This window comes from Scomber japonicus, chromosome 22 (assembly GCF_027409825.1).
Source record: "Scomber japonicus isolate fScoJap1 chromosome 22, fScoJap1.pri, whole genome shotgun sequence".
Taxonomy (NCBI): domain Eukaryota; kingdom Metazoa; phylum Chordata; class Actinopteri; order Scombriformes; family Scombridae; genus Scomber; species Scomber japonicus.
In genome coordinates, this window is record NC_070599.1 from 17,048,834 (window position 1) to 17,108,377 (window position 59,544).

Sequence of the window (59,544 nt, forward strand, 5' to 3'; positions counted from 1 at the left end):
AATTACCTGCATACCTTACTATTATGTAATTAAAGATATATGTATATTAGGCTATTACATTACATTCCTTTTTTTCATCCTCTAATCACAATACAGGCCTTCAATAGCTGTTCACATGAGCAAAGGGCAAAAACATTTACATGATTTATAGGAGGAAATGACACTGTGTGACAAGTGAGAGGAAGTTACCCTGTAAAACACAGTTTGTATTACTGCTTTTTTCTAATTTATAAAAACAATCCCAGAATTCGACATACCTTTTTTAGTTAATAGTTTTTCTAACTGAAGAGCCTTTGAACGTACCTCTCATCAGCAGTCCTTCAATAATTTTCTCCCTCAGCTGCGTTGCAGTGATCTGCTTCATCTGCTCTTCATTGTCGCACAGGTTGATGCGCTTTCCCAATCCTCTGGGACTGATTACGTTTACCTGGATACACATTTTCCCACCGAAACCAAACAGTGGGATTGAAAGCACTGTAAGGGTAGTAAACACGACGATGTTCTTCAGATGTGTGTGATCTGTCTCGAGTGATCCTGATATATGCTACTATGGAAACAGAAACTAAAACAGCTGCATTTCATCAGTGTTTACATACCTCAGGCCACACACATGACTTCTCATAAACAGGAATGGATTAAACTGAAAAGCTTTGTTGCCATTTGTCCCTAATTTGAAATTTTTGAGATTGGCTCAAAAACAGAAATACATTTTAGTCTACACTGACAACTGATGTTATAGATGAAAAGAGTAGTTTCACATCTGAACAGAAGGTGGATTTAAAGTGTTATGATGACCCTACGTTACACTCTACACTAAGTTTCCCAAGCAGTGATATTAATCAACACTCTATAATTTATTGATATGAGTTACTGACAAAGTCCAGAGAGAGTCCTATTAATGTAACATGCACAAGTTGAACTATAGACTATATCACTATATCATTTCTCTCTGTAAGTGAGTTCTCAAAACCTTAATTTTCTCGTTAAACATATGAAAAAGTGCAAGTGAATTAAGAATATTTCAAGAATATTTGAGTCAAAAGTTACGTATCATTCTGTTTTGGCTCAGCTGTTTAGTGTTTACGGGAACATCATAACACCATAGACATCCAGGAGGGAGGTGGTTTCCAAGTTTTTTATCTGATGGGAGATTCCAAGTCTCAGAAAACCCCTGCGCTAGAAAGAAAGAAAGAAAGAAAGAAAGACAGAAGGAAAGAAAGAAAGAAAGAAAGAAAGAAAGAAAGAAAGAAAGGGGTGATGCGAGGCTTTGACCCCACAGTGAACTTTGCACATGAAACCTTAGTACGTTTCCTGTTTTGAACCGTGAGTTTCACATGTGTAGTAAAGCAGGTACTTTTCATGTGTCTCACTCTCAAAATACTACGTCTCAGTCTCTTTCTCTGTTGCTCAAAAATCATCAGGAGCCTTCATAGTAGAGTGCAGTAAAGTTTTATTGCCGGCAGCAAAACGTGAGACTAACACACAAAGTCCATGAGCAATGATCTAACATTCAATATTAGGCCCTTTTTTATACCTACATACTTGTTGATGTTTGATGGAAAGTACCTTGATCTCCTTCAATAAAATCGTCTCCACCTTCCAACCGAACCTTGACACTATTATTTCCCTTTCATACCTATCCAAGCTTTCTATTTTGGCACACAAGATATCATCCCCACCTGCTAAACTCTCCCTGACACTGATTATCTCTCCGCCACGACCATCCTGACTAATACTGACTACTTTTCTTTTTTTACACAGACGCTTTTATCCAAAGTGATGTAACCTATATTTGAGATATCTGAGAGTAATTCAATACAAGGATCTAGTTAAGAAAGGACAACACTAGTAAGGGTTTGGGAAGGTTACTTATAAATGTCGATACAATGACTTATTACCTGTTAAAAACCTAATTGAATTATCACAATATTAAAGTAATAATTTCATCAGTTTCTGTTACTTTTGGATTACCTCAATGCTAAAAATGATTTAAAAAAGACATTTTAAAGTGTGTTGTGTAAGACAGCAGAACAACATAGGCTAACCGGAAAGAAAATGAAAGAAATATTTGTAGCATCAGAAATGTGTCGTGTCCTCATTGCATTTTTTTTTTTTTTTTTTTAGTGAAACTTGCTTTTCATAAAGCACATTCATCCTCCACAGCACTAGTGGCAGATATACAGAGCCTATAAAAAGTATTCACCCCCCCCCCCCCCCCCCCCGTTTTCCCCTTTTATTGCTTTTATGAATTAAATAATGGTCAATATAATTCACAAAAAAATAGGTGATTGCATAAATATTCACCCCCTTTAAAGTGACTGACCTAATTCAACAGAGGTCGAGCCAGTTGATGCTAGTAGTCTGAACAACAAGTGAAACGGAGATCACCTGAATGTGTCTCAATCATTTATATGTAAAATACTGATTAACCAGTGAGCGGCCCTCCCAGCTATTGGTTTACCAGCGTTCCTGGCTACAATTACACGTTAAGAACCAAACAACACTTCAAGCAACTCAGAGAAAAGGTTATTGAAACGTATTATCATCATCATAAACTACAATAATGAAAAAGATCGTTCTATTGTGCTGATGGATGTATGGCAGGGGTGGAGCAAGGGGGGAACTTTTGGGACTGCAGCCCTAAATGTTGTCTCAAAAGCACCAAGTCTTTTTTTTTCTTCTTTTAAAAAAATATCTGGTTGAAGTTACGTTTTCTGAGCAGTAACATCAATTAGCTGCTGACTGAATCTGAGTGAGTTTATAACAATTGTGATTAAAAGTGAAACTTCTGTAGACATTTCAGTTGAGTCAGTGACACAGAGTGAAAATGCAATTAAAATGTAATAATTAGTAATATAAATGTAATATATCTGTTGTTATTTTTGTGTCCTTTTGATCTAATTCTTGGTTGCTATTTATTTATTTCTATATGTGCATTGTTTCTGGAAAGTTGTTGATAAGGACCAAAAAATAAATCACTACTTCTATTAATTTTTGCAGTCTTCATACAATGCAGAACAATTAAATTCTGCACATGTAAAAAATTGCCCTTGGCGCTGGGTACTCTGGGTTTAGCCCCAGATATTGATGTCTGTCCGAAGGCACTCCGATTATCAGTAACGACCCTGTCCGTTATCTCTGGTAACTATTACTTGAAATATGTTGTTTGTTAGTCTTTGTTTTGTTTTTAATTTATTTAATTACACATTCCCAGAACTCCACATACTGTGTGTGTGTGTGTGTGTGTGTGTGTGTGTGTGTGTGTGTGTGTGTGTGTGTGTGTGTGTGTGTGTGTGTTTGGAGGGCTATGATTAAGTCTACAGTGTTGCATTTCAGTTTTAAATGTGTCAGCCTCTTTCAGGGACACTATAGTACAGTGATATTTTTCATTTGTTCTTCATTGATAATGACAGATTGATAATATCTCCTCTCCTCTAGCTCCAAATATATTTAGTTGAATTCTCATGTTCATACTGAGTCTGTGCAGTGTGGATTGGAGCCACAGTTAAGAACTGTAAATGCTACGATGTTGTTCAGATTAAAATGCCAGTCTGTAACAAACGATCCTGATACATGCAAACAGAAACTAAAACGCAGGGCTGCCTGTCAGCTGTGTTTACCTCGAGCCACTCAGAGTCACGTGACTTCCAAGAAAGTCGAGTGAATTAAACTGAACACCATTTTTGTCATCAATCTTGTCCACGGAGGTGAAAATCGGCAGGTCTAACTCAAGATGAGTTCAAACGCTACAAAAAGGAAACATTCATCGATCACGGATACTACGGATGAAAAGAGCGATTCACCACCTGAAAAGAGGATGACCGAAAAGTGTTACGACCCTGAAGACGCCACACTTATATTTGTTGATGATGAAGATGAAATGGATTGTAAGTACTCATCAGATGATTGATTAGGCTATCCATTTCTTAAGCAGTGACCTTAATCGTCAGTTTATGATTTATTGGTATGAGCCACTGACAAAGTCCTGAGAGACAATCGGTCCACACTTAACATCTTTTCTTGTGTGTCTTATAGTTGAATCTATGGGCTACACGTCTCTCAGAGCTCTGATGTCCTGTGATCACTCTGTCACTCCGATGTCTCTCACTGACTATTGTCGCAGCTTGTTGGATGAGGTTAGTAAATGTTGTTCATTATTGTTTATTATTTTACATGATTACATTGATCACGACATTTTTCTGTGACACATAATTAACTTAATTGATGAAAATGGATGGCAGTACCACTTTTTTTCATACGTTTCTCTATTTGTGGCATATTCATATGCATGACACGATCATTTCAATCAATCTCAAATGTCAGTAAACAAGTGTAGTTTAATGCAGCACTCCAACACTAACTTGGCACAAAATGCACAACTTGAAATGAACAGCAAACACTTCAGTCTTATCAAGTCATTACTCTCTATAATTTAGTCCGCAAAACGGGAAAGGGATGCTAGGACTGCTGTATTTCTAAACTTAATATTTTTTCACATGTGAAGGTTTTGTTTTGATTGATTTTCTTTTTAATACCAAAGGGTGAGACCAGATTTATGTGTGGTCAGCCTGACTGTGGTGCTGTATGGTCGTATGAGGAGGTTCGTAAAATGGCTCTTCTGACCCCTGAAGAAAGGAAGGAGTTTGAAGAGAAAATGCTCAACAACTGTAAGGATTTCTTTGATGTCAAACCAGTAAGTATTTTAGAAATCTGTTTTATACCATGTTTGTTGTGATTTGAACACAGTTATGTAAATACTTTCTTTCTTTTCATAACCCAATTTAACAGTGTCCTGGCTGCAACTCTTCTGTGGAGAGAGCTGATCTGAATAATCTGAGTGTCCTCTGCTCAGTGTGCACAGCTGAGAAAAAGAAGGACTACAGATTCTGCTGGCAGTGTTTGAGGGAGTGGAAAGGTCCAACTCCACGTTCAGACCGCTGTGATAATGATGACTGTGTCAATGATACACTTGAAACACTGAGAAAGTGTCCAGAGATCATCTTTGAGAATGTGAAGGAGGTCACTGGATGTCCCTCCATACGGGCCTGTCCAGCATGTGGTCTACTGGTGGGACATGACAGAACTCAGTGTAAAAACATTGTCTGTCCTCGATGTGATGTGGAGTTCTGCTTTGTGTGTCTCAAGGTCACTGAAGAGTGTTCGGACACAAGTGACTATTTTGAACCTTGCTCTGATGGAGTCGCCCCCAGACAAACCTCCGTACCTGTGTGGCATTGGAGATAATCTCAATAACACCAGACTGTTTCTGTTGTTGCACTGTCACACTGTGGTCTGAGTCAAATGTGCACAGCTGTGTGTTTTGTTTGAGAGAAAATGGCAACACAGGCCATCATCATCATCATCATCATCATCATAACTGCTGTTTATTGGCGAACCTGAATTATCTCAAGATATCTTTATTGTCCCCGAGGGGCAATTTGTGGTGCAGCCAGCAGCAAAACAATAGCAATGGCAGTTACAGTTACAATTCTGTTGCCATTGTGTATGAAATGCGCTATATAAATAAAACTGCCTTGCCTTACAATTAAAAATAAGCAATCCACAAAAGTACAATAGAGAATAACAATAAATAGTATAAACAGAAAAGGATCAATTACCTGTATTATTTGTGAAACTATAGCCTATAGTTGTAAATTGTAATATTTGTATCACATCTTTATTCAGTCTGTTATTTGTCTGTTTATGTCATTGTTTGTTGTGGCAAAATCTGAATAGTGCAAAAAAAATAGTTCTTGCAGCACCCGACTGACAGTTAACTAAAGACAAGAAATGATGTGTCAACATATTTACATTAAATGAAAGAGTACAGTCTAGACCTGCTCTATGTGAAAAGTGCCTTGAGATGTCTTTTGTTGTGATTTGGTTTGATTCTGATCTTTATATAAATAAAAATGTGATTGATTTATATACAGTAATCCTTTATTATTACTGCTATAGTATCATTATTATTAATATATGTGCTATATCTTATAATGTGCTTTGATTTCTATAATATGTACTTAATAGCATTGTGTTATGTATACTGTACATTATTATTTAAGTGATAGGAAAGTATATTTTAAAACATCTATGTTAGCATAAAGAATATCTCCCATTTATAATGCAGTATTTTATCATGTTACCTGAATGGTTCCTCCAGCTGGACAGTCCACCCATTCAGAGCCAAACACCTGGATCTGGTAAAGAGGATAGTGATGTTACATGTAGGAAGCAGTTGAGATGACTTTTAATAGAGAAACACAAAAATACTCCCACACACAAACCTGTCTGTTCAGACTAGAGAAGAAACAATGACTGTCAAAGCCAAAGATCTCTCCACTCCAGTCCTCTTCAGCTGACTGTCTCTCATTTTCCTTCTTCCAACACTCACTCTGAAGGAGAAAAGAGAAAAAACAGCAATAAAATGGCACAGTGCACAATTACATGCATATAAATACGGAGCTGACCACAAATTCCTGCTTCACAGAATTTGGAAGATGTAAGAAATTCAAATCAATTTGGATATTTTGGAATTAAACATGAAAAACAGTTAAAAGAGAATTTGCCTTTATAAAAAAAATCATATGACAGTAAATACAACTTACTGTATTCTTTAGAAGTTTGTACAGACGCCACTTCTCCAGGTGTTGATCAGTCTGACACTCCCCCTTGTGGAGAGCAGCCAACATCTGCTGCAGGAAACAACCATTTTCTTACAAATGCACATGAACTTGAATTAAAGGTGCAATCATCATCCCAACCCATTTTAATCTGCTTAATTTGTTTATTTAACACGTTTTAATTTTATTCTTATTGTTTATTTCATGTTTCATTATCTGTGCTTTGGTAAGTGATCTTCTTCATGTGGTCTTCATTGTCACACAGACTGATCTTTCCTTCTCTTTATGGATCCATTTATATTCTGTTTGGTTATCATGTTCCCACTGAGTCTGCATTCAGTGAGGAGCCACTATTAAGACTGCAACGATGTTCTTCAGATTAATGTTCTACATAAAACGATCCTGATACATGCAAACAGAAACTAAAACACAGGGCTGCATTTCAACAGTGTCTGTTTACCTCGAACCACTCAGAGTCACGTGACTTCCCTCAAAGTCGAGTGGATTAAACTGAACACCATTTTTTGTCATCAGTCTTATGAAGGAGGAAATCGGCAGGTCTAACTCAAGATGGGCTCAAAACATACAAAAAGGAAACATCCACCGGTATCGCTTACTAAATTTGTAAAGAGAGATTTCACACCTGAAAAGAGGATGAACGAAAAGTGTTTTGACCCTGAAGACTGCACACTTATATTTGTTGATCGGGAGGATGAAATGGATTGTAAGTACTCATCAGATGATTGATTATACGTTTCCTGAGCAGTGATCTTAATCAGGTCTACAATTTACTGTTACGAGAGACCTCCCGAGAGACAATCGGTCCACAATTATAACACTTAACATCTTTTCTTGTGTCTCATAGTTTTGTGTAATGACTACAAGTCTCTCAGAGCTCTGATGTCCTGTGGTCATTCTGTCACTCCGATGTCTCTCACTGACTGGTGTCGCTACCTGTTGGATCAGGTTGGTAAATGTTTATTATTGTTAATTATTGTACATGATTATGTTGATCACGAAATTGAAATGAGTTACCCACCAAACATTAGACGTCTGATAGACGTGCAGATCATGTCTATAATGTTTAGACGTCTGATAGACGTGCAGATCATGTCTATATTGCGTCCGTCCGAAGACCGACTCTGGACCACTTCACGACGTGCAAACTAGGTCTGCTATTTGGACGTCTAATCATGACCCCACTTGGACGTCAAAATGCAGTTGAACATTTGAACTACTACTACTACTACTACTATGATAATAATAATAATAATAATAATAAATGAATAATAATAGTAATAATGAATTAATAATAATAATTATTATTATTATTATTATATTATTAATAATAATGTAAATAAATAAATGACATCATGTCAATTCCCTGCACCTGTCTTAGACGTCGTAATAAGTGACCTAGCCCGACGTTCAAATGTTCAACTGCATTTTGACGTCCAAGTGGGGTCATGATTAGACGTCCAAATAGCAGACCTAGTTTGCACGTCGTGAAGTGGTCCAGAATCGGTCTTCGGACGGACGCAATATAGACATGATCTGCACGTCTATCAGACTAATGTTTAGACGTCTGATAGACGTCTGATAGACGTCTAAACATTAAAATGAGTTATAATTTGACGTAGAAAAGACGTCCACAACGACCATATTTGGACTAGAAATAGCTCCTGCACGGCGGTACTGTGGACGTCATAAATGGACGTTAAGTATACGTTGAAAGAAAGACGTCGTCTGGAGTAACAGTCTGCACCTTGAGGTGACCAAAATTAGACGTGCAAAAATGACTTGGAAAAGACGTCGTTTGGACGTCTCTTTGCGCAGTGGGTATCTGTGACACATTAATTAACTTAATTAATATAAATGAAAGACAGTAGCACCATTTTTTCATACGTTTTTCAATTGTCAATTAACAAGTGTAGTTTCATGCAGAGCTCAAAATAGATAGATAAGACTTGAAATGAACAGCTAACATCTCCGTCTTATCAAGTCATTTCAAAAGGTTAATTTTCTCGTCAAACAATGAAGAAGTGTTAGAGGAGTAAGAATATTTCAACCTGGCTGTTTAAAATGTTTCAGGCATTTCCGAGAAATATGTTTCTGTATTTGAAATAAAGGAAGAGAGAAAACGTTTTCTGCAGCATTCAATTAAATCGGTGCCGTAGGCTATCTCTATAGAGGAGAACAGGGTTGGTAGTCACACTTTTTACTTTCCTTTGAATTCCACATAAACTGTATACTGGATAGATTTCCTTTTAATTTGTAATTGAAGTCTAAAGTGTCCGGTAGGAATAGAGTGGTCCTACTCTCCTTCAGCTGATTCTTTTTAAAAGATATGGACCCTCACAGTCACACACTATTAGGTTGGTTGTCCTTGTGATACTTTAATGGGGGAAATGAAAAATGTAGACAATCCTAAAAGTGTATTTTAAATGTTTAGTTTCATTTAAGTTCAACAACCTAACCCATCTCCTGCACCAAGAGAACATACGCAGGAAAAATCATTTCTACAAGTGCATTTTTTGTCTTTATATAACAATATTGTACATCTTCACCTCTCTGACTGCTCTGAGCTTCACATCTGGAGGAGTCTGGCTCTTGTTTGTCTTCCTGAGAAGGTTCCTGCTCATCTTGCTATCTTAAAAGAAAGAAAGACGTAGATATATCACACTTTATATGTATATACCAACATGTGACAACAAACCCCAAAGAGAAGGTGACAAACATCCCCAACTGGGATTTTTTTGCCACCAGCAAAGCTAACAACCACATGTTTTAGCTTAGCTAAGAAAAAAACCTACCTAACTATCGCTGTCTCTTCATACTTTTAATGGTAATAATTGTTTTATTATGAACTCGTTGTGTTAAAGCCTAGAAGAGAAACACTGAAGAGTTGGATATTTACATTTTCACATGAAAAACACTAAACGTCCTCTCATATACTCCAGAAATGATCTCTGAAGTAACATCTCACCTAAATTCTGAAACTTTAATTGCCAAAACTTTTTAACAGCGTCCTCTAGGGACTGAGATCTAATGAACGATACAACCAACCCCGTTCTACCCTACATTAAAATAAATATTTCTTCCACTTGTGAAGGTTTTGTTTTGACCAATTATCTTTTTTTATGCCAAAGGGTGAGAGCAGATTTAAATGTGGTCAACCTGACTGTGGTGCTGTGTGGTCCTTTGATGAGGTTCGTAAAATGGCTCTTCTGACCCCTGAAGAAAGGAAGGAGTTTGAAGAGAAAATGCTCAACAAATTTAAGGATGTCCTTGACGTTGAACCAGTAACAAGCCAATATTCATCGACAATGGATACTACAGATGTAATGAACGATTTCCCACCTGAAGAGATGATGACCGAAAAGTGTTATGACCCTGAAGACTCCACACTTAGATTTGTTGATGAGGAAGATGAAATGGATTGTAAGTACTCATCAGATGATTGATAATATATTTCCTGAGCAGTGATCTGAATCAAGTCTATAATTTACTGTTACGAGCTACTGACAATGTCCTGAGAGACAATCGGTCCACAGATTATAACACTTAACATCTTTCCTTGTGTTTCATAGTTTTGTGTAATGACTACAAGTCTCTCAGAGCTCTGATGTCCTGTGATCATTCTGTCACTCCGATGTCTCTCACTGACTGGTGTCGCTACCTGTTGGATGAGGTTGGTAAATGTTGATTATTATTGTAGACGATTACCTTCATTGCGAATTTGAAATAAGTTTGAAATTGGTTTCTGTATTTGAAAGAAGGAAGAAAAGAAGACAATGAAATGACTTGTATTACAGCTGACTGATGACAGAAGTTGATTTGTATAATAAACCAGCTGAAATCTTCTCATCACACTGGATGATATTCTCACTTGTTTAAGAAAATGTTTCAAATTAAAAACACAATCAGTTTTCTGCACAACATTCAAGTGAATCAGTCTGTATCTCTATACATTAAAGTTCATATTGTTTTACATGTGAAGGTTTTGTTTTGACTGATTTTATTTTTAATACCAAAGGGTGAGACCACATTTGTTTGTGGTCAAACTGACTGTGGTGCTGTATGGTCGTATGAGGAGGTTCGTAAAATGGCTCTCCTGACCCCTGAAGAAATGAAGGAGTTTGAAGAGAAAATGCTCAACAACTCTAAGGACTTCAAACCAGTAAGTATTTTAATTACGTTATTTTAAATTCTGTTTTCATACAGTATTTGCTGTTATTTAAAAACAGTTATACAAAAAAAAAACTTGTCTTTCTTTTCATAACCCAATTTAACAGTGTCCTGGCTGCAACTCTTCTGTGGAGAGAGCTGATCTGAATAATCTGAGTGTCCTCTGCTCAGTGTGCACAGCTGAGAAAAAGAAGGACTACAGATTCTGCTGGCAGTGTTTGAGGGAATGGAAAGGTCCAACTCCACGATCAGACCGCTGTGATAATGATGACTGTGTCAATGATACACTTGAAACACTGAGAAAGTGTCCAGAGATCATCTTTAAGGATGTGAAGGGGGTCACTGGATGTCCCTCCATCCGAGCCTGTCCCACATGTGGCCAACTGGTGGAGCACAGCAGCAAACTATGTAAAAGTATCATCTGTACCCGATGTAAAGAGAAGTTCTGCTTTGTGTGTCTGAGGGTGTTTAGACGGTGTGTGAGGTCAAGTTCACCTTACGAGCTTTGCTCCAGAGGTGTCGCCCCCAGACAAACTTCTATACCAGTGCGGCAGATACATCATAAATGATAAATAATCTCAACAACAGACTGTTACTGTTACTACCATTTATCTGTTCATTTACCACATCTCTAATCATTTTGTTAATATATTTACTGTTTCCTTTTTTGTTTGTTTGGACATGTTTTATCCTTCTGTTATTTTAGTATAATTTATTAAAAAAACAGTTTTTGACTTGACAACAACATCACCAATGAATAATGTTCATTTGTTGGTTTTTCCTGATCAATCCAAATAAAAAGTCATCTGTATGTTGGAGCATATTGTTTCTGTTGCACATTAAATGATGCTTTGGCTTGTGATTGCTATCTTTATGTACAGTCATTTTTTAAACAAGCAACAGTAACCATTGACTAGGGGTCCGCTACACTGGCAGCTCCAAAAAGTACTAAATGCATATTTGTTGTGGCCATCGGGTGTGAAAAGTCAAAGCAAGGTGTCATGTACTTTTATCTTGAATTCACTTTATGTTAAATATTTTTTCAGGAGGCTTCAGCAGTCCAAATGAGTCAAATCAAGTAGATATCTTTCAACATTACAATCTTTTTAGTACCAAAGTCCTTCTTTTTATTACTATACTTGCACCACAGTTCAACAGGGAAACACAAAGAGGGAATTTGATGCTATAATGACTGTAAATGTGTCAGATATTCACTTGATATGACTAACTCAGACTGCTGAAGCCTCATATAAGCTTCAGATAAACTTGAAATCCACACTGTGGAGAGTACACATCAGCCCCCGCCCATTTATATCAATATAAATAATAATATAAACTTTTATTTCATTCATCCATAAAACACTGGTCTGAGGCTATAATTTATATGATGTTTTAATTCTCCATCAGAGACATAAAACAAGTTTAACGACATGACAATAGTCAATAATAATAAGAGCCAAGACAATAAAATGAAAAATGTTGATCAGATGGTTTCTCCAAATAGATATGTGACTTCCTGTACAGGATAAACAGTGAATTATAACATTTATTCACCTGCAATATGAAGTTCAAACTATCAAACAGATACTTTACATGTAATGTAGCTGAAAAGTGGGAACTTTTTATTCAAGCAAGAGTAGAAGTGTAAAAATGTGCAGATTGAGTGAGCTGTAGCTCATTTCCAACAAAATCAGAAAAAGGTAACAAAAGTAATATTATGTAATATTCTTTGACATTTTAGAATAAAACATGACAGTATCACTGTAGGGAACGGTTCTTTTCTGAGGGGGAGCGACCTGCAGGGACATTTTGGGCACTACTGCAACAGAAGGGGGAAAGTAATTCCTGTCCTGGGGGCGTTTCAAAATCTTGAAGTCTTTCGTTACTTGCATTTCTTCCATCTTTGTCACCCATCCCACGACCTACAGTCCCAGGCACGGGCTCTCCTCCTCCCCCAGTCACTATCGGCAGTGTCCGAATGGTAGACATGTTTTGGATCCCATAAGATGACAGCGGATACTCTCCATCCAGCTTCTCCCCTTTAAATATCAACCGGATGTCTATACCTAAGCAAAAAGACAAAGGGGCATTAAAATAAATCTTGGATCCTTAAACAGTGGTGGTTGTAGCTTGTATGGTGCCCTGGGCGAACCCCTTTCAGCCCCCCCTCACCACCATCACCCGCGGCAGCTGCCCATATCTAAATCCCCCACAGTCCTTAAAGATGATCAGAAGTCACTTACTGACCATATCTGCTCCTAATACAGAACTGATAGAGAAGTGGCCTATAAAGACATTCCTCTACAGATGATCAGTATAACCTGGATGATGTTACAATCATACGCAGGATACATTTTGCTCTGTTGGCCGATGTAGATATTACACATTTTGATATGAGACTGTGTCGTTCTGTGTAATTAAACTATAAAATAAATTCATAACTACCTGAATAATATACATATATCTTAATAATAAGATGTATATCAGGCTATTACATTACATGACATTTTTTCATCCTCTAATCACAATACAGGCCTTCCATAGCTGTTCACATGAGGGAGGTAAGTTATGAGCTGCTGCAGTACTAGACCATCATGCCTGCTAGCATCTTCAAAAGTGTAGGCCCAGTTGTTTTTATTCAAATTCATACAACGAAGTAGAAGACAAACATTACAGATCCACGGACTGTAAGTGTAACTTGACAGCCAAACACACATGCATAAAAATGACTGTTATAACTGCCATGAGTAAAGGACAAAAACGTTTCATTTAATTGTACAAATAGTACATATGTTTCTATCATATGATTCTTGTCTTGTTTTCTTCCGCTATACCTTCATTTAAGTATTAAGTATTAAATATGTACGGATTTATAGGAGGAAATGACACTGTGTGACAAGTGAGAGGAAGTTACCCTGTAAAACACAGTTTGTATTTCTGCTTTTTTCTAATTTATAAAAACAATCCTAGAATTTGACAGACCTTTTCTAGTTTATAGTTTTTCTAATTAAAGAGCCTTTGAACATACCTCTCATCAGTAGTTCTCCAATAATTTTCTCCTTCAGCTGCGTTGCAGTGATCTGCTTCATCTGCTCTTCATTGTCGCACAGGTAGATGCGCTTTCCCAAACCTCTGGGATCAATTACAGTCACATAGATGCCCATTTTCCCACCGAAGCTGGAAAGTGTGGATTCGAGGCAAAGTTAGGACTGTAAACGCGACAATGGTCTTCAGATGTGTGTGATCTGTATGCTACTATGCATACAGAAACTAAAACACAGGGCTGCCTGTCAGCAGTGTTTACCTCGAGCCACTCAGAGTCACGTGACTTCCAAGAAAGTCGAGTGAATTAAACTGAACACCATTTTTGTCATCAGTCTTGTTCACGAAGGTGAAAATCGGCAGGTCTAACTCAAGATGAGTTCAAACGCTACAAAAAGGAAACATTCATCGATCACGGATACTACGGATGAAAAGAGAGATTTCACACCTGGAAAGAGGATGACCGAAAAGTGTTATGACCCTAAAGACTCCACACTTATATTTGTTGATCGGGAGGATGAAATGGATTGTAAGTACTCATCGATTGATTATACATTTCCTGAACAGTGATCAATTTAACATTACGAGCTACTGACAACAAAGAGACAATCGGTCCACAAATTATAACACTTAACATCTTTTCTTGTGTCTCGTAGTTTTGTGTAATGACTACAAGTCTCTCAGAGCTCTGATGTCCTGTGGTCATTCTGTCACTCCGATGTCTCTCACTGACTGGTGTCGCAGGTTGTTGGATCAGGTTAGTAAATGTTGATTATTGTTAATTATTATACATGATTACCTTCATTGCAAATTTGAAATAAGTTTGAAATAAGTTGTCTGTTACACATTAATTAACTTAATTAATATTAATGAATGGCAGTAGCACCATCTTTTCATACATTTCTCAAATGTTAATAAACAAGTGTAGTTTCATGCAGAACTCCAACACAGACAGCAAATATCTCCGTCTTATCAAGTTATTTCTCTATAATTTAGTCCGCAAAACATTAATTTAAGTGTTAGAGGAGTAAGAATATTTCAACCTGGCTCCGGTGTTTAAAATGTTTTAGGAGAAATTGGTTTCTGTATTTGAAAGAAGGAAGAAAAGAAGACAATGAAATGACTTGAATTACAGCTGACTGATGACAGAAGTTGATTTGTATAATAAACCAGCTGAAATCTGGATGATTTTCTCACTTGTTTAAGAAAATCTTTAAAATTACAAACACAAATTAATTGATAAGAAAGAGATCAATCAGTTTTCTGCACAACATTCAAGTGAATCAGGCTGTATCTCTATACATTAAAGTTCATATTTTTTTTACATGTGAAGTTTTTGTTTTGACTGATTTTCTTTTTAATACCAAAGGGTGAGAGCAGATTTAAATGTGGTCACACTGACTGTGGTGCTGTATGGTCGTATGAGGAGGTTCGTAAAATGGCTCTTCTGACCCCTGAAGAAATGAAGGAGTTTGAAGAGAAAATGCTCAACAACTCTAAGGATTTCTTTGATGTCAAACCAGTAAGTATTTAAATTATGCAATTATACCATATTTGTTGTGATTTTAAAACAGTTATACAATAAATACTTTCTTTCTTTTCATAATCCAATTTAACAGTGTCCTGGCTGCAACTCTTCTGTGGAGAGAGTTGATCTGAATGATCTGAGTGTCCTCTGCTCAGTGTGCACAGCTGAGAAAAAGAAGGACTACAGATTCTGCTGGCAGTGTTTGAGGGAATGGAAAGGTCCAACTCTACGATCAGACCGCTGTGATAATGATGACTGTGTCAATGATACACTTGAAACACTGAGAAAGTGTCCAGAGATCATCTTTAAGGATGTGAAGGGGGTCACTGGATGTCCCTCCATACGAGCCTGTCCCATCTGTGGCCAACTGGTGGAGCACAGCAGCAAATTATGTAAAAGTATCATCTGTACCCGATGTAAAGAGAAGTTCTGCTTTGTGTGTCTGAGGGTGTTTAGACGGTGTGTGAGGTCAAGTTCACCTTACGAGCTTTGCTCCAGAGGTGTCGCCCCCAGACAAACTTCTATACCAGTGCGGCAGATACATCATAAATGATAAATAATCTCAACAACAGACTCTTACTGTTACTACCATTTATCTGTTCATTTACCACATCTCTAATCATTTTGTTAATATATTTACTGTTTCTTGTTGGTTTGGACATGTTTTATCCTTCTGTTATTTTAGTATAATTTATTAAGGAACCAGTTTTTGACTTGAGTCAGACCCACCAACAAATAATGTTCATTAGTTGGCTGTTTTTCCTGATCAATTCAAATAAAGTGAACTGTTTGTTGGAGTACATTGTTTCTGTTGTACATAAAGTTATGATTTGGCTTGTGATTGCTATGGTTTGGTGAATCTTAAGAGCAATTTTTAAACAAGCAACAGTAACGACTCTCTTCAGGGACAAAGGAACATGCAGTAATGTGGCTCAATGACACGTTTTTAATGGTTCATGATACACACATAATACCTTGAGTAGTGCATTGTTGGTTTGGCCTTGCACACTATATTTGTTGGCAATGAAAAAAATATAGCGCACACTTAAAGTTTCTATTCAGAGTTTTTTAGGTCTGCTACAGGTTGCTGTGATCCTCTGGGGCAGTGTGGATCCTGACCCTGTAGGAGCAGCATTTCCTGTAAGACACCATGACTGCAGCCAGGAGACACACAGCAGCAGTGAAGCAGAGCGCTGTGACTACAGTGACCTCTGTAGGAGGTCTGAGGGAAAACCAGGTCCCATCCTGGGCTGAGGTTAAAGTCTGAAAGGGATCACTGAACAAAAACAATAAAGCAATACAGTAAGATTAGTATCAGTTAGAGGTCAGTATGAAGGAAGAGGGCGTCTGTAAAAACTCACCTTGTGATAGAAGCAGGAAATGTGTTGACATCATGTGAGGGAGTAACGTCAGCGTACAGACAAAACCTGTCAGGACAGAAAACTGAACCCTGATATCCGTTAATCTGAGAAAAACACAGTAACAGCAAAGAAATGACTGATGATATAATTAAATATCAAATGAGAACTGTGGGAATGTTTGCTGCTGTAGTATTTGTACACATCAGTCTATCATTTTTATATCTGTTGTGATGACAGTGGAGCTTAAACTGGAGACAACTTTCCCACCCAAGTCAATGGGAACGTGTTTGTTCTGTAATAAGATCTCAATAGCAGAAAAGATAAGAAATTATGCATCAAACATATTTTGATTGATCATTTAAATAATGTAGCACTTTGTAACAAACACTTTTATACATATTATTTGTGTCAGTAGATAATGATACTTTATTACTACTGTATTATTATTATGGTAGTATATCATAGAATCTGCTCTGATTTCTATGTACATTGTGGTATCACTGTATACTGTACAGTTATTACAGGTAATAGTACATTTTTAAACATCTCTGACATAGTTAGGATATAGAATATCTCTCATTTATAATGCAGTAAAGTATTTTGTCATGTCACCTGAATGGTTCCTCCAGCTGGACAGTCCACCCATTCAGAGCCAAACACCTGGATCTGGTACCTGTTAGGTCCAGTACACCTGTGTCTGTAACAGCGGCCCTCCACAGAGCCACTGGACAAAATAAAGTGACTCTAAAAGCGAGACAGATGGAGAAAGAAGATAGTGATGTTACATGTAGGAAACAGTTGAGATGACTTTTAATAGAGAAACACAAAAATACTCCCAAACACAAACCTGTCTGTTCAGACTGGAGAAGAAACAACGACTGTCAAAGCCAAAGATCTCTCCACTCCAGTCCTTTTCAGCTGACTGCCTCTCATTTTCCTTCTTCCAACACTCACTCTGAAGGAAAAAAGAGAAAAAACAGCAATAAAATGGCACAGCTCACAATTACATGCACATAAATAAGGAGCTGACCACAAATTCCTGCTTCACAGAACTTGGAAAATGTAAGAAATGCAAATAATTTTGGACATTTTGGAATTAAACATGAAAAATAGTTCAAATAGAATTTCCTTTTCAAACAAAATCATGACAGTAAACAAAACTTACTCCATTCTTGAGAGGTTTGTACATACTACACTTCTCCAGGTATGGATCAGTCTGACACTCCCCCTTGTGGAGGTGAAGATAATGACACCCGAGTCCACTGGGAAGGGGGAATAATGCAAATATCTATGCTGGAAATGAACCCACGTCCCACTTAAAGATATAAATTGATGTGTATAAAATAGTTATATGACTTTAAAATTACCTGCCAGTGCAGAAAAAGGATGAGGAGCTGTTGTGGCAGGTTGACAGAGAGCCAAACGTAGCTCCTTCACCTGTAAAACAAAACAAATGTATCATTAAAATGTCTGTGTGCCTGTGGTAATATCTTCACTGCTCTCCTGTTCTCTCACCGTCTCCCCAGACCAGACTCTGTGCCCGGCTCAGGTTGACAGCGTACCAGCCCGTGTCCTCTAATGCAGCCAAGGTGATTGGGTCGATCCGGACTGTGGTCGAGTCCCCAAGCACTGCTGCCATGATGGACCCCTGCAGGAGCCGGGACTCCCAGTGAGAGGAAACTCCACCTGGAGATGCATCCTGGAAGAAGAAGAAGAAGAAGGTAGAAGCATTTAAAAAAGGAGAGCAGATGATGAAGATGAAAAAGAGTAACGTGAGCCGCTCAGGACCAGGTTCTCCAGCGGCCCTCCAAGCTCGGGGTCTGTGGATGCCAGGTGCTTCTGTAGGGCTGAGATAACGGACGGGGTGTAGATCCTCATCTGACCCGATCCATCAGTGTGAGTCACTTTCCCCCGAGGAGAACAGCCAACACCTACTGAAGGAAAACTCAAAAGAAAAACACAATGAAACAAAAATGTTCTTACAAATGCACACAACGTTTAATGTGAGTTAAAGGTGCTGTAACCGCAAACCATTTTAATCTGTTTTTATTTGTTTATTGAATTATTTGTAATCTATTTTATTGTATTTCATTATTTTTACATTTATTTGCCTGATTCTTTTTCATTTTAGTGCTGAAATGTTTAATTTTCCCATTTAAAGCAGTGTGACTACATTTCACTAGATGATCTTTAAAATTACTATTTCACCACTTTACATTGCTGATTTGTATGTAGTTTAAATTAAAATTACATTTTTTACATTTTACTTATCTATCCTAATGTTAGTACCCTTGTCTAGGACTCTAGATCATTTAACTGAACATATAAATGTAAATTATAAATTAAATACATTTTTAAAGAGGATATTTCTGCTGTGCTATTAAACAAGGAGGAAGGTTGGGTATTAGTATGTATGTGGGTTTATTAAGATATATATTGTTGGTGATCTCATTTTGATCTCATTTACATTTGGACAATAAACAACCATCATGTGGAACAACACTGTCACTACATACTATTATAGAATAGTGTTATACATGTAAATATGTGTTTTAATGGCTTCAAATACATGAAATATGTTTTAAAACCTTGAGAAGAGGAAGAACAGTCTCTCCAGGTGTGGAAAAGATCTTTAGAGAAACCGAGTACATGAAACAGCTCGTGGATCACAGTCTGGAAAACAAACACACAAACACTTATCTAGTCTGGAGACCCTCCTGCCGAATGTTTTATATCAGCAAACACATGACTTGTTTTATTAAATGTCATCAGTCATTTTGAGTCATAATTTATTAGTTTTAAATAGACAACATCTGCACAGTATTTACAAACTGATGACTACTGTATTAGTTTTTTAAGAGCATATATTATTACCGTACCTGTACAGTAGTGTGGTGGCTGTATGCAGCTCCGCTCAGTCCGTCCCTGCAGATGACCACCACCCCAGCTACAGGTCGCCCATGGGTGTCCGTCTGGCAGTGGACAGCGTAGGCCAACACGTTAGGCTGGGTGGAAAGAAAGAAGAAACTTTACAATTAACTCTGGATTCATACAGTTTCAAGAAGTAACCTGCACATTATCGATACAAAAAAATATGTTTAATTTCTCTATCAACGTATTTTATGAAAGTTTATCATGTTGTATTACTGTTTAATTGCAGGAAATATATTCTAATGCACATAAAGTCATCCATTTTACTATTTTAGTTTTTGTAGAGAAAATGTTGATTTGGAAGCAAACAGCACCACCTAGAGGAATCTAGATGTCATGAAAATATAAGGAGAAAAGTTAAACGAGAATTAATCACAAGCAAATTTTAACAATTGATTAATCGTTTCTAAATTCTCTAAATTGCAGCTTGTCAAATGTGAATATTTTTTTGATTTCTTTAGTCTTCTATGACAGTAAACTCCAGACACTTTACAAACCAAACAACTAATCTATTAATCAACAAATTAACCAACGATGAAAATATCACAGTGCAAAAAAGTCTCAGCAATTAGTGCTTCACAGTATTGCCAAATTATGGATTATTACTTTCACACAGTGATGTTTCCCACATCAGTTAGACCCTTTTACTTACTGTGATTCTAACAAATGATTTTAATAGAGTTGCAACAAGCAATCATTTTCATTATCAATCCATCTGTTGATTATTTTCTTGATTAATCAATTAGTCGTTGCAGCTCTATATTTGATATCAATAATCTCAGTTTTTTTCTGTAAATCTTCACCTCTGCTCGACACTTGTCAGTGGCTTGTACGTGGAGGTAAAGCAGGAAGTCGGTGTCAGGGAGTCCAGCGCCTTCAGGTCGGAGAGCAGTCCTGCGAGGTGAGTCAGCCTCTGGATACACATCACATCCAGCCAGGTGATCATCAGGGATCTGAAGGTTACAGGGATGAACATTTTATAGAAAAAATGTATAGATGAGGAACACATACAGCTGCACATTACACACCACAACAACAATAAAAAATATAAGTGAGAATAATATTTACTGTCACATCCAGACAGGTCTCAGATCTGTAGTTGTTGTTGGCTCTACCACACCTGCAAGAAGATAATCTTAACTATTTGAACATTTTCAGTAACAATTATCCTTCATTTAATACTGCACACTGAAACATCACATATGAAACATATTTAGACTAATTCACCAACTTTACCTAGTTTTATAGAGGACTGACAGATTCAAACTGTTTAGTAAGTTCGGGTGATTTTTATTTCTGTACCAGAATATTAAGTTTACTTAAACTTTCCATAATTTGAGAAAATGATGCGTCATCAGGATTTGTGAATATTTCAGTGCCATCAGTTTAACTAAAACATATAAATCTGAAATATGTGAATAGTTTTTAAAAAGAACAGATACACGTATACCCAAGGTTGTGTTTCTGAAGGACTGCAATTAGGCACACACACACACACACACACACACACACACACACACACACACACACACACACACACACACACACACACACACACACACACACACACACACACACACACACACACACACACACACACCAACCTGTTGTAGTTAACAGTGCTCGAGTTCCTCCAGAGAAACTTGCAGTATTTGTTGATGTCTCTGCTGAGCAGCAAAGGGCCCGGTACTCTGTCCACTATCAAAAGTCAGCATTTCATACATGTTAGTGTGTGTGTGGGTGTGTGTGTGTGTGTGTCTAAAAAAGACTTAGAACAGTAGATTGGGGACAAAAACTGTGTCCCTAATTAGTAAAACAGTGATTTATAGATCAATGGTTAAGTTTAGGGTAAAGTTTAGTTTAGTTTTAATTTAGTTTATTTTGCATAAGTTGAAATTTAAACAAAAAATGACAATATAATAAACAGTGCATGAGGGAGACGCAGAAAACCAGAATGGGCTTATTTAAAGCATCCACCTAAAAATAATTCAGGTTATTTTTGGGATAACTCTCCAGGAAATGAATATACATCTATGTTAATACCCAAAAAGTGACTTCAGCAAACCAGTGTGTGTGTGTGTGTGTGTGTGTGTGTGTGTGTCACCTGAAAGTAAAGAGGACACCATCCTCACAGCCTCTTCCACAGCTGCCTCCAGCCTGTCTTTCTCAGCCTCTGATAGGCTGTCACTCTGTTCCGGAACCCAGGTGCGGATCCTGATTGGCAGTGGGGAGACAGCAGTGGGCGGGACTAACCCTCCAAGGCTGCTCCTCTGCTTCACTGCTTGCAGAGGTGATCCTTTGAATCCTGGATTAGCGGTTTGTGGCTCCTGCCCGGCCAAGGCTCTGAGTCTGGTCTTACTGGGTGGGCTGTCTGGGTCAACGGGTGCAGCTTCAACCACTCTGACCTGAACCTGAACCTCATCAAAGATGCACTTCGGCAGGGCTCCAGGGAGCTCAACCACCACCACCACGAACACCACCAGCATCCCCACCCAGAGTCTCTGGGATGGAGGTGAAACCATAATTACAGCTGAGACCTATTTTAGGGTCACAGTGAGGAAGATGATGAGTCGTTGGAACATTTGGCTTTCAGAGATTTCCAGAGCAGCATCTTATTATATATATTATTATACTATATTATTATACTATATTATTCAATAAGTAAAGACAGCAAGTTATTAAGAAGCCCTGCATGCTCCTTAATAACTTCATTTTTTTTGTAAAACCTATTTAGATAGACATCTGAGGTCACAAAGGTCATATCTTCTGTAGTTTTATGGGATTTTTGGAGATTTAGAAGAATATATAGTAAGACATTTCAAACATATGCTGGGCTCAATTAATTATATTTAAATGCAACAACTTTAAGGCCAAATAATAAACAAATAACTCTGTTCTGTAGTTGTTAATTTTGCCTCGAAGTATTTCCAGCTGTGTGGAGAATCATTAAACATTGTTAAATTGTCCTTTTCATTCATAAAAATTACAATTTTAACATCTCATTTCAGTGGACATACAATCTAGGATGTCTGCTTTCTACAAATATAGATTAAAAAACTCTATAATTTAGATTTTTTCCCTTGTCATCTCGCTGGTTAGTTAGCTCGGACAGTGAGAACTACTGTAAATGAATGAGTCCTGCTGGTGAAGTGGTTAATAAAAGTTCAAATTCAACTAAAGCAACTTTCCTGCAGCACCGATTTACCAATTAAGCACAGAGTGGCAGATATAATTACCTTATAGAATAACTGATCCTCAGTCCATCCATGTAGTACCAAACCCTCAGAGCAGAGAGCTTCTACTTATGTTCAGACGTCACTCCCATTGATCTTTAACTAAATCACCAGAGTGAAGACGTGAACTTCCACCTGAAGATCTCTCTCTCGGGAACTTGTGTGAATTTCTACAAGACTTTTGAATACAAAGCACAATGCAGCATGTGTCACTAAGGTGTCACCTCCTTTTCTTATCCACTGAACCCCCAACACACACACACACAAAAAAATCACCAACACCTCACAACTAAAAGTGCAAATCGTTTAATGTCAGCCACATTTTTACTTATGTACAGTGAAGTTGACCCTAATAAAATCATAAAATCACTTTCTCTCTTATTTATCTCATTATATTGTAAATTTAAAACTTCCAGCTACTCCACGTCGACCCTAATACATTCAACAAAGCAAAAACAGAACAAACTTAAAAGAGAGAGAGAGCGAAAGAAAAGAAGAAAAAAAAAAAGAGGAAAAACAACTTGCAGAAATAAAAACACCATAAAATATACAATAATACAAATGGCACACCACAAGTCTGTTGTGTCAGAATGTGATTAATTCCCCTCAGGGGCTGAAGATTCAAGTTGAGTCTATTTCGTGAACTCTGGCGGGGAGGAGGGAGGGGAGGGGGGCCCTTTTCATCACTTCAGGGCGCTGTGCACACCACACACACACACACATACACACTACACGCGCAGCGCACACACACACCCTAAAATCAGGCACCTAAGAGATTGTCTTTTTGACACGTTTGCTTTGAGACTACATACATTCACTTTGGAAGGGGTGCACACCTGTTGTTGCCATGTGTGCTTAAAACCGGGGGTCCCAAAAAAAAAAAAAAAAAAAATTATTGCCAGCTTGCAGAGTAGACATGCATTTTTATGTTGTAATAAAGCCATTGATGTCTGTGTGTGTGTGCGTGTGCATATGTTTGATGTGAGGAAAAACATGTGCCTGTGTGTGTGTGTGTGTGTGTTTTTCGGTGTGCGTCGTGTGTCTAAATCTCCTCAAACCATCTACAGGAAACTCCTCAAAAAGGCACTTAAATAGGGGGATTTCTTTTTCTTTTCCTCTTCCTCTCTATAATATCTGATATAACATGAGACTCGATATTAGTGGCAGAAGTATGTGGAGATAATCCACATCTACAAACATACTCCACTGTCTACGTAAGACTAAAATGCAAACGCATTCACACAGTTTGCAGTCATACAAACACGATTATTTTCCGTCACGTCCTTTTAGAAACTCAATCAGCTTGACAGTCGCCTGCCGCCTCGGTATCAGGATAGGGAAGATTCGTCTGTGCAAAAGTTTACCTTCAATGTGCAGCCCAGCGTTAATTAAGTGCACATCCGACCAATACTCACCGACGTTTACTCACAAACATACGTCAGCCATGCTTTTTCGTCTTAAACAAAAAAAAAAAAAAAAAAAGATAAAATACTCGACTCCTTAAGTTCACAAATCCAACTCAAAGCAATTTCAAAAAGGCACCGGACTCTGCACAGTGAGGGTGAGTCATCGCCGTGGGCCGCTCCTGTGCTCAAGTTCAAACGAATGTGGAAAGACTGGGTTTCAGTTATTATCAGTGAGTAAAGGAGATAGAGTAGAGTAGAGGTGGTGGGGTGGGGTGGGTGGGGGTGGGGGTGGGGGGTGAGGAAGTCCTGGCGTCATTCAAGTGAGCATGGGAACATCATCCTCTGAAGTGGTGTCTTCAGACAGGGGGATGAGCAGCACCTCGTCGTCAGAGGTAGACGAGGAGGAGGAGGAGAAAGACGGGGAGACGGAGAGGGGCATGGAGTTGGTGGAGGAGGAGGGCGAGGCTCTGAATAGGGAGATGCTCAGGCCCAGCGTGTGGAAGATGGAGGCCAGAGAGGGGCTGCTCGGGGGGACGGCGACGGGAGGAGTTTGGGGAGTGGCCGCGGGTGGAGCTGGGGGAGCGTAGGGAGGCGGAGGAGGGGAAGCGACAGGTAGAGTCGGAGGAGGAGGCGGCAGTAGAGGAGACGGTGCTTCGCTCTGGTGCTGCTCCGACTGGGCCAGCAGGCCGAGTTTCTGAGGCACCGGCTGGTTGACCGCCTCCACCGCCGACGAGAAGGTGGTGGGAGCCGAGTGAGTCGTCGTCTGACCGGGAGGAGCGGCGTCTGTCTGCTGCTGGGTGGAGCTGGACGTCTGGGAGGGTCTGGATGGAGGTCTGGGGATTAGACCCCACCTCCTCATGCGGCGAACAGCTCGGCGGACAAATCGTGGCCGGCGTCTGCGGTGAGGGGAGTTGGCGGCATCCTGGCGGAGGAGCTGGAGGATCCCTCTCAGAGAAAGAGATGAAGTCTGATGGAGGAACAAGATTTTTTTTTTTAATTAAACTTTATTGATGCCAAGAAGGAAAATTCACATTACAAGAAAATAGACAAAAACTATGAGTAATAAATGTAGAATAGAGCAGAATCTCTCTAAATCTCCATTTAAATCATTTCACCTACCACAGCTTTAAGTTCACAAGACGCAGATCCAAATTTAGAGGACGAGTACGTAGTTTAGGTAAATCCCATGAGACAGAGCGTGCTTTGTTTTAAATGGTTAATCCTTTCTACCCCCCCATCACCGTCTCAACTGTCCACACCAACTAATAAAGCACCTTAAAGTGAACTTGGATGGCAACAGCTCTTCTCTTCTTAAAGCTCTTCCCACTTCAGCTCTTAGCCTGCTGGGGATTAATCAGCACATGTCTTTGAAGACTGAAGACACAGGAGAGACAACTGAGTGTAGTCTCTTCCTGATGAATGAATGTTATGTCACTTCTGTCTATTTTTAGTTTTTAGTACTGGGGCTTTTTCCCACTTGCTCTCTTCTTTCAAACTTTACAATGTTTACATAATTTGTAATGGTCCAAACTGCATTACTGTGGCTTTGAATAAGTGTTCATTCATGCTGCTGTAAGATGCTAGCTAATAAGTCTGTGTAGGGTTGCAAAGTTGTCATAAGAAGACATGCATGCAAACTAATACAATGTTTAATGGCTTTTTGACTGATTTATTTGAGATTAGAACTTTAATCAATGCTTTCATTGAACAACAAAAACATGAATGTTGAGTAAAATAAACATATTCTCTTCTAGAAATCATGTGTGCATGTGATGGAGGAGTGCACGGTGCATGTAGGGGGAGAGGCCCTGCAGTAAGTAATGTGCTATGTGCATGTGATTGAGGAATGTAGTAGATATTCAACTGTATTTACATTAAATCTGATTATTTTAACCAAGATTATGTTACAAGATGGGGTTTTTTCTAACTACAAAATGTTTCCTGTTATAGTTGTAAATTGTAAATTTCCAGTTTATTCCCATGGAAAATTTCCAACTTTGAAAATTCCCAGCATTTTGAAACCCTAAGTCTGTGTCAGGGTTAATAACCGGACACTAAGATCAAAAGACGCAGGACCAGACCGATAATCAGCTCATCACAATCAAAGTGATAGTTGCTTAAAAATATGTGAGCAGCACTGCGGGACCAAAATGTTGTTATCTGAAAATGCTCGAGTACGTCAGTAGCTTAAAAAAAAAACCCACTAGAAATTAGGATGATGGTTATGTGGTTCTCAACTCTCACCTCATTGGGATTTTCTGTGGGGAAGTCCTCCACTGGGGGGATGATGCCCTGGGCGATCAGCTGACCGTAAGACGGAGGAGCCTGCTGCTGGATCAGTTCCGCTTCCTGACGGCTGATTGGTGCGAACATGCTGCCAGAAAACACACACACACACACACACATTAAGACGCATTCACACACTTAAAAGCGCTTAAGAGACGCACACAGAGTAAAGCCTTTTGCAGTGACATCACCAACTCTCACTGTCATAGAGACCACGAAGTCCGTCACCGTAAATGCTTCGTTAGGTTTTATAACGAGGATGACTGACACAGAACTGCGTCAGTGGTTGTGGTCGTGTCCCACTAATTACCTGCATTTTATCTCTCAAGCCTTCCTGGGGAAACTTAAAGCCACCGCCGGCCGATGAGACACAAACCAGGCATCGTTTTTCCTTTTTATATGATTTCTATTTTAAGATTTAAAGTGAATTAAGAGGAGACACGATGTACAGCACATGTGATGCCGACGGTTTACAACAACAACAACAACAACTGCGGCTGTGTTGTGGGAGGTTGTGTTATGTGTTAGAGAGATGCTGTCTGCTAGTACTGGCAGCTACTGAAGCGATTAGTGAGGAAAACAAAGCGTGACTCTCTATCTCAGCACAAAATCTGGCAGTGGCACCTTCTTTTTTTTTTTAAATCAGAAGAACACCTAATTATGTTCTAGGGAACTAAAATAACCACAAACAGCTAGGAAAGCTATGAAACTGAAATGAAAATAAAACAGCTAACAAATGACAGGAGAACTGGAATTAGAGAGTTAACATTGAAATGATGAACTCTATTAATATATTTGCTTACACCTAACCTCATGTGCAAAATAAGATAACACTGAGGAGGAAATTAGGTGTTACAGTAGGTACAAAAATGATCGAGCAAGCTGGAATTAAAGAGAGGAACACTGCCCATGAATCCCAATTAAATTCAATTAAATACATATAAAAACCTATAAGAAGAACTACATGATGTTACCTGTACTCTCTGGTCCTGAGTGAATACAGTTTACAAGTGCAACCCATGGCAATGACCAGCAGAAGCCCGCACACCAGGCTGCCCACTGTTGCCGCGGTGATGACCTTGCGGGGCAGGATGACGGTGCAGTTCAGCTCGTCAGTGCCGTCCTTGCAGTCCACCTGGCCGTCACAGCGCCAGCTCTCAAACACACACCTGCAGACGGGACAATGGGTCATTTGTGTGTTTGAGGATACGGGAATGTAACAAAAGAGAGGTTGAGTTTCATCGATAATAAAAACCACAGGATTGTAAAACTAGCAACTAAAGCACAAAATAAGATGCTCAAATAGTTTATTAGACTGTGTAAAATGTGTTTAATGTATTAAGCATTTTATTAGCTAATATAAAAGTTGAAACAAGCTACCATTATAATCAGCTTTGTGTCATATATGCTGCTCAATTTTCATACTCCTAGGTTGAAATAGTAGATTCCTCACGCTGAATGCAACAAAGAACTGAACAAAGAACCATAAAAGATATTCTCAGTCACAGATTTTTCGCCTGTCGTTACACCCACAGCTCTACTGACATGTAACACAAGTGTAAACCCGCAAATTACACAGGTATGATGTCCCAGACTCCACATGATCACATGCCTGCACACACCCTGTGACTCACACACTTACGTTATAACCAAAACACACAGAGGCCCGATACTTAACTAACCTGACCACAATGGAGACACATAACATTTTAGCTAATGTGACAAAACAATCTATAAAAATAAGAAAACATTAATACATGAACAACTATTAAAAAGTTAAAAAGTTAACTGCTGTTTCCAAAGTCGAGACTAAACTTTGAACGTCAACTTCAAAGTCAACATGGAAGAGAAATCTAACACGTGTGCAAAATCATGGAAACATCAACGATAACACACATTAACACAACAACACAAATTAATCTGCTGATGTGAAACATGCACTTCAGAGCAGCAACAAAAATGGAGTTTGAGGTGAGATTTCTTCTTTACCTACAGTTTCCAAGGTCAAAATCAACAATAAACTTAAATATGAGCTCCTTCCTGATGAAGCTGCAGTAAAAATCTGGGAGAAATATTAACACAACTTTCCTCTCTGATCCAGGAGAGTGAGCCTAACCCTAACCCTTAGTCTCAAACTCTGACATAAACCCACCTGTCGCTGTCGCAGTGAAAAGTCCCCGGCTGGCACACGGTGCAGTCCCTCTCGTCGCTGCCGTCAGCACAGTACAACTGGTAGTTGCATCTCTCGCTGACGGGGTAACACACCGACCTGCCACCGAAGTGGTTCGATGACACCGCCCTCTGCCCCGCCACTCCACAGGCAAACTGGTTCGGGCTGCAGCCACGGCATCCCTCCTCGTCCTTCCCTGTCTCTGGACAGTCCCACTTCCCGTCGCAGCGCTGCTCCTGAGTGAAGCAGCCTCCTGATGCACCGCCACAGCGGCCCTCCCACGGAGGGCAGTAGGTCCCGACATGGAACGTAGCATTAAAGCCGCTCCCCTGCGAATTGGGAAGAGTCTGATAGGTCAGCGACAGCAGGCCAGTGTGAGATTCTACTTGGACTGATTTGTAATTGGAGGCGCTCGTGATCTGTGGGGACACATGAAGGAAACATCAAGTCAACAAATGATCCTTGATTGTCATTTTTTCAAAGAGTTTGTAAAGTTTGGATACATTTTTCGGTTAAATACACTCACAATTTTGATTACGTCTCCTTTGCCTTGTTCTCTGTTGCGGACAGTGAGGGTGTCCCCGGACCCCAGCACCAGTTGCTGCAGGTCCAGTCTCAGCGGCCTGGAGTCTTGGGGGTCCAGAGTCCAAACACAGAACAGTGCGCTATCACGATTAGCTGGAGGCGAAAAGGTCCCATAGAAGGTCTGGAGAAGCCCTCCGCAGGGCCACTCAGTAGTTGTGGGCACCACAACGGGCTCTTCGTCCCGGTGGGTCTGCTGCTCCTCCTCCCTCTCCTTCAGCAGCGACCACAGATCAGACTCCAAGTTCCGCTCTGCTGACCTATCAGAGCTCTCAGGTTTATCTGCGACCCTGTGCCTCTCCGAGTCCCTGTCACCGTTCCTCTCTGGGTACGTCTCTGCTTTGTCCTCTTCTGCCCGTGTGATGGTGTGCGTGGGGTTTTGTGGGGGGTCCGCTTCGGCAGCACAGCCCTGTTCATCTGTGCCGAGACCGTCGCCTTCTCCGAGACACTCCACCTGACCGTTACAGCGCCAGGAGAGGGGTAGGCAGCGCCCTCCGAGGCATTCAAAAGATGTTAACGGGCATTCACCAGTGTCTAAATAAGAAGAAACAAAAGAATAAAATAAACATTTTTATACAGCAGACTGGGACAGACATCACAGAAACAGTTAAATAAGAAACACCATGGAAACCCACCTCTGGCGTAGCTCAACCGAAACGACGACACAGGGAACAGATGTGGGAGAAAGTGGTGCGTCACTGTAATGTTTCCCCCTGGGAATTCCATTGGCTGTGGCAACTTGGATCCACAAAGGAGAAACGGCTCTCCTCCAGCTGAGGATTTTATAGACACCCATTCCTTCTTACACCGGACTGAAAACTGGGAGAAGCTGAGGAGGGAATCAGAGGGAGAGAGGACGAGAAAAGTGGAAGAGGAGGCAGATCAGTCGACCTGACTTATAAAACCATACAGAGGCACTTTTGACAATTTTCCCCCAAAAGCTTCAATGCAGCAAAAAAATGTAACACAATGCAGAAAAGATAATCAATAAAGATACCCAGCTCAAATTAGGCTGTTATTATCCAAGAGGGCATCTGATTGGCAGCATTAATTTAACCTTAATATAGGGTTGCACTTGAGAATTTAGACTACAAAATCACTGTCATGTGTATCTGGCATTTGAAACTCTCCCAGCGTCAGTACCTGAGAACGATGGGTTCTCCTTCTGAACCCTTTATGATCCAGCAGTCGTAGGTAGAGCCAAAGCGGTAGGACCAGCTGTGATAAGCAGAGCTCCTTATCTCTCCCTCTCTGCTGTCTAAGACTTGAAGAGAGTGCCCACAATGGTCTGAGAAACACAAGGACAAAAGGAGCAGAGGTTATGTTAATGTAGTTGTTATGTTGAGTTAATGTAAATTTCCCCACTGTGGAACAAATAAAGGAATATCTTATCCAATCTTATTGTATGTCAATGTGTTAAACCTGCAGGATTTAGAGGAAAGTGTCAGCTGCCTGTCTAGTTTTTGATTAATACCTAAGCTCAATATAAAGCAATGAGAGCACTGTTAATATGTGACCTCTCCCAGCTCACATTTGATTGTCACTATGACGCCCTGTGGATTATAGGAACATTATGTAACTTGAATGTATCACTGAATTATTATTTTATGACATCTGCAGGAAAAACATGAGAGAGTGCTGACTGGTCTGTGTCCTCACCAAAACTGAGAGCGGGCTCAAAACAGCTGCACACTGCAGAAGGAAATAAACATAAACAGCACGAGTCAGGCAGGCATTTAATGGCATGAGAAATGTTAACAACAATTTAAGTAGGTGCCTCGAACAGGCACACGAAACATAAGGATGAATGTGGTTTCACTCACCTGCTATGCAGAAAAGTAGGAGAGCAAAGAAGTTGTGAGTGACCGTCATCGTGGTAATGCTCCTCCAAAACATTGCAAATCATAAAAATAAAAAAATGAAGACTTGAAGAAGAAATAAATGTCAGAAAAGGGTCATCGTAGGCGGCTTTGTTCAGGAAGACTTCATCTGCAAAGTGAAAGAAGGGACGATACAAGTAGGAATCACATAAAGTACCTTCTATATATAAATAAGAATAATGTATAACACCTACTATCTTGTAATTGTGATAAAAGTAACTCCTAATTATGAGATATGGTGAAAAATTACATAATGTGTTGTTAATATAAAGCTGCAACAATGAATCACTTCGTTGCCAGATATTAAATTAATCAACTGTTTTATTTATAACTTATCAACTTACTTTTAAACAGGACATTTTCTGACTTACATCATCGTGTTCCAGCTCCTCAAATGTGAATATTTTCTAGTTTCTTTCATCTTCTATGATAATAAATTTAATTTCTGTGGGTTATTGACTGTTGATTGGGACAAAATAAGACATTTGAGGAAATCACCTTGAGCTGTAGGAAACAGGTGACTAGACTTAATAAATGAAGAAGAATAAAACTAGAACAAAAGTAAGATAATAATGATGAAATAAACCAAGTAGTACTATAATCAAAAGATCTATTCACATAATATAATAATAGTTTTGAAAAATGGATGAAGTAATAATGTGTATGAAACATATGAAGTTGACAAAAGTTACTCCTAATTATTAAATGTGACATGTACAACATTAAGTCCTGTTTAAATTCAATTAAATATTAAAAAGCGACAGGTGCAGGGATTAAACCAGGGATGTGAAGTTCAGTAAAATAACTAACAATAAATAATGAAAATAAGTGTAATTACAGTCCTACTTCTTCACAACTAACAACATTACAAAAGTATCAGATCCAGTTTTACTCAAATACTCTACTTGGGTGCTATTTAGAGGTATTTTTACTTGTCTTATTTACTAATATATCAGCCAAAGGGGCTAAGAAACACAACTTTAACACTTAAACTACATGAAGCTTCTAACATTAATGTAATGTTACTTCAGTTGGAGTTTTTCATGTAGAACCTGTACTTATAAAGGAGTATTTCTACATTTTTGTACTCAAGTAAATGACCTACACACTTCTCACACTCTATAAAGTAAACATACCATCATTATTAGTAGGTTTACAAGGCTTTTTTACATTCCTAAAACCAAACCAAGGCCCTTGTGTGTGTTAGCAGGAAAACAATAGGTATGTGTAGTAGTCTAGGCCTCTTGAATGAGGTTGTTTTGCTCCTCATCGCGTCGTTGTCTCACTATTTCCTTCCTTTAATCTCCTTAACAATGACGCCAGCTATTGCCTCGCCAAAACTAGCATTTTAAAGCTCTTTCCATCCTTCTCAATGATATAAAACTATTAATTCAAGAAGATTGACAGCTTGTTTTGGCTCATTTGTGTTTATATAAAGTCTTAATATCAACATAATGAGTTAGTTTCGGTTTGAAGTAGAAGGAAGAGCCGTTCCCTTCCTGTCGAGCTAACATGCTAAAGCTAAAACAACCCTCGCTTCATTTTTTATTTCTTTTTCTTTGCGTTAAATCGCGTTTTTATAAGCTGCGACACCCCAAGAAAATTACCCCCAGTTTACCACAAAGGACTACAGAACAAGATGGAGTTATAACATGTAGGCAAGAGGCGGTAAAAACATAATAAAAATGTATTTTTTAAAGAGAGAGAAGTGTCGTTACCATGTCAGTCGGCCTTTCTTGTTGACAAATTCTGAACCACTTCCGTATATTTCAGCTCATGACGTAAGGGGGCGTGGTTTGTGACGTGAACAGCTAAATCGATTTTTATCCATTCATAAAAATGTACTTAATCTTTTCTCCTCATAGTAAGTGTTTAATGCTTGTTTAGACTCATATTAACACTGTAAACTGTATATATTCTACAGGCAGCTGATTTGCGAAAAAGAAAGCGATAAGTGAAGTGTTTATTCCTCAACACAAGGTGTCAGTGTTGGTTAGTTCATTCATCAAAACAGTTTTAATTCACCAAAAAATGGTGCAAAGTAGGTCCAAGCATGGCTCCTTGACTGAGTATACAGTGGTGGATGAAGTACTCATTTCCTTTGTGGTACCACAATGTAAAATCAATCCATTACAAGTTTAATTCCTGCATTTAAAATCTAACTTCAGTAAAAGATAAGATATAATATAAAGTAATATAATAGAGTAATATTGGCATTGAGTGATAATATACTTGAGTTTCATAGTTTGAAAAGTACAGATTTACTTAAGGATAGATTCACAGATGTCTTAAAACAACAGTCAGGTACTCGTAGAAACATAGAAAGCAGTTTTTTCTTGCTGCACTTAATACACAATTTAAGTGATGGGGGACAAAATACACAGTCTTCCTTCTGTACTAAAATGTATTTAAAAGTTTATCTGAATATGAAGCTTCCAATTGACTTAAGTCAAGTAGATATCTTTCAATGTTAGTCTTTGTAGTGCCAAAGTCCCTCTTTTTGTTATTATACTTCCACCACAGATAAACACGGAAACACAAAAAGGAACAGACTATAAATATGGCAGATATCCACATGATATGACTAACTCAGACTGCTGAAGCCTTGTATAAACTTCAGATAAACTTTCAAATAAATATTTGCACAAAAAGATAGTGTGGACACACTGTTGGCCCCCATTACACACAGTTTGAACAGGAGGAATGACTGCAGCGAGGAAGACCTCTTTCAGTGTTCATACCAACACATGTCCTTCAAAGTAATAAAGGATAGGTTGCACAAAATCATCTGAGTGATATTAGCTGGGTACACGAAAGGAAAAAAAACACAAAGTTCTACCAGAAAGAACTACTTTATTTTCAGACATCGACAAAACTAAATAAAATAAAACATAAGATGTCAACTTTGCTTTTTGTGTTGAATCTTTATCTGAAAAGTAAATAGTAGTAGTATCAACAGTAGGGCTACCAAATAAATGTAGTGGAGTAGAAAGTACAATATTTCCCTTGAATGTGGTGGATTGGAAGTATAAAGTAGCATAAAATGGAAATACTCAAGTAAAGCAGGCTACAAGTACCTCAAATTGTACTTAAGTACAGTATTTGAGTAAATGGACTTATAGTTACTTCCCACTACTATTCATAGTTTTATGAATTGATTATATGTTTTTGATTAAATCCAAAAAAGTAGCTGATACACATGGTGAAGTAACAAATGGCTTTTACTTATATAAAGTTAGGTTGCAAGACAAGATGTTTTAAATTGTGATGTTTTACTTTAATTAAATGATCTGCATGCTTTGCTCTGTGAATGTGTAAATCTGTCTTTCAACCTAAAATTGAGTCAAAATCTGTGGAGCAATTTCCATTTCTGTCAATCATGAACAAATTCCACATAAATCTTTTCAAGCTGTCAGTAATGTTACAAAACCGTTTCAAATCAGTGTATCTGTGCCTCTCTATCATTGATCAGCACTTAAGCAAACCTGGTCAGCTGTCGTCACGCAGCCTTGTCAAAAAAAAAAAAAAAAAAAAACCTGGAGGAGGACCCACAGGAAACTCCATCTCTCTCTGCCCACGTCCACACACGCTGCAAACCTACCAAAGCAAAGCTGAACTATGAAGCTTTAGTGAACAGCAGCTGATCATTTGTCCTGATGCTTTTGGCTTTTTGTTGGTTGTTTTCCGCTCGACTCTGACTCTCCAGGAGTCGCTTTTTGCGCAGAGAAAGCTGCGCTCAAAGAGTCCATGCGGATACGACCACACTTTTTCTGCCACGTTTTAGAAAGAAAACAAACCGGAGTAGCATCGATCGATTAATTTTTTTTTCTTCCTTTTTCTTTTCCTTCATCGTCTGCTGTTCACACGGCGGGACTTGTGTAGAGACATAGTTTTCTGAACGTCTCTGTGGAGACAGTGTGCAGATACAACAATGCTCCTCCAGCTCCTCACACTGGCCTGTGGGCTCTGCTGCTTGGGTTTTACCTCCGTCACTGCAAATGTGCTGAAAGCAGAGGTAAGTCTGATGGAGAAAAAAAGAGGATTATATTAAATGTAAACAGCTGATTGATTAAAATATAGGATTTGTGTGCTTATGTTCAGTGTGCCATGCAGGTTATAATGTGCCAACAATGTTTATTTTTCATTTTCTCTATTTCATATCTTGTTTTTGTAATCAGTTTCCACAATTATTCTACAATACATCCCAGATCATAGCTTTAAAGTAGTTTATAGAAGACACATGAACTATAGTGATCTCATTTTTTGTAATTTAACCTTCTACCATTTGCAATGTCTTCTAAAAATATGTTTTTTGTTATCTCGCAACTGCTATTTCTGTTCCCTACGTGTTTATTCCCCTTCCTTCAAACACTCCTAACCCCTTTTCTCTGTTAAAACAAATCCATCCTGAGTTGAAACTGTAACAACAGATGAAACTACATCCACAAAAGGGAGAGAAAAAAAGTCCTGACTCTAAACTCTTGTGGCTTGAGAAGGAAGAGGGGGAGATCCAACCATGCAGAGGCAGCGCAAAGTTTAGAAACCTCAGCTGAGCTGCTTTGTTCTGAGGAAAAAATGGGCAGTGGTGGTACTGGGGGTGGGGAGGGGAGCAGGGGAGGGGGTTAATGGATTTCATCTGTGTGTGCAGACTGCACAGACAGCAGGCCGAGAAGCTTGTCCACACTCACAACAAGCTGGACGTGAGACGGTGTGTCTGGGAGATGCAGTAACCCCGGCTCGGAAACAGTAAACTGCAGATTAGCTCTCACCTGAACAACATATTTTGTCATCAGGGCTCTTAGAGCTCTGAAAATGATTGGGTACATCCTGGGCGCCTCCACTGTCTGCACATTGTAGATTTACTTCATCCGGCTGCGTTCCAGGCTGCCTTGTTGATAACATCAATAACAACCAGTTGTTAGAAGTGCATGGAAAAAATTAGGTGATATTCAGTCATCTTCAGTAAGTGATGATATACAGTGTTTCTCTGTAAAAGACAGGATGCTTCACTAATATCCTTCAGCCACAGGAAACTGATTCAGAGTAGAAAGTCAATTCAGGTGTTAGTTAGGATATAAAAGAGACTGTGCTAAAGCTCTTAGTGGACACAAGGTTCGTAAATGAGTGAAGGAAGACCTTAGTCACTGACCACAAGTGCCTGGCACATGAGTCAAGCCAGACGTGGTGGATAACTCAGAGAAGTCAGACAGTTTATAAGACGCCGCAGGCAGCAGCCCCCTGTGGCGAACACATCGACACAGTGATGAACGTCTGTAAACAGGCTGAGAAAACACGACTGTTTGCAGAAGCTGTACAACATCAGCGTGACAGTTTAGTGTGCAGTATTTAATGCAAGATGCACAAAGATGAGAGCTGGATGTCTCGTCTGTTGATGCAGGTCGTGTATGAACAGTTTCATTGTCAGTATGTGATGCTGTCAGACTGAGAAAGACGATAAGCCGTAATTATCGGGTCTGGATTACATCACTTGAGGGTTGCATAGGAAACCTGTGATCAAAAGATAGACGTGTGTATGTGTGTGTGTGTGTGTGTGTGTAGAAAGTAGACTAAACTGGAGAAATAGGAGTAACAAAGACATAATAACAAGTGACACAAAGGTGAAATCATCATGGATGAATCTTCCCTTTTTTGGGGGGATGAAGGATTTTGAGAGGTTCGAAGGAAAAGCAGAAACTGAAGTTAGAGGAATTTAGTGGTTTATCAGTGTTGCTCAACATCTCTGACTTCACTGTGACAGACTCAATCCATCCTAAATGAGCAGAGAAGCCCCACCAAAAGAGGAATACGACTTCCCCTATTCTCCGAAACGAAAACACTTCTAGTGAAGGACCATTTTGCGCCCTCCGGCATCTGTTTTCATTCACTGTGTTTTGCCTTGTCTAACCTTTCTCTGCTTGAATAAAACACTTAGTTGGACTTTGTGAGCCAAGGAAGTGGACAGCAATGAAAACAAGTGGGTCTAAAAACAGGATCTCTCCATATCTGGCTGAAAGAATGCTGGAGATTTCCCGTTGCCATCTGGAGACACATGTCTCGTGATCCCAGCAGATCTGACCAAAACACATCTGGATTCAATTCTCTTTATCTTGGCTGTTGATGTAGCATCAAAGAAAAGCCTTGCTCAAGCTCTGGTGCACGCTGCTCCGGCAGGCAGCGGCTGTCACTTAAGAAATGTCAAAATAATCCGCTGGATCGGCCTTAATGAGAAACTGATGGAGTTCAAGGGAGAAAGGGAGCTTATCTACACTCAACACCTGAAAAAATGCTCCACCTTGGTATAAGTAGAGGACATCAAACAGCAAAAAGTTTCCACCTTGATGTTAGTGAGTGCGGAGTCACGAGTCTTGGCCTAAGACTGATGTGCTTTCACTATTATACTGATCAAGATTTGCATTCTTGCTGCTCTTTATTTTGGAGCTCAGCTGGATGGATTTGGCAAAAGCTGAAAGCAGAAAGTGCTGATCCAAAAGCTAACTCTCAAAAGTCGGCCAACCACTTAAAATGCGGTATTGGAAAGTAACTGTACATACAACTTGAAGGTAGTTGCACTTTTCTGAAGTGTTTCCATTTCATACTATTGTGTAACTCTACTCCACAGCACCACCCCCCTCCATTCTTACAGGATTCAATAATAAATGTAAAACTCCTCCAAAAAACAGGAAGAAAAGAAGTAAATGTATCAAAGCTAGAATGTAAAAATGCTTCATTACAACTAAAAGTCCTGCATTTAGAAGTATTCTCCACAAAATGTACTCAAGTATAGAACATTAATGTACTCATAATGCAGAATGAATCCTTACAAAGCTGAATATATGACCAAAAGGGGTTTTCATAACTTTTAATAGTATTGATAAATGATTGCAAAAGCTATAGTAGACCTGAGAGTTCAACCTGTAAACCCTTTACATCGTACATTGTGAGACAGGGATATCCACCATACTGATGTTAAAAATGGTCGAGGTGGAGCTAATTTCTCACATACTTTTTTATGAAAGTTTATTCCATAACAATGCATCATAATGCTTTATAATGTCCTTATATATCCTATATGTAAGATATTAACCTGCAAAGTAACTGCATTGTAAGTATAGCTCTGAAATGTATAATGTAAAATAAAAAAGGAAAGAAAGGCAGATGAAGAGGAAACACTCAAAATTGTACTTGAGTGCAGGACTTGGATGAGAATACTTCTACCATTGGTGGTGTCTATGGGATTATTGTCATAAAAGCAGTGTCCTACAGTGCAATCACCCCTCTCCCAAAAGTATTTATCACTCTCGTATCAGTTTGCCAGATACTGTTTCCAGACGACAGTGAAATAAAGTTTTACTAAGCAGAAAAAAAACCATGCAGTGATAGTATTATTTGACCCTGCAGATATGTAAATGCTGTGGTGTGAGCGCTAACTGGGTCAGAGACGCCAAGAAATGAAGGCAATGTGAGATTCAGCCACTCTTGAGCAAAATTCTCTGTTTTTTCCGTTGGCACCGAACGAGAGGAACAACTGACTCAGTCCCTCGGATTTAAATTCAGCCATACTTCTAACCCCTCTCTCTCTCTCTTTCCCCACTTTTCTTTTACCACTCGTCCTTCTAATGTCTTTACCTCTCCTTCTCTAATGTAACTCTGCACTTTAGATCATCCTCAGCTGTCTTTAACTCTCTTTGTCTGCTCTTTTTTTCTTTTCCTTCATGCCTGGTGAGATTTTAAAGAAGTCTGTCAGCTTAAAATATGACCGGACGCTCATATGATGTATTCAATATCACAATGACAGTTTCACTTCCTATGAAAATGTCATCATCCTTTTTTCTTTCTATTTTTTTATCACGACAGCTGTGAATACACACGGGGATTTTTTACATTGTGTTTATAACTTTTAGGAACATGTGGTTGCCTTTTTTTTAATCGTACGTCCGGGAAAATGTATCACTCCTCCGTCTCATGAGCATGTGACTAAGTGTGTGTGAGACAATAGGTGGCACTGTCACGTCCTGTGAGACATCGCATACACGATATCCAGAAACACGCTCACATTTTTTTACTCGTTGATACTCACCAGATTGAACTATTTAATGTTTTGATAGAACAAAGCTGTCCTGCCGTTAATGTGCTTACTGGTGCAGATTTCCAAATCATCCAAAGTACCAAGAAGAATAAAGAGGTCAAGTGCTGAGTCGTTTTCATGTCTAGGGAACTTCCCCAGAAAATAAGGCAAAACAAGGAGAAAAGTTATATTTAAAGCCTCACTAAAGTCCCATTTCAAAGAATGACCGCCCACACGCTGGCAAAAAAGTAGAAGAGGCTTTGAAGATGCATATTTGGATCAGTTTTGACCTTACCGAGTCTTGATTAGAGCAGAACTAGTAAGAGCTAATTTATTAGATCTGCCATTCTATGTACACAATGTTAAAATGTTTTCTTCTCTGTAGTCAATTATTACACCAGTACTACTTCAACATGGAAAAACTGTGCACATTGTAAAGGCCACGTGTAGATTAATACAGCCGAGTTAAAGCATGTTTGGTTGTTCTTATCCTGAAGAGAAGATGATTGCAAGCTGCCACATGTTGCAGTGCTCAGTTTCTGGATATTTAATATATATTTCATCTATTTAATTATCAATAAATACACAAATCATCAGGTTGGTTATTTTCAAAAGCTGGTGGTGATTTTCTCAATGTATCAATCAATCATAATAGTCTATTAAAGATCACAAAAAAGTGAGAATGCCTCTCATATATGACATTTAAATCCTTTTTTGCCAAGCGTTTGTGTAAAAAAAGCCCAAAATATTCAACTCACAGTACTTTTAAGAAGCTGGAACCATTAAATATTTTATTTTAGTGCTTAAAAAGTGACATCAGTCGACTAATTGATCACTCAATCAATCGTTTCAGCTCTATATAGATCAGTAAGGTCACAGCAGGGTCACAGAATCCATGTATACATCCCACCGCCACCGCTTCACCAAAATAACCTCGACCTCCAACATTTACATCACACTGGTTGTGTTTCACTGAGCATTATACATTTGGACCACACGTCAGTCCGCACACACATACACACACACACACACACACATACACACATACTGCACAGACCCAGGGGTGTGTGTTTACCAAACCAGCAGCCAGCCCTGTGACCACACATGGCTGAGAGCTACCGAGCCACCCCAACGCCAACAATACCAGCCATGTACAAGTCTCAATAAATAGAAGCTTTGATGGTGGCTGCTGCTAGTTCCAGGGAGGAGGGGTGCATGCTGGGATATCTGGCGTCCGAACCGGAGGCGGAGGTGGAGGTGTGTGTAGTGTGTAGTGAAGGAGTAGTTTGGGATTACAGGAGAGAAGTGGAGGTCTTGATGATGTTGGAGGGGGGCTGGGGAGGAGGGGGGAGGGTGTTTTTATAGAAGCAGACGCGTCACCACTCTGGAGCCACAGGAAACACTAGCAGCAGTCAGCAGTGGAGGCAGAGAAAGTAAATTTGGTCGGTGTTGGAGGTAGATTGACACAGAGTGAGACAGAAGATAAATTAAATTAACTAGACCCTTAAATAATCCAGAGAAATCTTTAAGAAAAGGTGAGTGACTATGACGCAGAGGCAAGAGAGAGAAGGGGGATAAGTTGCCCCTCTCTCTCTCTCCGCAGGTTATCATAAGTGAACCTTGTTCTCCGGCCTCTCTGCCCCACCACATGACTAACAGTAGCTATGTGTGCCCGGGCAATATATGGCCAGGTAGTCCTGCTCCAGTCCTGCTGCGTTTCCATCCCTCCCCTGTTTTTTTCCCCCCTTCACTTGTCGGATGAAGGTTTGAAGAGAAAAACAGCGCTAATGGTGGAACAAGAGAGATATCTGAGGTTTAAGTGACGCCAAAGCAGGAATTCGGGGTAATTCCCTCAGCTTAATTTGTGGTAAAGGATGAGGATGTGCTTTAACTCTCTGTGGAAAGACACCGAGTCAAGACACACTTAGGCCTTGAACTTCAATAAGGGCACATATTTGATTCTTAAAGGGGATGCGTAATGCTTTTTGCTATTCTCTGCTATTTTTATACTGGTATAAAAACTTCCAAAATGTGTAACTTCTGCTTCCTCCTTGTGATGATATCAGGTTGTTTGCATGTCTGTGTCATAGCCTTTGTTTCGGGTTGTCCACTCGCAGACTTCTGCTCCAACATGTACAGATGTGTTTGAGTTTTGAGTTTAAGTTTCCATTTCAAGTAAAGAATGAGAAAAAGAAACCTTTAAACAGAGACAGGAGCTAAAACAGCCTGTTTTAGACAGAGGCTAAACTGAGGGGCTGCGTAAAGAGCCGGTTTAAGATATACAAGGAGGTTTTTTTAAACGGTAAATCATGCACATTTATACCAGTAGAGCTCCAGAACAAAAATATAGAGCTTGAAAATGTGCATGGTATGTTCCCTTTAATAAAAATGAGAAAGAGCTTAAAGTGATTGTTTGAACAGATAGGCAGGGAGGGCTGGTTATCTTAGCTTAGCAGTAAGACTGTAAACAAGGGAAACAGCTGGCTTGGCTCTATTTTAAGGTCACAAAATCAGCCTACTAAAGCTCACTAATTAAAACATTACATCTCAATATGAGGGATACATTGATCTTCTGTCTCCCAAAATGTTGAACTACTCCTTTTTAAGAGTGTCTCTGTCCAGTGTTAGACCACCAGCAGCAGGCAGTGGAAAGAATAGCCTGGCCTTTCATGTGTTAAGATAAATAGTGGTGGTTTTGGTTGACATGAAGACAGACAGACAGAATGGAGGGGGGGGGGGGCAGATGTACTGTAGACAGTGACAGGAACATCTTAAACTCAAGCTTTGAGGAACCCAAATGTTGCTGAAAATGTAGCTTTTTCCAGCGTTTGTGGCGGCGAGTTGTCTTTGGCTGCGATAGTCTAGACAGAGTTCTGGGTCATCGTGAATAAAATTACATCACTGTTTTTGGGATTGTGTGTTTTATTTGGCTTTTAGTTCCTCTCTCATCCCTTCTTATGACCCCACAACAAAGTTTCCCGTAAAGCATAAATCACAGGGGCCTTGTGAAGATTTGGTGTTAGTTTTTTAAGAGTTCGTTAAACGGGGTAATATCACAGTCACGTGATGAAAAGACAATAAATGTAACGTGCTGTGGTAGCTCAGTGTGTGTTGGCTGCTGAAGAAAAGGATATGTAGGTTGACCCTGCTGTTATTGCTGCTTCAAGTCACTTTGGTACACAAAAAAAAAACCCTCACACACACATCCTTTGTCAGCTTTGTTCAACGAGCAATCCGTGTGATACATCTCAGAGAAGCAGGTCTGAACAGGCGCTCAAAGTTGACTGGAAGTAGACAAAAAGCCAACAGGTTCACACAAGGGGCCAAACCCTTCTTTTTTGTTGACTAAGATGTTTTCAAGTTGTTTTTCTGGAGCCTACGGCATGTCTGACTGACTGACTGAATAACTCACAAAGAAAGTAAAAGAGAAAGAAATCATTCTCAATAATATGTCACTAAACCTCTCATAAACACTTGGATTAAGTAAAAGCCTCTGGAAGCGACATGGCCTTTTTGTATTTCAACTGGTTAAAAGTAGATTTCCGGTATTTTCTGTTGTCAGAAGGTAGTAATTTATACTGTCAAATCCTGTAGCTAGAATAGGAAAAATAAAAAATGTTTTGGCAGCATGTTAACGACTGAAAATCTACCCAATGGTGAACATTTATTTTTAGTTTGTGACCCAATTTAGGAAACAGAGGAGTTTAATTTGATATATAGTTTCATAAACTATTCATATGTTATCCTACATATTGGATATTTTTGTATAAGCTTCAACTTTCAGTGTTGTTATGTAGGTAAGAAGTTAAATATCATTATGCAAATGATCCCCACTATTGAATATTGTCATTTAGCAGTAAAAGAGAATAATGATACTTGTACATGAAGCCAGATTGATCATTGATTTCGTACAGGAACATAAAGAAAACATGAATGCATTTATATCTGTGCTTTAAATCTGCAGTTAACTATATTAAGATGTGAAATAAGTATATTTATAAGGACATTTGTTCAGAATCAGAAGAGTATATTTAATATTTGATGATTTATTTGCTCATTATGTATACATGGTCGACTGGTTTGTCAGGAAGTCAGATTTTTAGATAAATAAGCTCTTAAGCAGTGTTTGCATCTGTGAGAGCAGTCATACAATAAAACACTAAACCCAACACCAATAAACCTCTTTCAAACCTCTGCACGACGTAATCCACCTGTTCACTGGTAGAGGAAACGGTGTGAATCTGTGTAAATGTGATTATCTTCATATATTTACACTATAATGGCAAATAGGTGACGTTTTCGTTCCTGTCTCTCTCCCTGTCTCTCTCTCTCGTAGGCTTGGCTGCAGCAGTTTGGCTACCTGCCTCCAGGTGATGTCAGAGCTCAGGCTATCCGCTCACCCAAATCCATTGCAACAGCGATAATAGCCATGCAGAGGTTTTATGGTTTGACTGTCACCGGCTCCATAGACGCCAACACGTTAGAGTGAGTCCAGTTTGACAGCTTTATAACACATAACTGCTCGGTTTCAAATTGTTACTGGAAAATAAGCCACAAAAATCTGAAGGTTTTTTTTTTTTTGTTTTTTTTAAATGTGTCCTTCGAAGCAGTTGGAATATTTTACATAGCTGAGAGTTTGATTTTGCTGTTGCCAGGGCGATGAGCCGGGCACGATGTGGCGTCCCAGACAAGTTCGGCCCGGAGCTGAAAACCAACCTGAGGAGGAAGAGATACGCCATACAGGGTCTGAAGTGGGACAAGTCTGAGGTGACATTCAGGTCAGGATCTACACCCACCGACACCAACACTGATCTGTAGTTTGGATTTACTGCTAAAGTTTCACATGTGCAGATACTTTATTGCCCAGATGATGTTATACTTGTAAGGAATTTAGGGCTGAGTTCAAGGATTTATTGACCAACATTTTCTTGATAAAACTGGAGTGATCTTCTTTACGCTTGTTTTAAGATATCAACACTGAACAAAAGACATAACACTGCAGTACCTTTAGTGTCCTAAATCCCAGTGTCTCCATTCTCTACTGCAGCATACAGAACTACACCCCGAAAATTGGTGAACATGCCACATATGAAGCCATCCGGAGGGCCTTCAAGGTGTGGGAGAGCGCGATCCCCCTCACCTTCAGAGAGATCCCCTACAGCCAGATCCAGGGCAAGGTCGACAAGTTTGCAGACATCATGCTCTCCTTTGCAGAGGGTTTCCACGGCGACAGCACGCCATTTGATGGTGAGGGTGGCTTCTTGGCGCACGCTTATTTCCCAGGCCACGGCATCGGAGGAGACACGCATTTTGACCTCGCCGAGCCCTGGACCACTGGGACCGTCGACCAGGGAGGTAAGAAAAAGAGGAACTGAGCCAGGCGATTCAACAGATTCAATTTGTTTTCTTTGCCGTCGTCTAAACTGATAAAAACTAAATTTCCTCTTCCTCTCATCAAAGGTAATGATGTTTTCCTGGTAGCCGTCCATGAGCTGGGTCACGCTCTGGGTCTGGAGCACTCCAACAACCCTTCTGCCATCATGGCCCCTTTCTATCAGTGGTTTGACACTGAAAACTTCCAGCTGCCCGACGACGACCGCAGAGGCATCCAGGCCATCTACGGTGGGTTGATCTGTTGGTCTCTTAGAGCAGCCATTTGTCTTGTGACCCACCAGGAGAAAGATCAGAGGATATTCTGATATAATAAACAGAATTTGGTGCAGCAGAAGTATTTTTTTTCTGCTTTACTATTCTTTCTATCAATTTCCTCTTAAGTAGTGATGTTTAATTTGAAGGCCTTGATTTTTGTTTAGAAGCTCAAAATTATCTTGCCACATTTATAGACTGCTGGTGCTATGAAATATTTAATGAATATGACCATCTAATGTATAAAGAAGAGAAATATGTATGTAAAGTATACAATTGAGGCCTTAGAAATATTGTGTTTCTCTTCATTCAAAGCAGTCTGTTTGACCAAAAATGTGATAAAACCTTGAAAACTTAAAGTCCAAATTCATTGCAAGGGTGTGACGACCATGAACAGTCCATTTGTTTTAAATTATCAGAAGACAGATGATGTTTAAGTATAAATTCACTGTTTCTGTTATCAATATTGGTTTAGCTACACTGACACAACAGCTACAAGCACCATTGTGATTTATGAGCTATTAAAAAAATCAAGCTGAAATGAAACAGGGCATAAAATCTTTCATTAAGCATCAATACAGAAACAGAACATCTAAAGTGTGCATCAATAGAAGATGATATGTGCGTATAGCAGAGTAAAAATGTAAAATAAACATAATTTGAGACATGTTGGGTGGTCTTCCTCTAAATAAACCATTTCTCTCTCACACAAAAATCTTTCCCACAGGAACAAAGTCCGGCGCTCCCCCTCCTCCCCCTCGACCCACGAAGACACCCGTCAAGCCGGACAATGGCCCGGACATCTGCGAGGGTCACTTTGACACCATCGCTGTCCTCAGAGGCGAAAAGTTTGTATTTAAGGTACGATAACCATTTTTCACTTTGATGTTATCAAAACCAAAAATATTGAGTCTCACAAAGATGTTTTTGTTTCTCTTTTGCTGTTCTTTAAATTAATTGTTTGACATGTTGGGGGTAAATGTGCTTATTTGCTTTCTTAGAGTGTTAAATTAAAGGATTGATACCACATCATGTCATGTCATGTTTGTATGCTCAGTATAAGGCTACAGCCAGTTAGCTTAGCATAGCATAGCATAAAGAATGGAAACAGAGGGAAAAGTTAGCCTAAAGCTAAACCACTGCTTTCCATTATACACTTAGGTTTTTGTACACAAGAAACCAGATATTGTGTTAAATAATGAGCTTTAGAAGTGCTGAAAGATAGTTTTTGTTAACTTTGGATGAGGCATGTTAGCTATTTCTCCCTGTTTTCAGCTTTTTTGCTGAACTAAGCTAATTGCTCCAGCTTCATATGTATCATACGGACATCATGAGAGTAGTATCAGTCTTCCCATCTAAAGATAGCACGGTTTCAGCCGTTATCAATTGATATATTTTAGGAATAACTACAACTGCTTCAACTTGACTGTTTGTTCCTTTAATTCTGCAAAGTTTTGGGCTACATGCTGCTTTAGCATCAAGCAGCGTCTTCATATTGATTATTTGCAGAGACAATAAGCAAATTCTTACATCTGATAAGCTGAAAGTAGACAATATTTGGCATTTTTGCTTAATCTGTCAATTTAAGCAGCCGTATGCATTATTTCAGGCGAATAAAGAAAAAAATGCCTCCATGGAATATATTTGACTGTAGTTTTAATCTACATCTGTGTGTGTGTGTGTTTGCAGGACAAATGGTTTTGGCGTGTGCGTAACAACAAAGTGTTGCCAGGATACCCCATGGCCATTGGTCACTTCTGGAAAGGCTTGCCTTCAAACATTAACGCTGCCTATGAGAGAGATGATGGGAAATTCATCTTCTTCAAAGGTAGTTTCCCTCTGAGATTAAATTGAAACCAGATTTAGGACGGTGGCGTCATTGCAGCTGCTCAAGTGATCAAATTCATGTGTAAACTGTTACGACATCTTCCTCTGATCTTTCTTCTCCCACCCCCCCACCCCCCACCTCACTCACTTCTGTTTAATATCTGCCTTTCTTTTCCTTATCCTGTTGTTTTTTTTTCTCCTTTCTTCCATCTCCAGGTGACAGATACTGGGTTTTCAGTGAGTCTAATATGGAAAAGGATTCCCCCAAGAGCCTGAAAGACCTGGGTACTGGTCTGCCCAAAGACAAGATCGACGCTGCTCTCTTCTACACACCAACAGGACAGACGTACTTCTTCAGAGGCACTAAGTAAGTCTGAATTTATTATATATTTTATTCTTATTTTTCCAGAATCATCCTAGTATTGAAAAACCAATCAGTGAAAATCCTTCCTCATTATCCTCGAACACTTGCAGCCTTTTTACAGCCTTCTGACGTACTATCAGAGACATTCCTGTAGCATGAATGTCTTAAACAAACAGGCTTCATACTCTTTACATACATGCAGTAACATGTTCTACCTTGATGTACATCTACCTTATCTCTTATCTGTCTGAGTGGCCTCCCACATTTCACTTCTCTGACTCACAATCACAGGACCCTCCTCGTCTTAAACTAACACTTTACTTTACCATAAGTGGAAGCTGATGTATAATTAGGTAATGAATGACAATATTAGTAAAACACAAATGTAATATTATAACATGTATAACACTTTCTAATAAGTAATCGACACTTATAAATATCTCTATATCTATATTATAGTGTGTTAATGATTTATATACTGCTTATAAATTATAAATGAGGGGATTTGAGTTAAGTGTCACCCTTAAATTCAACTAAGTGTCCTTGGGTTTGTGAAAGGCGCTATATAAATCTCACCTATTATTATTATTATTATCATCATTATTAAATAACTTCCAGACGCTCAAACTGCATACATTTGGGTGGGGGGGGGTTGTATTTCTTTGCCTTTTTTTTCCCCGACAGGATTTGCAGGGAGTGAGGAGGGATGACATGTTACAAAATATCCCTGTTAAAACACAAAAACAGGAACATTTGGCATCAAATAGGCCCGTCTTAAATCCCACCAAGACGCCCCAGCAGCAGTCGTAGAAATTAATCACCCAAATCTGTTCTCTCAAGACATATTTCTTTAATATTTCCCTCTTCATGGCGTTTGCAGGTACTACCGTTTCAACGAGCAGACTCGCACTGTGGACAGAGACTATCCAAAGCCTATCAGCATGTGGAATGGAGCACCAGAAAACATCAAGGCTGCCATCATGAGCGAGGATGGATGTAAATAAACACTCTTTTATGCATTTTCATCTTCAAAACACCAAACGTTACTTCTAGGATGTGCAAAAATGTGCTGATTTACAAGAAAATGGTGCTTAGAAACACACCTGAGACAGACGATATACTGTCGATCAATGAGGTAGATAGATATAGATGTAAAAAATGATCCTAAGATTATCTGCAGAAGTCACTAGAGAAGTTTAGAGGCAGAAGAGACAACCATCAAATTAAGATAATCTGATGTATTTTACTTAAGATTTAATTAGAAATTGATCATTTAGATTGAGATGACTCATGACAGTGTGAAGCTATTTCAAGTTTTAGCCCAAAAACATCTCCATTGTCTTTCAAAACTGGAAGAAAACTCATGAAACTAACTCCTGAATTGTCCATCTTTCCATTTTCCACAGCTTACACGTATTTCTACAAAGCCAACAAGTACTGGAAGTTCAACAACCAGTACATGAAGGTGGAGTCTGGCTACCCCAAGTCTGTGCTCAGGGACTGGATGGGCTGCGATAGCGAGGATCCCAAGAAAGGTCGGGAAGAGGAGGTGATCATCATCGAGGTGGAAGAATCGCAGGGCGGGGCCGGGCCGGTGGCGGTGGTGATCCCTCTCCTCTTACTGGTCCTGGTGGTGGTCACTCTGGGAGCGCTTTTGTTCTTCAGGAAGTACGGCACGCCTCGACGCCTCCTCTACTGCCAGAGATCCCTGCTGGACAAGGTGTAGACAGAGCGACGGGTGATTGACAGACTGCCACAGAGGGACAGAAAGAGAGGGAGAAAGAGGGCCGGATGAAGATGGAAACTGAGAGGAGGGGCGGAAAGAAATGAAAGAGGAGGAGAGAGCAACTGGAGACAAGATGGATGATTAGGGATTTTTTTGGTTAAAAAAAAAAAAGGGACGATGCTGATGTGTTACGGTTTGGGTGGTCTGTAAGTGCCACAACAGAGTTTTCTCAAAAAGGGCCCTAAACTGAAATCAGGAAAATGTGTATTTGTATGTTAAGTATTTACATGTACTGTTCTGTGTTCAGAGATTAAGAACATACCCACAATCTCAAGACTTCATCGATGACTTCCCTCCTGCCTCTCCTCTCTCACACCCCTCCAAAAAGAGAAAAAAAACCCCCCACAAAAATCCCTTCTTCCTCTCCTTTTAACTGGACGACTCCAGCTGAACTGCTGTCTGATTCATTAGCTTCACCAGTGTAGACTTTACAAATCTGTGCTTTCAGTTTGGGGTTTTACACAGAAATTTGAGTTTTTGCTATAAAATGCATTTGCTGTCAAATCTTTGGGGATATTTTTGGGAGGGAGTTTAACTTTTTTTTTTTTTTTTTTACTTAAATTCATCATTTTGAATACTGTTAAAACATTTGCTGTTAAATCCAATGTTTAGGCAACATTTTCTACCACTAAGTAGGGCTGGGTATCAAAGTTCATTCAACTTTTTTAATGTCTAAAATGTTTCTACATCAAAAAACTGAATGTCAAGTCAGATTTTGCCAAATTTTGACTATTTTATTCAGGACAATCTTTGTATGTACAGCTGCATGTGCATCTTTTGCTTCTTTGTTTAAAAAAAATAAGTATTTTTTGGAAAAGCATGCGCATATTGTTCAAAATAAGGTACAGAAAATGTATTGTAATTTGGATCAATTTATACCCAGCCCTGCTCTTTAGAGGTTCCTCTCCTTTCCGTTAATCCTGCCTTTCTCACAGGTACTCAGTCAGCCGCTAAAGATGGAGGCCGTGTTCAGTTTTAGGAATCATTACCTCCCTAATTGTCGGATGGATTTTATTATGGAGCTGAGTATAATAGCGCAGCCGTAATGCACAGTGTTAGTATTGAGTGATGCAGAGATGAGTATTTGTTAAACCAAGATTATGTCCACAAAATTCAGACTTAACTTGGGGCTCTGAGGCGATTTCCCCCAACGACCCCCCCCCCCCCCCCCAACCACCCCCAAATCCTCTGGTTACACCCCTGTTAAAGAAGCCTGGTATAAAAACTACAGTATATAACTACAACTTGAGTCGCTTAGACTTGCAGCCAAAACTCTTTAATTTCAGTGCAAGCAGTCAGATGGGAAAAATAATACTGAAAATAAATAAATAAATAAATATGTGATGTTTTATCTCGCAAATAACACTTTTAAAAACATTCCAGTATTTGTTCTCAATTAACGAGCAGAGACGCTCGTACAAATGTGCGTGTACGCGGTACGGTTTTCCAACAATATGGTGCAATCTTTTAATTATTATCGTTTTTATGGGAAATTGTTATTATTATAAGTATGGTTATTGTTATTATTGTTCTCCTGGTAAAGTTATAATGACTTTTTTTTCTTTTTTTTTTTTCTTTTGTACGTTGTCATTTGGAGTCCTGCTGGACAGAGGCATAACGTGACAATGATGGAAATGAATTCCCAGTTTACATTCAGCGTGCAGTGAATTAGATCAGATGAGGGGGGTAAATGTGATTTTTTTTTTTTTTTTTTAAGGGAGTTTCTTTTTGTATTCTGAAACACCCGAAATTTACCCAGACGTTGGCACAGGATAACAAGCAATGTTATTTATGAACTTTGACACAGATGGTGCTCAATGTTTGTTTTTTTGTTTTTTGTTTTTTTTTACACAAATCAAAATTGAAGGTGATTTGATTGAGTTAATAACAATGATAATGGTAATGATATTTATAATGATGATCATATCAATAAAATGGAATGAGATTTTTTTTTTCCTGCCTGTTTTCACTTTTGTATTTCATTAGATAAAGTGAAATTAAACTATTTTCTACAATCTGTCATACTTTTTTTAATGCATTCAAAACCTCATCATCATCATCCGTGTCTGAATAGTCTCACATTTACAGATAAGCACAATATGAAATACAGTTTTTAGTCCATGACATGCTTGATATTGACTCAAATAAGAAAAGAACCATTCTATCACTTTATTGATCAATTTATTCAATTTACTTAATGCACTTTTGACTACAATGATTGTCCAGTTTAATCACTCTTCTACATTAGACGTTAAGAAAACATCAAAATCTGATAACTGATAAAGAGTTAGTTTTGAGTTCTTGAAACATTTGGAGATAAAGAATCAAGACTTAAGATTCATGCAAACATCTGTTAAGTGGTCTCGATTGACATGCTTCAGACTAAAACTACATACACAGCAAGTTTGTCAATGTTCAATAGTGTTTGACCAGCAGAGTCACTACCTAACATTCAATGTTACTGTAATAAGTGTATCTATTAAAGGAGTATTCCACAAATTTAGCATTGCACTTCCATTAACCCTTAAATAGGCAACGTGCACCAGGAGGTACAGCTTCTTTAACGCTCTGTTAGGAGCATGATTGGTTAAGGTGGTTCTTCAATAGTGTCTTGAATTGGGTGAACTGAGGCCTAGTCCACACGTACCAAAACAATCTTTTCCCCCTCCTTTTTCCCTGGCATCGTTTCAAGAATATTTGCTTACAAACGGATCCATCTCAACACGACTCAACACGCTACTTCATATTCCAGGCCTATAGGCGGCGCTGTTTCAGTTTCAGAAATTCACCAAAAACGAAGAGGAAGAGGCTATAAGAGGGATATAAGAGGTGGAAGGCTCAGCTCGAGGGGTGTGACGATGACGTCATCGAAACGCAGGTATGCGTCGTCACCATCCAAACGAACACTCAAGGGCCGCGTTTGCGAAGTTTTTCACCCTGGGACCAGCTTTCAGAAAGCTTCGTTTTCAGGCAATGCGTTTACAGTATTCGTTTGGACGATCGGCCAAAACGATGCGTTTAAACCAAAAAGCGTCTCCGTGTGGATGGCCCCTGAAGCTTGTGGTAGGTCTATACTTTGATAGAAATGATCCAATCAGTTTAGAAACTAGTATTAATGACCAGGGAAAGCGAGAATGTATCACACCATTATGGCCACTTATATACCTTGATAGGGGCAATATATCCTGGTGGAGATACAACTTATGAAATCCAAACTATATTTGTGGAAATATTTCATTTTCACCAGCAGAGTCATTACCTAACATTCAATGTTACTGTAATAAGTGTATCTATTAAAGGAGTATCCCAGAAATGTAGCATTGCACTTCCATTAACCCTTAAATAGGCAACGTGCACCAGGAGGTACAGCCTCTTTAACGCCCTGTTAGGAGCATGATTGGTTAAGGTGGTTGTTCAATAGTGTCTTGAATTGGTAGTGAAGCTTGTGGTAGGTCTATACTTTGATAGAAATGATCCAATCAGTTTAGAAACTAGTATTAATGACCAGGGAAAGCAAGAATGTATCACTTCTCATTCAATTGTTTTTACCATTATGACCCCCTATATATCTTAATAGAGGCAATATATCCTGGTGGAGATACAACTTATGAAATTCCAACTATACTATACTATACTATACTAAATATTTTAAAACTATATATTTGTGGAAATGTTTTTCTTAGGTTCAAATGAGATAACTAGTAACCTAAAATTATTGTTCACTCCTGTCTGTTTAAGGGTTAAGCTGAGAGTCTCATTATGTTCCCATTCAATATTTAATTGTTTCCCATTCACTCCTATTGAATCCCAGAGGACAGTGTTTCCTGTTTCGGTGTGATGTCCAGTCGGTTCCGGTGGTTTCACAGGTCAAAGTTCACCTTTGTTCACCTTTGACCGTGTGAACATGCTCAGTCAGTCCAACAGAAACACTTCTTCACTGTGTTTCTGTTGGATCTGTTATTCGTGTGTGTTGCATCACCATTAACACACTACTAGAAAACAAACTTTACCTCATTTCAACATCACATCCTTCATCTGAGTCAAATTCGGGGTAAATTCTGGTGAACAGAAACCCCCTTAACGAGCTGATGAACTTTAGGAAAGAGGACAATTTACAACTCTTTTCACAGGCTGAGCAGCGCTACCACGACAACAAATAATGATGTGCTCATTAAAATTAGTGCTGAATGTATTTTAAAAGCTAGGGAAACATAATGCAAGCTTTGAACCTACGACTGTTTTTTTAAACTTCACCTTTAGTTCACTTTCTAAGAAAACGTGGTTTGATTTGTGATGATTGATGATGATTCATTCAGGTTCACAGCGGTTCAGCCTGAGTTTTCAAGATCAACAACTGCTATTTTTCCACTTTTTTATTGATTGAACGTCCTTCTCCTTTTCCGGTATGTGCTGCTTTGTGGGACAAAAACAACTTTATATTAGCAGAGAAGACCAAATAGTTATTTTCTGGATTCGTTTGTGTTTTCTGACTTTGCAGCTTTTTACTTTGAATACTACCTGTGTTGTCAAATTGATGAAGATGTTTTTCCTCATTTGCTTTTTTTTTTTACCCTGGTGTCGTCCTCCCAGGTCAAATTGACCCCATCTGTTTTGACTGTTCCTTCTTTCCTCCTTCCCTTCCTTCCTCCCTCCCTCCTTTCCTTCTTTTCTCCCTCCTTTCCTTCCTTCTTCCTTCCTTCCCTCCTTCTCTCTTTCTTTCCACCCTCCCTCCCTCCTTTCCTTCCTCCCTCCTTCCTTCCTCCTTTCCTTCCCACCCTTCCTTCCTTCCTTCCTTCCTTCCTTCCTTCCTTCCTTCATTCTTTCCTTCCTACTTCCCTCCTTTCCGTCCTTCCCTCCTTCTCTCTTTCTTTCCTCCCTCCTTTCTTCTTTCCTTCCTCCCTCCCTCCTCCCTCCCTCCTTTCCTTCCTTCTTTCTTCCCTCCTTCCTCCCTCCTTTCCTTCCTTCTTTCTTCCCTCCTTCCTCCCTCCTTTCCCTCCTTGACTCAAGGACAACAGGAGGGTTAATCTGTTGCAGTGTATTGACCTCTCAGGGCCACCGTATATTTCTTTAGCATGATCCTTTAACACATGAAGCCACATTCATAGAAACATTTTCTATAAATGTAAAAGATCAAATGATATCAAGCATTTTATAACAATAATCACCTGAGCATAGTCTACAAACCTTACAGCAGTTCAATCAGATGACCTACTGTTAGATATGATGATTGTTATACACACACACACACACACACACACACACACACACACACACACACACACACACATCTGAGGACACAGGGAGAGGTGGTATGTGTCGATGGCCGATGTGTCAGATCTGAATCTTCACCTCCACACAGACATCCGGGTTTCAGGGTTTCAGTCTGCTGCAGCTCGGAGCTGCTGGAGGGCCACAGATGGAGCCGTCTGGATACAGTTACACCGCCGGTTGTTTTGGACACGGAGCCAGCAGTCATGTGTCGAGGAACCAGTCGGAAAAAATGATGGAATGGTCACATTTTTTCAGAGAAGCTCGTTCCAACTAAGCATCTGGTATTCTTGAAATATCTGAACTTTCTCAGCCAAACCCGGCAGCAGTCTGCATGTGTGTACACTGTAGATACTCTGCATGTGTGTGTGTGTGTGTGTGTGTATGTGTTTGTGTGTGTGTGTATATGTAGGTTTATGCAAAGAAAAGTTTACTCCCCCGCAGCTCTCTCCTCTTAAAGTTTATTGTTACAACATGCAAAGACAAACAGTGTGTGTTCAAGAAGAAAAAAGAAAGAAACTGAGAGGAGAGAGGTGAGAGAAGTGAGAAGGGCAGTAAAATAACTTATTTTATAGGTTAGGGGATATTTTTCCCTCTGCGTGTTTCTATCCAAAAATCTTTTTTGCAAGCAACCTCCCTCAATCCTTCTCCTCTCCTCCCTCCCTCCCTCTTTCTCTCTCTCTCTCTCTCTCTTATTTCCTCACCAACTGCACAAAATTGTTCTTTTTATGAGGCTTCTCAAACCACTCCTCTCACCACAAGTATCTCTGGTCTGTTTTTGCTCTTTCTCTCGTTCTCTGCCCTTTCCTCCTTCCCCTCCTCCCCCCCCCCCCCCCCCCCCCCCCTCTTTTCTTCTTGCTCTCTGTTTTCTTGCTTTAACTCTTCACAAACTGCTCACACTGTGCGTCACGGTAAACAACCGCAAGCTCAAGACAAACAACCGCACACGTTACACAAAAATGGCTTCAAACCTTTATAATCAGATGTGGTTTGGTCTCTTAAAATAAAAAAAAAAAAGGTTTTCGTGTCAATTACATTTTCCAGAATACATCATCTATTATTTTAAAAGTTTCTGTCTCCATGTGTGATTTCTTTTAACTGTTAACAGTCCTGCTTTCAATTTGTGTCACTTGCTATGTAAAAAAAGTGCTTCACAATCACAAATACAGTTTTAATCTTAGTTTTCATAGGATTTTAACCTGTGGAGGTAAAAGTCTTTCCTCTGACTTTTTAATGGGTTCCAAAAACATACTTAGCTTTATACTTACATTAGTTTTAAGTGGTCTGTGAAGTGACCTGATAGATATGGTTTAAAAGCACAAGAACAGGAAAGTAAGCAGTCCTTCACTTTGTTTTGTAAACTGCTGATTCCAAGGTCAAGATGGATTTCGAGCCAACATGGACAGCTGCCCGGTGCATCTGGAAACGAAGTCGACTGCTGAAAGCGATGAGAGAACAGAGGAGAGGAGAAACAGAAAACCAAAACAATGAACTGAAAGATGCTGTAAAGTTTTAGTAGTGTCCAAGGGAACCGCAGATCTCTGTGGATTTGTCACTACAAGTATTTCATCTGTTGTTATTATAGAAATGTTGGTTATAGAAGAGAGCTGCTATCAGGCTCAACACTCTCTGGTTGCAAAGTCTCCAACAGTGATTTCACGCTGTACTAAAACAGCCTGAAGTACACACCTCTACATCAGTGCACCAAGGTCATAAATTAGTTTGAATGGCAGCACTTAATCCCACCTGTTGTCCTCCTGGTTCAAAACTGACCCCGTATGGTTCTACTTTAAAAAGCATAAAGTGCATATTAACACCCAATTCAATGAAAGTAGTGATAATTATACTTGTAAAGAATGCTGTATGGAACCATCCATGTGATTTTCAGGCAATTAGATCAAATAAATCCATATTCCTGACATGAAAACATTTTTTAAATGGGTCAAATTTGACCTGAGGACAACAGGAGGGGCAATAATATAAAAATACTAGGCAAGGCAGTTTTATTTATATAGCGCATTTCATACACAATGGCAACTCAATGTGCTTTACATAAAACAGAAACATTAAAACATACAATTAACCCCACCCCCCACCCCCCATAATAAAAACAAAGTACAGAAAAATAGAAAGACATACATAAAATGCTAGAATTGAGCATTAAATATAAGATTGCAGCATAAAATTATATTATATTACAATATTTAGATTTTTCTCAGAACACACATACAGACAACACCCACCACCCACCCAGCATCCCCCCCTACAACATCCAGTACATCCCATTTTAAGGAGATTAAATAAGTAAATAAATGACTAAATAAATAAAGGTTATGATCTTGACAGGTGAAGGTCTCATTCAACATGTATGAAGAAATTAATAAAGAGAAAAACAGAAAAAGAAAGAAAAAAAGTGGAAGTAGGTAGTTTAACAATCAAGTTTGAGAATACATGAGGAGGCCGTGCCTGCTGTGCAACATCATGCATCACCCTTCAGGATGTAGTACCAGTGGATTCAGTTAGAGAGTTATCAGGGAGGGTTTTAAGTTTGTTTATGAAAGACATTACTGGGTTCCAGGTGGAGTAGAAGAGGTTCTTCGACCCTCTAAGTGTGTATTTGATCTTTTCAAGACTTAAGTGAAGCATAAGTTCACTCATCCATAAGGAAGTGCTACTGTAGGTGGTTTGGGGGATTTCCAGTGCAACAGAATCCTTCTACAGGCAAGTAAAGTACCAAATGCTATAATGTCCTTATGTTTATTGATCAGAAGGGGCTCCTTAAAGAGACAGGAGCTAAATTTGATCAAATGATAAGAGGAGTTATGTCAAGGCAGCAGCAGCTAAAACGGCCTCTTTCAGACAGAGGCTGAACTGAGGGGCATAAAGTAGTCAGTATAAGACAAATGATGAGTTTTTAAATCATGTAACTATATTCCAGTAGAGCCCCAGAATAAAAACATAGATCAAGAGATTACAGATGTTATACCCAGCTGGATGAGTTAACAGGTTTGATTACTGATACATTTCTGTGTGTGAGAGAGCTTTTTGTGGCCTTGAAGGATCAAATTCTCTCATTCTGTCTGTCTGCTTCATTTGAATACACTGTATACAAACCTGGCTGACCTTACCTTTTTTATTTTTTATTTTTATTTTCACATCTGCTCTCCCACTCTCCTCCTGCACTGGCCAAACTCTCTCTCTCTCTCTCTCTCTCTCTCTCTCTCTCTCTCTCTCTCTCTCTCTCTCTCTCTCTCTCTCTCTCTCTCTCTCTCTATCCTTTATATCACCTGTTTTTTCCATTGGCCTCGGTGAATCTTTCCAAAGCACAACAACAAACTTCCCCTCCGGCTGAAGTTGAAGTGAAGATGACTGTGTATATAGATGCTGCTCATCAAGACATTTATTATGGTACTTATCCACAAACAGAGAGGAAGAACTGAAGAACCGCAGTAGGGAGATTTCAACTTCATCTTTCCTAATAATTACTTGGGAAGCTTCCTAGAAAGACCCACGTGATTTATTTAACAGTGATTATATGTAAAATAGAGAGTTTGAGTTTATAAGCAGCTGTTTGTTTAGGAATGTGAACTACCTTGACAAAATTGCTGAAAATCTTAATAGCTGGAAATTATTAAACACACAAGTAAACATGGATTTTATAATTGGAAACTTTTTTTACATTTTCCACGTTGGAGATGACCTGATTGAAATAATATTTAGGTCAGTGGTTCGGTTCTCAGCTTTTTTTTATTATTTTTTTTTAAGCTCCTTCAAAATAAAACTACTCACAACCCTTCATCATAGCTTCATACATCCAGTTAAACCAAACGTCCAAATGCCTTTTTGAAAACACCTACAGAAGTAAAAATGAGCCAGTAAAGCAGAAATATGTTTTCTCAGCTGTTCATGTTCTCACGACACCTAAGATTAATATTGTGACCCCTTGTTGGAGTCTAGACCCCCTCCGACAAATGTTCACATGCAATTAATGGGGAATTGGGAGAGTACCAACTGAGCACTGTCTCCAATTTGCCTACAGTTATTATGACATTACATAGTCTTTTCCAGCGACCTTCCTGAGAATTTATATATTTATATATTGGTTTAAATTATTAGGAAACTATGAGTCGTTTCCAAAAACCTCCTTCCTAGTGCCTCTTTGTTTTTGTATTGTCATGGTGATGCCATGTAAGTGAGTGGGCAGACACGCAGAAGAAGAAGAAGAAGAAGAGCAGTCCAGGGTTAGAGATACGATCATGTTTAATAGTTGTAAAAGATGTTGCAGATCAGGAAAGAGGAGGGTGAAGGGTGGATGTTGGTGGAGGAGGGGTGGAGGGGGTGAGAAGATATCAAACTTCCACAGACTGCATTTTTATTCACTCCATTTTGGCCATTTTCACGCAGGAATCTGGATGTCTGTCTGGAGGTGCAGCCGAGTTTCTCTGCCAAGCATCTGCTCTCCTTGTCTTGTAGGTCACGGAGAAGAATACAGATGAGACCTCTGGCAGCCATGTTGGCCTCTAGTCCTCTTTCTCTTTCTCTCTCTCTTTCTCTCTCTCTTTCTCTCTCTCTCTGTCAGCCATTTTAATGCTGAACTCATACAGTCTGGCTGGGCGGCGCAGGAACAACCATCAGGCTCAGCAGTCCTTCTCAATGCCAGGCAGGAAGTGGCCAGGACAGCTGCTTGCAATTCAACCTGAGACTTTGTTTGGGTGACCTACATTATGGCACAATTTACTCTCTACTGTAACTTTAAAAGGACTGCTTTTTTTCACCCCCCCACTTCATCCCTTAACCCCACCACCACCCCCACCCACCCCTCAACCCTTTTCTTTTGCCTTCGAGTTCCAACCTATTTATCTCATAGCAGAAACACCCACTAAAGTATAAATATTGTATCAATCTATCATGCCAATGCTAAAAAAGAAAAAAAAAGTGAATTCCTTTGCATGAGATGTAAACAACAATCTCAAATATGTTTGGGAGTCACATGATTTACTGTCCAACCAGCAATAAACAAAGATAATTGCAGCCCGCGGTGCCAGTTCTCCTGCAGTCATGCCCAGTTCAAAATGCTCATGCTACCCAGGGTGCCCCTTCAGGAACAGGAACACCCAGGTCAGGAAGCGGTCTTTTGTTATTGTTGCTGAATCAGACCCCTCCACCAGACCCCACCCCACCCCTCTACTCTTGCATTAGGGTCCTCCTGCATCCCCTCCTGTCTCAGTCATATCTGCCAGCAGGAAACCCTCCCTGTTTCTGGTCTGCGGGTGAAGCTACAGAGGGGCCTGTCAGCTAAATCCTCAAAAGCAACCACATCTGAACTTCACCCTGTCTCATCCTTCTACCCCCCCCCCCCCC

The 59,544-nt window shown here is 39.3% G+C and overlaps 6 protein-coding genes across 6 annotated transcripts; 4 read left to right on the plus strand and 2 right to left on the minus strand.

Moving 5' to 3' along the window:
- Positions 1-3,733: 3,733 nt before the first annotated feature.
- On the plus strand, positions 3,734-5,336 carry LOC128383487 (uncharacterized). Its single transcript, XM_053343101.1, has 4 exons — positions 3,734-3,887; positions 4,036-4,136; positions 4,541-4,693; positions 4,789-5,336. The coding sequence occupies exons 1-4, from the start codon at positions 3,734-3,736 to the stop codon at positions 5,242-5,244; spliced, it is 864 nt and encodes a 287-aa protein (XP_053199076.1). The 3' UTR covers positions 5,245-5,336.
- A 1,835-nt stretch (positions 5,337-7,171) lies between these two features.
- On the plus strand, positions 7,172-11,386 carry LOC128384021 (uncharacterized). Its single transcript, XM_053343602.1, has 6 exons — positions 7,172-7,344; positions 7,486-7,586; positions 9,770-10,061; positions 10,211-10,311; positions 10,657-10,800; positions 10,916-11,386. The coding sequence occupies exons 1-6, from the start codon at positions 7,191-7,193 to the stop codon at positions 11,375-11,377; spliced, it is 1,254 nt and encodes a 417-aa protein (XP_053199577.1). The 5' UTR covers positions 7,172-7,190; the 3' UTR covers positions 11,378-11,386.
- A 3,337-nt stretch (positions 11,387-14,723) lies between these two features.
- On the plus strand, positions 14,724-15,982 carry LOC128383488 (uncharacterized). The gene is made up of 3 exons (XM_053343102.1): positions 14,724-14,729; positions 15,220-15,372; positions 15,470-15,982. The coding sequence occupies exons 1-3, from the start codon at positions 14,724-14,726 to the stop codon at positions 15,929-15,931; spliced, it is 621 nt and encodes a 206-aa protein (XP_053199077.1). The 3' UTR covers positions 15,932-15,982.
- A 473-nt stretch (positions 15,983-16,455) lies between these two features.
- Positions 16,456-22,192, minus strand: LOC128383489 (ciliated left-right organizer metallopeptidase). Its single transcript, XM_053343103.1, has 12 exons — positions 21,803-22,192; positions 20,474-20,623; positions 19,619-19,744; positions 19,328-19,412; positions 18,528-18,670; positions 18,255-18,438; positions 18,107-18,176; positions 17,905-18,001; positions 17,587-17,694; positions 17,352-17,483; positions 16,740-16,843; positions 16,456-16,654 (listed from the first exon to the last, which is right to left on the minus strand). The coding sequence occupies exons 1-12, from the start codon at positions 22,190-22,192 to the stop codon at positions 16,456-16,458; spliced, it is 1,788 nt and encodes a 595-aa protein (XP_053199078.1).
- Positions 22,193-24,590: 2,398 nt separating this feature from the next.
- Positions 24,591-32,961, minus strand: lrp10 (low density lipoprotein receptor-related protein 10). The gene is made up of 10 exons (XM_053343599.1): positions 32,946-32,961; positions 31,171-31,336; positions 31,007-31,039; positions 30,491-30,635; positions 29,983-30,176; positions 29,292-29,881; positions 28,748-29,184; positions 27,570-27,764; positions 26,554-26,683; positions 24,591-25,276 (listed from the first exon to the last, which is right to left on the minus strand). The coding sequence occupies exons 2-10, from the start codon at positions 31,241-31,243 to the stop codon at positions 24,626-24,628; spliced, it is 2,448 nt and encodes an 815-aa protein (XP_053199574.1). The 5' UTR covers positions 31,244-31,336; positions 32,946-32,961; the 3' UTR covers positions 24,591-24,625.
- Positions 32,962-35,013: 2,052 nt separating this feature from the next.
- Positions 35,014-49,552, plus strand: mmp14a (matrix metallopeptidase 14a (membrane-inserted)). Its single transcript, XM_053343601.1, has 10 exons — positions 35,014-35,242; positions 43,629-43,777; positions 43,948-44,070; positions 44,340-44,647; positions 44,753-44,914; positions 45,666-45,799; positions 46,628-46,766; positions 46,982-47,132; positions 48,010-48,125; positions 48,536-49,552. The coding sequence occupies exons 1-10, from the start codon at positions 35,159-35,161 to the stop codon at positions 48,853-48,855; spliced, it is 1,686 nt and encodes a 561-aa protein (XP_053199576.1). The 5' UTR covers positions 35,014-35,158; the 3' UTR covers positions 48,856-49,552.
- The last annotated feature ends 9,992 nt before the right edge of the window (positions 49,553-59,544 follow it).

Bases quoted from the DNA above. Each gene is read 5' to 3' on its own strand.
- mmp14a (XM_053343601.1), top strand. From the start codon at position 35,159: ATGCTCCTCCAGCTCCTCACACTGGCCTGTGGGCTCTGCTGCTTGGGT. The intron at 44,071-44,339 runs GTCAGGATCTAC...TCTCTACTGCAG, and splicing joins AAGTCTGAGGTGACATTCAG to CATACAGAACTACACCCCGA. The intron at 48,126-48,535 runs GTAAATAAACAC...CATTTTCCACAG, and splicing joins CATCATGAGCGAGGATGGAT to CTTACACGTATTTCTACAAA.
- lrp10 (XM_053343599.1), bottom strand. From the start codon at position 31,243: ATGTTTTGGAGGAGCATTACCACGATGACGGTCACTCACAACTTCTTT. The intron at 31,040-31,170 runs GTGAGTGAAACC...TTCCTTCTGCAG, and splicing joins CCTACTTTTCTGCATAGCAG to TGTGCAGCTGTTTTGAGCCC. The intron at 29,882-29,982 runs GTGGGTTTCCAT...CTTCTTATTTAG, and splicing joins TCGGTTGAGCTACGCCAGAG to ACACTGGTGAATGCCCGTTA.
- LOC128383488 (XM_053343102.1), top strand. The intron at 15,373-15,469 runs GTAAGTATTTAA...CCAATTTAACAG, and splicing joins ATTTCTTTGATGTCAAACCA to TGTCCTGGCTGCAACTCTTC.
- LOC128383487 (XM_053343101.1), top strand. From the start codon at position 3,734: ATGAGTTCAAACGCTACAAAAAGGAAACATTCATCGATCACGGATACT. The intron at 3,888-4,035 runs GTAAGTACTCAT...TGTGTCTTATAG, and splicing joins TGATGAAGATGAAATGGATT to TTGAATCTATGGGCTACACG. The intron at 4,137-4,540 runs GTTAGTAAATGT...TTAATACCAAAG, and splicing joins GTCGCAGCTTGTTGGATGAG to GGTGAGACCAGATTTATGTG.
- LOC128384021 (XM_053343602.1), top strand. From the start codon at position 7,191: ATGGGCTCAAAACATACAAAAAGGAAACATCCACCGGTATCGCTTACT. The intron at 7,587-9,769 runs GTTGGTAAATGT...TTTATGCCAAAG, and splicing joins GTCGCTACCTGTTGGATCAG to GGTGAGAGCAGATTTAAATG. The intron at 10,312-10,656 runs GTTGGTAAATGT...TTAATACCAAAG, and splicing joins GTCGCTACCTGTTGGATGAG to GGTGAGACCACATTTGTTTG.
- LOC128383489 (XM_053343103.1), bottom strand. From the start codon at position 22,192: ATGGTTTCACCTCCATCCCAGAGACTCTGGGTGGGGATGCTGGTGGTG. The intron at 18,671-19,327 runs GTTTTAAAACAT...TTCCTTCAGTAG, and splicing joins CTGTTCTTCCTCTTCTCAAG to GTGTTGGCTGTTCTCCTCGG. The intron at 18,439-18,527 runs GTCCTGAGCGGC...TTCTTCTTCCAG, and splicing joins GAGGGCCGCTGGAGAACCTG to GATGCATCTCCAGGTGGAGT.